This window comes from Hylaeus anthracinus, unplaced genomic scaffold (genome assembly GCF_026225885.1).
Source record: "Hylaeus anthracinus isolate JK02 unplaced genomic scaffold, UHH_iyHylAnth1.0_haploid 12002, whole genome shotgun sequence".
In the NCBI taxonomy this organism is placed as follows: Eukaryota; Metazoa; Arthropoda; class Insecta; order Hymenoptera; family Colletidae; genus Hylaeus; species Hylaeus anthracinus.
The window spans coordinates 8873841-8945518 of record NW_026534349.1 but is presented as its reverse complement, the minus strand read 5'-3'; the positions used below and the strand labels follow the sequence as shown (position 1 = coordinate 8945518).

The following is a 71678-nucleotide window of genomic DNA, read 5'->3' as shown; positions in this document are numbered from 1 at the left end:
AAGTAAACGAATTCTGCCCCGAAGGGCGGTCAAAGACCTTCCGCGTCCGCGAACGGCCACCATAAGACAAATTTAATTTGTCCGAGCACCGGAGGATCGGGAAGACAACGGATCGCCTCGAAACCCTTAGACGAAGCGTATTTCAAAAAGAAAAATCCAGGGACGCCTAGGTAAAGGAGAATCGAGAGACGGGAATTGTCTTTGCATTGAAAAGCAAATATTCGCGGAAATTCGACTTTGAATCAATCCTTTGGTTTCAGTCGAATGATATTTTATCCGAGGCGCGGTAAGAGTATTTCCCGAATAACTTTATTGAAAATCGTCTCGTAGCCGATGGACAAGTTTTACCTAAGTCTACACAGGGTGGATCGAGAGTGCCGAGAGTGGCCCCTCCGGTAAAAATGGAAATACATTAATAACTTTTAAATTAACGTCTCGAAAGTATAGCGTTAAAGATTCGAGATTTCAAGGAAGTTACCAAATATTGGATCAAACAATTTATTACTTTTTCCCTAGTTTTTTCGCTTGTAGGGAAAAAGAAAAACGAGGTTGAGTTTCTGGAGAAATTGAAAGGAAAACAGTGGCAAAGAAAGGGGAAAACGAAAGGCAAAGGCGAATCGTTTGTCGAGGCTGACGCGATTAGGTGAATTCGAAGACCAGAGGGAAATACATAGAGGATAGAGAATGCAACGCGGGAAGGGGATGGAGTGCGGTAAAGTGGTACTCTCGGCGTAGCCCGCACAAGAGGGTGCAGAGGGTTCGAAATCTTGGCTCCCGCTTCGAGTCGTTCGGATTTAACGGCGTGTTGGGAGCAGATTAAGTCGTAGCTCGGTTATTCGACCGATTTCTCCTGCGCTTACCACCCCTCTCTCAATCCATAATCGACGACTATCGAAATCCGAGTTCATTCGTGAATATTTCAAAATATTGCTCCATCATGTTCGCAAATATCAAGAAATTTCGTCTGCGCTTTGCTAATTAAACATGTTTGATTTATGAAAGAGCCTTTCACGGAACGCGATGGATTTTGGAAACCTAACTGCAAAGCGGGGAACGCGACACCGCGACGAGTAAACAAGTAAAAAGGAAATTCAGGGGGGGAGGAAGTTGGAACGCGAACGAGAGTGTCGCGAAGAGGGTGGAATAAATATTTTTCGCCTGGTACACCGTAATCTAGCAGCGTAACGGGACAGAGAGGCGGGCAGGCTCGTTCTAAAGTATCAAGAAAGAAAATAGGGGTGAGAAGTACAAACTTCGTTAGGGCGAAAGTTCGAGGGAGCGGAGCAAAGGTTTACGAGACAGTCATCGGGGTGGAAAAAATGCCGCGCGCTTTGTCACAACCCTAAAGCTCGTATTAGATGATCAAAGCATCCGTGGAGGACGCGACCAGGAACTTACTTTACTTTTTTTTTTTGTCATCCTCCCAGGGTCGCGTGCGCGCAAACTCGTCTACCGAGTTAACGAGAGGATCAAACGATATTCCGTTTGACGTACGACTTGGACGTGACTAGCTTCTCGAAGACGGAGATCATAGCCAAGACGTGGAATCATTTTTTTACTTCCTTCAGGAGGAAATGTTTCAGGGAACGTTGGTGTAGTTGCAGTTGCCATAGGGTGATAAAAAGGAAATAAAACCACAGTGGCAGCCATGGCTGCCACTTTTATCGGCGATGTATTAAACGTGGTATTGTTTCGACCGTTCATGACGAGACTGACCAAATACCTGGCAAGAGAAGGGGTCAAAACCTTTCTAAAATAATTTGTTCTTCTCTGACGTAAGTGTACTTCTTCGTGTCATTATGGTTATTCAAATTGAATCGTACAGAAATGAAGAGTTGACCAGCAGGTCTGACTAGTAACCGCATAATCTCCTAGATTATATTAAAGGATATAGAATTACACATTATGGAATCCCATAGTATATATATAATATAGAATTCAATAGTATAATCGTGGAGATTAACACGGGTTGGTGGCAGGAATTTTCATTAAGAAATTAAAAAGATTAATTACGTAGGTGATGCATAGTAAAAATAAATTTGGATAGAATTCGTGAATTTGGCGGGGTAAGAAATTCAATACTACAATAAATGATAAATTATCGAGTCTTCAATAGTCTCGACAGAAAATTTTAATTATGTTGAAATTTTCCGTCATTTTTATAACAATGAAAAAAATTAAAAATGACTTTCTAGTTTAATACTTATACAATGCAATGTACTTTAATGTAAATAAAATCTTGTTATCGCTTCAATAAAAATTCTTGAAAAATGAAAATACGGACGGAGAGAGTGGTGTAACCCCTTAATGATACAATCAAATAAATGTAATAGAGGTTCAAGGAAATCCGTAGGCGATTTTCCCCACTCCTTCGAACTGAAATTTACGGTAATTTACGATACGAAGTAGTGTTGCGAAGCGTGCAAACGAAAGCGAGCCACTCGGCGGGATTCGAGGCCGATGAGGGCAACCGGGGAAGGGCGGACGATAATAAGGAGTAATCGAAAACAGTAGGAAACTCTGATTGCGAGCGATTTGGCTGTCTACTCGAAAACACTTTCCGAGGAACGCCAGGCAGCTGGCGGAGGAACGCTCGGTTGAAAGTTCGCCGGTAAACTCGCCGGAGATTTGCCAGTGGCGGATAAACTTTTTAAGGAGATCGTTCGCATCTCCCTTAACTTTCCTCTTTCTCGCGCCCCCTGGTCCCGCAGTAAATATTTGCATATATCATAAGCGCCGGGGCAAGAAACAAACGTCGCTTGCTTGCAACTCGGTACGGAGCTGATCTTTCATCCTGGAATTTGGTTATAACTCGACCGATCAAGATTAAATTCGGAAATTTTAATTATCCGCAGAGTTCGGGAAAATAATCTGGTACAAATGTGCATACGTCTAGGAATGATAATTTCATTCGTTGCATGGCGTCGACGAGTGGAAGGGATGATCGCCGAGCAACAAGTTACGTTGGGGTAGCGAAGGTAGAGCTATTATTCTTCAAATTGGTTACTCTGATGGCTGCTGGTAATGTTTAAGCTTAATTTCTTAAAATCGTCGAGTTCTATAAAATTTCTGCTTCATTTTAGCGACTCTAACAAAAATTGATCGGTAAGTTTCCAACCAAAACTGAGTGGATATCCTCGAAAAGCAACTTCAAATAACGATACTTTGAATAATTTTGTCGCGTTATTTTATTCACGTGCTCGGGATAGTATAGCTTTCACGCCATGTTCCTTATTCTCATCAACGTATAGATTATGACCCCTGTTAATTTCATTTCCATTCGTTCCGTTGAAGTTCTCAAAATTCTAGTCTTTCTCCCGCAATAAGCTTAAAACTTTGAACGCCGCATCACGAATCTGTCGTGCTGGTTACTCCAGTCTTTGTATTCTATATTCGTCTCATCATCTTCCATCTGTTCCTCGGAAACTCCTCTTGTCCTGTCTCGCGTAATCTCCCTCTTCGATTATTGCGACATTGTATACGAGGTCCTTGTCTTTCCTCTCGACTCGCCTTCTGCGAACAACGTGTCCAAAATTCTTGTCTCCGGTTCGTACACAATGGTCTTAAATTTGATCGCATCTCTTCCCTCTTTGGAAAGTCAGGCTGACTCGGCACGAAGCAGAGACGGATCTTCCACCTTTTGCCGCCTCATCTACGAGACCCTTGACACCGTTCCTCCTTCTTAGTTATTCTTAGTCTCAAGTTTCGTCCTATTCACAGATATATATTTTTGTTACGTTTCGCCATAAGGCAAAACTTTCTGAGAGTATTTAAGAGGGAACAAGTTGTTAACTCCTTGACGTACAAATAAAACGGAACTTTTTAGTCGTCTCAACGTCAGCTCCAGTCAAACTCGTCAAAGTCTACATTGACACACGAAACGAATAGAAACTCGTTATTGTATGTCAAAGGGTTAAGCCGTTGTCGAGAATATTCCTTGAAAATTTAAATACATATTTTATTCTACAGTAACTCTACGGTATATCTAGCAAATGTGGACGTCTTCTAATAAAATAATTTGTGTCGTTTTAAAATTCGTATAGCAGCTGTTAAACACTTCGAAGTTGGCAACTATTGCTCTAGAGTAACGATACCCAGTTCACGCGTGGGGCTACTATAGCTGCGAATATGAAAAGGGGTCGAACGGCCATGTTTTAAGAAATTGAAACATACGCGATATAGTAAAAAGGGAGATAGCCCGGGTGTGTCATTCGCGAATCCGGGTCGGCGTCTTCTTCCTATCGACGCCGTCCTACTTCTCCGATCTGCCGTTTTGCTCTTTTTCGGCGCGCCTTGGCGCTGGGAATCCCCAGTTTTCGGTAACAAGCGGCAGGGTGGAAACGATTAAAGTTGCTTCCCAATGGGAAAGAGTCGTTTGTTGCCGTTTGTCGTCGGTCTTCGCGAAGAAGGATACGGGATTGAGGAAATTCGGAGTGGAAGGGGGTCGGTTACGGACCGAGAGAGATTCTAAGGGCGGGAACGAAAGAAGTCTCTTTGCTTTTACGGACGATCCCCTCCTAAGAATTTAACCGGAATTCGATTCGAAAGTTTCCGCGCGAACGCCAATTTCGTTTGTGCTCCGTTTCTCCTCGCCTCTCCGCGAGTCGTAGCGAGTCGTCGAGCGGAATGAATAACGCGTCGGGGCGTCGGAACTTTATCTAAAAAGCGACGTCGAGGAGATTCCACGGCGAAACAGGCAATATCGACGTCGATGGCTTCGTTAACGCGCTCGAAACGATTCCTATCGGTCCTCGATCGAGATTGAAAATCGCCCAGGAAGGAAACGACGAAGGAAACAAAACACGGGGGAAAAAACAGTATCTTTCGTGAGTAGATGAAAAAGGGATGAAACGAATGGGAACAGTAGCGAGACAGTGTTTGCGGTAGCGAAGGATCGCGATAAAATTGATTGAAATAATACCCGCGCACGGAATGAGCTACGTTGTAATTCAGACGAATTGAAAAACAGTTGAAATCCGTTCTAAACGGATGCCACGCGGAAATGGGATCCGGTGGACCAGTGGTTCTTAAGCTTTCCCACCCTTTAGAATCACCCTCTCTCAAATCAATGTTTTATCTGCGTAATGTAAAACAAACCTTCTCTGCAGTATAATGCTTAGAAAGATATAAGTTATTAACTAATATTGGATATTTTTAATTTCAACTCCACTTAGGTTAAGCGCTCCCTTATCACTCGTATATGGGTAATCGGGCCAAGGAACCTTGTAATCTCTTAGTACAAAACGAAATACTGATTTCAGTGCATTGAACTGAAAGTTTTATTATAGTCTAATCTTCGAAAAGCGTTTAAAGGTAAAATCAATAATCTTAGGTATGCAAGGAAGGTGAATACTTAAAGCCTCCTCGTGCAAGTTCAATAACCTCCAGGAATCTATCTACGAATTGATCTATCCGAGGTTAAGAACCACTGTGACGGGCGAATTTTGCCGCAGCAATCGCGAAATCGCCATCAACGATTCGAGTCGGGCCGACGTTAATATCGGGACAAAGAATAATCGATACGGGCCGTGATGCTTTTACACAGAGCGGCATTAATTTCGCGTAATGCCCACGTCGTCGGATCGGAAACGAGGAAATCGATGCCTCGCTGTCGATGTTTATCGCGCGGTCTCGATCGTTTTACGCCCGTCCTCGAATTATCGCCAGCACAATTAGAACCGGCGTTCGTAATTAGCCACCAAAACCGGCTCATGCTTTAATCTCCTATATCTCACCGGCCGAATCCCGAAAACGCGTTCTTTCGAACGGATTCGAGCAACGTTTTCATTCAAAGAATATTTCACAGAACATTAAATACATATATCCAATTGAATATCAGATTTAAAATTATAAATATGTAGAAACCTTTTCATAGCCTGCTTCTCTAAATCAAAACCTTTCGTAACTACATCTCGTGTTATGAACATGTACGTATCTCGCACTAATAATTTTGCAGTCTCCAAGAAGCTAAATTTATCAGAATTAAAACTATATGCAAATTTTATCAAATCCATTTCTACACGAACAAATTGAAATTGGAACATGTACGCATACTAGATAAGGCGCCAAGCCGAACCAGTCAGACCATCATTGAATATAAAATAAAGGCACGGGTGAGAGAAAAATAATTACCCGTGTCGAGTTTAACACCTGTCGCCGCCTCCCGCGTTGTTCGCGGTTTAAATAGCGGCGAAGCGTTTGAGCGAACCCCCTACAGTTTCACGCGGAGCTCTATCGAACGCGTTACGGTAATTTTCCAAGTGCGCGGCGCAAAATTTAGCGCGGATATACCGAATCGTATCGCGTTATCGAGGATGCTCAATTAAGCGAGCGTACGCCCCGGTTTCTATAAAGGGTGAATCCAGCAGGATCTAATGCTACCGTTTTCGAGGGTAATTTATGACCAGCTATTGTACTTTGAATGGGGCTTTCCCTTTATCATGGAGCGGGACTGAAACAAACGGCATAGACGGAAAGAGCAAGAGATAGTACCGCGGGACGCAACGACAGAGGGAGGGCCTCGACAGGGGTATGAGAGGGTGAAACGAGAGCGAAGCGGTGGAAACGAGACGGGTTGATAAACTGGAGAGTCCAAGAAAGAAAGAACACGTGCAAATGAGAAGAGAACCCGAAGGGAGAAGGAAGAGAAACAAACCTTCGCGAAGGCAAGGCCAGCAAGAGGAAGCGAAAGAACAATCCCAAATAGCCCCGGGGCGTAACAAAGGGGGTGGCTCTCGTAGCTGGCTGGTTTCGCCTGGCAAGTTGGTAGCGTCGCATATTGTTTCCTATTCAACTGTTTCACAGCCTCTGGCTTTTTCCAGTTCTCTCCTCCACCTTTCTCTTTCCGTGTTCTCCAGCACCGCGCGCAACCTGCAATCCGTTCTCCGTCCGAGATGGTCTTCCCTCGTTCGTCCGTTTCCTCGTTCATCTCTCTCCTTTCTTTTTTTTTTTTTCGTCGAAAGAAAAACAGCGTTCGAGTTGATGTTTGGAATTAATTTGAAGAGAAGCTAGTATACGGAGAGCCTTGTCTAAGTATCTTCTTCGCTTGCGGGGATACAAAATATACATTGTATGTATATTTACATTATACAGGTATCAGATAGCATATTTCGCCCTCGAAGATTGTGTTCTTCCTTACATAACAAAAAGGTCAAAACATCAATAAATAGAGTCTTGGAGTCGTCTAGATCTTAAAGCTGAAGCTTCAAATTCATGTGTGGCTCACCCATGCCGTCCAATTCCCGTTAAAATATCCAAGCACCTGTCCGACCTGTGTTCAGACGTTTCCCTCGCAGAATGCAAGACCTACCGGTAGCCATATATTACACGGATATTCCTAAAAGCATCGAGCATCCCCGCGTAACGCCCGAGAATCGTGATATTAAGATTGTGAGCAGCATTCGTACACGTTCCACGGGACACACAGTCAATGCACACGATATCCGTGCAGCGTGCATAATGTATCCAACCTCCTCTTTCCCTTGGCGCGGCTCTATCTACCAAGGCTAGGCACGGTTTCTCACGGTTCCGCTTCAGCCCGTTCTCTTCGATGAAACACATCACCGAGACGTACTCGCAACTACGTTTCGCGCATCATCCTTTTCCACCATTTTTAATATTACGTCCGTGAAAAGAAGTATATCCATATGTCTCCGTATTCTCCCTTTCTCTTCATTACCGCGCTCCCTCATAAAGGAAATTTTACAACGCCGTCCTTGCACTGTGTTTTCATCCTCATTCAAGTTCCAACACCTTTCCTCCATCACGGTCCTTTAAATCTCTATCGCGTTATTCACCCAATTGGGGTTCACAGATCCTGCGAGTGCTAGTTAAGAGCGGACGTATAAATATCGAAGAAATAATTTCTTTTTCGATGTGGTCCACTGTATTCCACTTCCTCGTTAAACTTTAGGCTAAACACAAAGTCAACATCTCGATTTCTTGCCACGAAACGCGATAACCATAAATATAGAAACGCTTAATAAAACTCGATTCGCTCTTTTCGTTCCTCGTTGCGATCAGCGAGAAACGCTTTCTCATAAGTGGCTCTTTCATTCGTTGGTCCGTAAACTCGCCGCGGCTCGAGGGGATTACGTTTCCACCAAGGCCCGAACGACTCGCGTTTCAGAACGGAAAACGCGTAAAATGTTAAGATTACCGACTGGTAGCTTTACGCGTCGATTTCGTCGAACCGGCCGAGGAATTATCGATTCGACGTAAAATTCGAAAATCCATCCGCGACTCGCCTCGGGCTCTTGGCGTATCGTTTGAAGTCATCTACATCAACGACGATGTGGAGTTTCCCTTTCGTCGTGATTCGATGTTGGGAAGTGAGTATCATGTTTCTCTATACCATGAAAATATTAGATCGTTGGAGAATAAAACGTTGGGAATCGTTACATAGGTAGCACAATACTTCAAATTTTCATCTTTGTATACGTTAATCTTCAGTGGTGTTTAAATTATTTCTAATTGTAGTCGATATCGATTCCTTCACCTCCCAGTATCGTGTACGCGAGGGTTGAATTTCGTTCGACCGTTCGCCACGATACTTACGCTTTTCATCCCCCCATTTTGCTTCAACTATCGACATCGCCGCTTTTCATAAATTCGCCCTTTGCACGCTGGTTTTAGAAACGCCGCGCGCACTTTCAGCCCCCGATGATCATAGGCTCGTATTTCAAGCATTTAGCTGGACTGATCACCGCCCTTCAAAGAGTTATAGCGTTAATCCTAGAGTAATATTTCACCGTGGAAATCTCGGTGATATTTTCCAGCGGCGGTAACGCGGAGGATGACGAATGGCGCTGACTGCCAGGCACGGTTAATTGTCGGCTTTGTAGTTGTAACCTGGTTATTACGGTACACGGTGGAGTTTCCACGACGGCGACACGTCGAGGACGTCGACGAGGACCGCGACAACAACGAGGGTTCTTCGTATTACTTTAGGACTCCGTTTCCACTGTCGCGCGCCGAGAGTCGAGATACGATGGTTAACAGGCACGGGCGAAATTTTCGTCGAATAATAAATAATCGCTAAAACTAACGATGATACGAATAATTTCAATATGTAAAGGTGGTGAGTGAGTGGAATCATGTAACAGATCATCCCTTAGACTTTATTTATCGAGGTTATTAACCCTTTGCGATGTTTTTTTTTTTTAAGAACTGTTCACAAAGTTAACATTAAGATATTTCTGTTTTCATTGATGATGTTTATATAAATGTGGGCACGGTATCATTTGTGATGGAACAGGTTAATAAAAATGGGTAACAGGACTTTTCATTAACCTCTTCGCGTCCTTGATCACATATGTGGACGTTTAGTTTTTTATAATTATGATTACTGTCAATAATAAAAAGAACAAAAACTTGATAATAGCAAAAAGAATCGACCTGAAGGGTTAAGGGATTAAAAGAATGAATCCCAGAGGTGAGGCGATAATGAAAATAAATCTGAATAGGATTAGTGAATTTAACGAGGTTAACGAATTAAATACTACCACGCATATTATATCACCTGATCTTCAATAGCCTCGAAACCAAATTTTAGCTTTGTAGAAATTTTCACGAGTTTTAGCTTGACAACTAACGTGTTAATAATGTAATGATAATAACGAATGAAAATTGAAGAATATCATCTTCGGACTACCAGACTAATGCAGAAGCCTCTGAAAGATAGAGGAGTCTCCCTCGATCTCTGAAATTAAGGATATATGACGCGCCTGGTCCGCGAACGTGCCATTTATCCTTGAGCCTGCCGCAAATAAATAAGCAAAACGCTGCGCGCGAGCCAGAGAGTAATTAAACAGAATGTCGGAGGAGAAACGTCCCCGAAATTCATAAAATCAGATAAACCCCGATCTGGACTAACACGAAGAGAATGTACCAGAATTCTTTATCCACCCGCGTGTCCACTGGCGAGCAGAGGTCGGGAAGAAAACAAAAAAAAAATGGTCCTCGAATATGAAGATCTCGGCGCGAAATTAGCGGTGGAGTTTCCCAAGGGGGGAAGGGGGGAATGAAAAAGGTAATCTGCTTTATCGCGATGCGAAAGCGCGAAAACTCTACCGCGTATTCGTGCTCGACGTCCTCCTTGAACGCTACCGGGTCTGAAGAGTAAATGGCAAAGGTTTACGGCCTGCCGTTTATTTTTCTGTGTTTTTTTTTTCTTTTCTAAAACATTCCAAGCTCCTCGAGCGTGACAGGACGTGGACGAAATACGAGCGAGCGAAATATGAAAATGCGCGAGACACGGCAACACGGGAGGGTGTTCGTTTCAAATTTAATAACGAGTGTTGTTCTTCTGGGGTCCGCTCAGACGGTCTACTACCGTCTCCCGAGCCTTTTCCGGGCGCAGTATCGATGAAATGCAGATCCTTATCGATGCAGCCTCTCCAGAGGGGTTCATTAATAATGAAAAGTTTGATCGCGTCGACGATCGCGATCGCTGTTTCGTTTTCATTTCGCTGGAAAATAAGGTTTTCCATTAACATGGTAAACACGGCAAGATTGCTGCCTCGTGCGCGTTATGGCGAATTCACGTACAACGCGTCGCGAACGTAGGCGTATATCCGGAATTCCATTTTAAATTCGGGAATATTTTGTATCGTGTCCTGATGGCTATATCTTTTCCTCAAACTTCGAAACGAATTACTAAACGAAGAAAAGTTAAATACGAACGCAAAAATTAACGAAAACAACTGCTAGCATCGAAACATGTACCCCCATGAAATCAAGTAAGATATATGAAAAATTCAAGTTAGATCTATCTACTGAAATACCTTTTTCTGTAAACGATATTCAGCATTTTTCATTAACTCTTATTTAAAGCTTTGTACTACGACAAACGACGTCGTACGAAGTTTTCTAAACGAATGCTATCTTATTATAAATAAAACTATCTAAGGTTCCATATGAACAAAATCAATTTGTTTTGTCTAAATCTCTCCCATGTGTCCCAAATACTAAAAGTCGTTTACAGAAGGAATTATTTTAGCAGATGGATCCAACTTGAGTACGTCGGGACTTCCGGGGTAATTGCGTTGTCCCGTTGAAGCGGAACTAAAGCGGGTGTCATGGCAGTTGGCACGTATCCCACGGAAGGAGGAAGAATCGCTGGATGGGGCTTTTTTGTTCGCGTTTTCGAATAGTCGAACATTTCGAAGGCGAAGAGCCACCGGCTCGCCGTTTAATTCGTGCCTTCATTTTCTCCGTTTTTTCATTTCTCATCCGCCCTCCTCTCGTTCACCTCGTCCACGCTTTTTTCTTTCGCCCGATACGTTCGTTCTTGATATATACTTCCTTGTCTATCCTCAGGCTGAATATTCCATCCTGGTTTCTAGTCCAAAATCAAGAGTCCGCGTTGTTCTCTCGTTCCTTGCAATTACTTCGCGTTCTTTCTTCGACTTGATTGTTCGCACAACCTCAAGCACGATGCCTCTTCGAAATGTAAAACGGAAACATCGAGTAAAATTTTGTTGAGTCCATTCTCTGCTAAAACAATCTTGAACGTGGATCTCTATGTGCTTCGTTAAGTCTTTATTTAATCTATTAACGAGTGATATCGCTATACTACAGTGAACACGGTTACGAGTAGTTCAATTACCTTAAAGAATAATTCTAAAAAAATACGAGTAACTGATATCGCAATAAAAATGCAAAGTATCTGCAACGTTTTACGTCAAAAACACAGATACAAAGTATTATAAATTGAATTCGTTCAGCATACGAGTATAGGGACAGTAAAAAGAAATTGATGAAAGTTAACATCGCCTCGCAACACCTATAATGTATTTTACGTTAACTTTCCCCGCGATAATAAATGAAATTTATCCGCTGGACTAATATAGTACTCGTGCTGCCACCTGTTGGCGACACGCGTAAACGACGCGTGTTTACAAGTTCCAGATCCAGAGCGACATGAAACACTGTTGCCAATTTGGGATTTTGCCCCTAGATTTTTTAGGGGATTAAATTTTTTGCAACACTGACATGAAATCACACAAGACTGAACAGACTTCGTTTAGACAATAGTGGACGAATTTTGAAAATAATTTTTTTATGATTTAAGTATAACTATATAAAAGAGGATGGCGTTTTATGATAACGAGCATTGGCTCCTATCGCACATTCGAGACAGTTTTTTACTGACTGACAACACAGGTACATTGTAAATTCTATTTAGGTTACCTAGTCGGGATTTTTAATGCACTCTTTATATTAACAAGTGAAGAAAGGTGATTAGTACTGTGCTTTTAAAGGTCAGTGTGAAGTAGTGATGGTCGGAGAAGATCTTCCTAAACAACTAAAAACAAATGGAGTGCTGCAATGTTATCCTGGCATGGAAGAAAGCGACGACGAAGACCTCGATGCTCTTGTAGAATCGTATGACATACAAATGGGTAACTTTACTTTGAAAAAATGCACGCATAAAATGATGAAACATGGTCCTAAATATTTTCAACGATGTATGACATCTTTATTGTAGATATGGAATATTCTCACAGAGAACGTTCTAACATTGCTAAAAGATTAGAGAAAATGGATCTCGAAAGAAAAAAAGCTGCCAAAGTGAATATAAAATGGAAAACTAATCCTGCCATATCCATTAGCCAACAGACAGAATTATTCCAAAGAAAAGACTTTCGTAAAAAGACTGGCCAACTTAAAAGACACTCCCTTTTATCTGATCAGCTTCAAAAATGTCCAAATATACCACAAAATCTATTCATAGAGTATGCTAAGTTTGATGGTAGCGTACGTATCAATAAGTTTCATAAACTTACCATGGAATTACCGACTCTGTTATCTATGTAAAATATATTGCAGGCTCAAGTAGATATTCCTATTAGAAAGTACAGAATTTTTATGTGTATGTTACCTAAAAATCAGAGAATGTATCCCCTTCAAGTAGTTGTAATCGCTACCGCAAAAGTGTTGGAATTTATCGGATTAATTTGCTATAAATATGCAACAGAACATCCGGATCATTCTTTAAAGTACAAACTTTTTATAAATTACGATTATCATTCGTAAAATTTATTGCTTCGAAACATGTCGGTACCCTAATGATTTTAGGGAAGATATTACGAGATACGGGCTGTACTTCACCGAAGATGACGGAGAAGTCGATTGGGATTTACCTTGTTTAGATCCCAGAGAAACAATTTCTAAATTTGAATTTACGACGCTAGGTCTAACGGAGATGAAACCAAGCGATAGAGCACGACACATTACGCTTATGCGTGTCGAAATAAAAGACGAAGAAGATTTCCTAAAAGGTCAAAATAAAGAACAAGAGGAAGTTGCAAAGGATTTGGCGAAAATGGAAGGACATACAACTGCCATGGAAGCACCATTATACCAATCCTACAGGTACTTTTTCGTTGTACTTATATCGTTGACTTTCGGCAATAATTCGTCGCCAATGCGAATGTAATTTTCACAGGGTATACATAATCAACAAAGTCAGAACAAAGACTGAAATTTACATAGGAATATCGGGTGAAAAAATCGAAATTAATCCGATAATAACTGGAAAAGGTGCTGGACGGTTTTGGAACAGGCAACGAGCCGTTAGTTATCAAATAGACAATATTGCCTGGTGCGAAGTAACGGAAACAAAGGGATCAAAGACGATTTTTACATTAGTTTATACTCCCTATTCTTCTTCTTCCGAAACTATTTTAGGTTTGTTTTGGTACATAATTTATATGGTAAATTGCAAACGAATTCCCTAACATTAAAAATACTGTCATTTTACAGGATCATCTGGGCAGTTTAAAACTCACGAATTCGAAGCTGATTCGATAACTGCTGAAGAGATTGTTAAAAAAATAAATCATATCCTTGAATTACATACCAGTACATCGAGAAGAGAATACTTGTCACAAAAGGAGAGGAAAGCCACAAGGCGTAAGAGCTTTCATTTGCACAGATGACAACTCTATTGGTTTCTATATTCTATCTTAAATTATTTAAAACATTAATTGTGTTGATGCAATCAGGATTAAAACAAATGTTTGTTTCTTAATAAGTCTTACAAATTTTTTTAACCAAAGGAGTATCCAATGTCTTTACTTTTTCCTATATAAAAACAAACATTTGTTCTTTTCGTTGTATGTAAATATATTTATTTTATTATATGTTACAATAAAAAATAGAAAATTTATATGCGAACTATTTAATTTTACCTTAACCTATTTTACCTATGCCATGATGTATGTTAATTTTATGATTCGGATGTTTCAATGATTTTGTCTGTAACTTTCCTTAGTCTTTTTTCCATTTGTAAAATAAATCTTTCATTTAATTCATATATCATCTGATTTAGCAGTGATATTTTTAAAGTTGTAACTGTTAATTTTTGATTATTTTTACAGATTAACATATAATTTGGACGAGCTGTAACGAAAGCTTTTTCAGAATCTGACAAAATACTTAGATCTAAAGGCTGTCCCCCTTCAGTATCTAAGTATAACTTTTGCTTTTTCAGTTTTCTTCGTTCAGCTTTTCTCTGTTTATATGTTTCTATCCACTCTTTCCTCTCCTCTCTGAGGCTCTTTATATATTCCTCCAAATTAAAAGCTTTCTCTTGTTGAATTTTGGACGGACACTCTGTTGTATCACCACTATCCACAGACTTTTCACCTTGTATGTGTTGTGCACCTTCAAAACGATGATTTAGAAATAATCGACGATAGGATAATCTTACAGTAATCCAAAATGTAACTGAATATATTCACACTCTCATTCACGACACAGATCTCACTACGCGACATACTTTTGGAAATAATTTGTCATTTATACAAGAGAAAGACCAAAATTAAAACATAAATAAAGAGTAAGTTGAAACTAACCTTCATACGCGTCAAATGTACTCATACGACTCTGGAACACCAACGATCGACGTTTGTAAACGGCTTTTTCCTCTTGTAATACTTTTTCCGAGTTTGATACATCCGACTGATTTAAATTATCCATTTTGTAGTTATCACATTCACTGCTACCGGCTTTCCAACGGCGTCATTAGCATCAATTAGCATAATGCTACAATTGGCTACAATCTTCAAATGCAGGGCACTGAAGTCTCGTACAATCCTTATCACTAGACTCAGTTAAATTTGAAATCAACCAATCAAAATTCACTGTTCTCTTAGTAACGGATAACCATAAATAGTTTAGCGTTTATAAAAGGGTAAGTGGCGCCATCCGTGGTGAAACGCCCAAGCTTATCAAAAAATAGTTCCAATCTTTTACCACTAGAAATATTCTACATATTTAAACTGTTTTATTACGTTTAATATCAAAATTACGGTAATATTTTAATGATTATGACATTAAAAACATGTTTGGAACTCTTATCTAGACCCTGATGTTCTGCTATTTGCAATATGTGTCAGTGAGAACTTTAATGTTTATTTTTTTGTTGACCAAATATAATTCAAATAAGGATGAAAATTGAAGTAGTTACTCGTCATGCTGGACATAACGTTAAATAAAGTGTTATATGCGATAAAGAAAGAAGTAAACTTTGCGGATAACTCTAATATCGATAAAAAACGACTCAATGGTGCCATCTAGCACCTAGAAAAAAGAACTATTTCTCGACAAACTTGAACATTTTCCCGATAGAGGGCGCTGAACAAAGGGCGGAATTTTAGTGCGGCCTTGGCCGCTAGATGGCTATAGTGTTTCCATGTCCATTAATCAGAGCTATCTATTTAAATTCAAATTAATTTGTCTTTCTAACAACCAAAACGTGATTAGATGGTATGAAAATGTGTTTTCTCGATGAATACTTGCTCACTTTTCTTTGGTAGGTCTCCAAGTAAATTTATTTAGTCTATTCCTTCTCTCATTATATTTTTTAATGTATTATTCTTTTAATATGTCTCAAAATGCTATGCAAGAACGCAGTGGTGGTTCGAAAAGGTATCTGTAAAACGTCGGATGATCGATGGTAAAGATATAATTTTGCAAATCCCCCGTGTGACACGAGTTGTCGCTTTTCCATACAGGCTCGAGTGGTTCCATTTATAAAGATATAACGGGGAGCACTTCGAGGCGGGAGAATCCGCTTACTTGGGGCGCAGATTCTGTTGCAACTTCGGTCGAAGCATCCTTAAGTGGTTATGGCGGTTAGGGCTTTGTATCTAGCGGCTTTCTGGCTTCCTTTCGTGTACCGAAGGTGAAGCTCTATCATCTTTCCATTTCAATCGAACAAAGAGCTTCTGATTGCTGTTTTCACTTTTTCTTTAATCGGTTCTAAATAATAGAATAGGTTCACAGAAGATAGGACACTCAGAAGAGACCCTGAGTCAGTGTTTCGGGGAAGAACGTGACGCCATTTTATAGATTTCAAGAGGAAGCCTCGAGAATTATGGTCGATAATATTTGTGTAATAATTAAACCAGGGGAACAGTGGCTTTTAAGATAAATGCTGTGAATAAATAAGGTAAAACTATTTTCATTGGTAACTGGTTTAAAAACAGAGGTAATTTTAAGGCACTCATTATTCAAATCTCCAGTAAAATAAAAAAAATATGACATTTTATTGTAGAAGGTGCTGGTGATTTTGAATCTACTCAAAACCAAATGGTAACAAACCACCTTCTGAATCAAAAAAGCTTTTTTTCTAATAGATATTCATTTATTTTTTTTAAAGGAAGGAAGAACCTAGACTGAACGATCCAATTGAGTGTGTACAATCATTAGCAAAAGGGGCTCCACTTGAACTTGGCCAGCTCGAATCATCTCTAGGGTCGATCCACTCAGGAACGACAAGGATATCGTATTCGTCTCCAACTGAATTTTGCGTCTACGAGGTGGTTAAGGGATGTGGTTGTGTTACCGTCTGTCTCGGCGTCTCTCACTCGCTCTTTCTACACCCCTTCTGCCACAATGGCATTAAAATTACCAAGGAAATTCAATTCCCAGTTGGAAATGTATCATGCACGTGTAGGTCATAGTCGTATGGATGGTTTTGGGGCTGACGGGGATGAAAGACAGGAACGGCGGATCTTCGGGCTCCTGTGAGCTCCTAGGTTCTTCTACAGGCACAAAACAAATTTTGACACGTACATCAACAACAGATTGAAAGGAGCTTGAAGAAGGAGCAACTTTTAAACACCCCAAGCTAGAGATGTACGACATTAGGAGATGCTCAGCACTTGTGTTATATTTTATGATGGAGACCCTTCTTTCGTTTTATTTGACCACACCTTGTCTGCTTGTAATGCAAAAGGTTAGTTCTACCACGATTGCTCGAAAAAACCGAACAAAGGCCTCTCATCGACCCATGGTTATTTATAGACTCCGAACAAGATTTTAATTTACATTTAGGCAAGCGATGACAAAATCCCCTATACACGAAGATTTGCGCCTTTAGAAGGAACTCGCGAGCGGCACGCGATCTCTCCAAGCGAAAAGGTTGGAGCCTTCCAAAGGCCGAAAGGTTGAAGACTCCACCTCTGTCAGATAACGATTCCAAACACCCCCGCAAAGAGTGGTCAACGCCAGTTTCAATCAATCCACTCCTCCACCGGGCACTCGAAGACACTTTCCTGGCAATCTTCGAGATTCGATCTGCAAAATATTCGAGCAAGATTGGAAGGGTGAACCAGCAACTAGACGTCCCTGGCACAGTAGAACGCGCGGGCGCACGGCTACGTACGGGAACCCATTGCGGATAGCTTAGGTTGGTTAGTTAGCGTGCAAGTACACGTATCAAAGGCACTCAGAATCCGAGCTTAACAAAGCCAGCTTTGGGTTTACCAACCGTGTCACGTAGTACGTGTATAGCTCACCTGCTCACGGTTCGCGAAACCTAAACCTCCTGTGGCCCGTCTAACTTTAGTCTTAATGCGTCAACGGGGGAAGGGATAAGTTTCGACGGGGGGCAATTAAAACTAATTATCCTTCGTCGGCGCGGTATCGGCTAACCTTGGGGACTCTCGCCGCGGGTCCCGATCGTTCGTAATTATATGCTCGGGAATAGAAACTTCGTTAGCCACGAATTCATACGCAAAACACTTGCCGGGGATAATTGATGCCGATTTAATTAGCGTCTCTGTGCTTGGGGGCCTCCCCCGGGAGAACCTACAGTCTCGTTGCTGGAGAACAAGTGCAGCTGACATCGTCCAGGCTCCATCGAACGGTGCAACTGCTGTTGCAATCGTTCTTTTCCACTATTCGAGCGAAAAAAGTAAAGTCCATGTTGCAAAACTCATTTTAGCATTTCAAGATTAATACGAAACGTTAATGAACGTGTTCTTTTTACTATAAATTGATTTACCAACTCGTGATCAATTTGTAAGAAAGAGTAAACGACGTTTGCTGTTACGGAAGGTAAAAGTTCACTGTACATACAGGCAGCCTCATAAATATTCGTACCCTCTCGAGGCTCTGCATCCTGTTACATAAAAATAAAGAAAAGCAGTAAATAAAACGAAAAAAGGACCTACTCCCAGAGGAAAAACAATAATCGTACAATTCGTTCGTAGGTAGCGGCAGCGGCAAGGATCCATCCCGAGGAACGTGTAACATAATAGTCGCCATAAGGCCGGCCGAATTTGAAGCAGATTACCGTGACCCGGCCAGGTAGTGAGCTTGTATCGCAGAGCGGAGATAGCATCGCGAATTCAGCTCGTGCGACGCGCGCGATAGGACTCTCTCTGGGACGAGGGGCTATCGAAAATTTCAAGCCAAATGCGCAACTAAGTAGCTACTTAGGTCCCATTTGTCGCAGGGGGTCGAGATCGCATTTGAATGGGAGATTTAGCTGCCGGATTTTCGTCTCGAATTGAGCCATTGTGCCATTTAAATCGGCCACCTGACGACTCTTGACACGCTACCGCTTGCCTTTCCGCATTTTAAATACGCTTCATCCCACGGCTAGGCCTCGATCACCGTGATTCCATGTTCTTCCGAGATCGTTCGAATCCACAGTGAAACAGAATTCCCCTAAGTCTGGCCAAAAGTGTGTTTTTTTTTTCAATTTCAAAATCTGATGTGGAAAATAGCGATACGTAGGTCATCGTATATGTTACGAAGGTATTATCAAATTTGCACTAGAAACTTTCGCATATGAATTTTCCTACGAATCTGTGAACTCTTTTAAATAACTGGAGATTCTGTCCCATAATGGAATCGCAGGACGAGTTCAGCAGCTGCTTTGGTTACTTTTTTTCCGAGCCACAGCGCCAATATGCCCTGGAGTACAGCACGACAATCCAATAGGTAGTTCCACGCCCAAAAAATTAGCCCAAATGAATAAATACGACCACGAACCGTTAAAGTATTGGCATCCCCAACCAAGAAAGAGTTTCCTCTAACGAGACAAATTGTAATGCCTTCCCTCGTTCGCAGTTGAAAGCCCAAGACGTAAACTGTGAAATTTCTTGAAGAATAACAAGAAATTTCTCGCTATACCGGCGTTTTCTTGACGAGCGAAACAACACGAAAGACTCGAGGTGACAATACTTCATCGAGAAACGGTGGATGTTTTGGCACCCCAACGCGCAGAAATAGTCACCCCTCTTGGAATACGCTGCACCCCATCTATCGAATTATTTTGATTCTACGATAATTCACCTCGCCTAATACGGCAATCCCCGCTTCTTTGAGTCTGAAATAGGGGTTGGAAGCGTCGTGCGGACGGGTGGGAAGGGGGAGGTCGATGGAACAGGCGATTCGACCATTTTGATGGAAATTCGAAAACATGATACGCGAAAGGGCTCTCAGAATTTGTGTGCAGGGATTAGCAGTGTTAACGACCGCTGCGAAAAAGTTACGTGGACGAACTGCTTAACACGTCATGCTGTTAAAACAAGGGGTGAAAGTCCAAGTGAAACAATGTAGAGTAATAATTGTACTGGAAAGAGAACGAATCTAGCAGGAATGTATTTGATGGTTTAAATGATGTATGAGATATCTAAGATTCGTGATATTTCTTAATTATTCTTTTCTTAATTATTCTGGTCCACTCGTATGGCTTACTGGACACTCACATTAATAAAGACGATTTCTGATTTTGTCATTTTGAATAAACAGAACAATGTATATAGTGGACTGTGCAATATTACTTGTAGTTTGTTTAATTTTGATTATTTTCATTAAAAGTAAATCATGTGTATTTCTAAAATACGAATAAATACCACAATACCCCATAAAAAAAATTCCTTATAGATTCCTTATGGAGGAAAAATAATTTTAAAATTACCTGAAATTTGATGCTTAAGACTAGACTACCCCTTGAAGGTCTAAACAGCTCGAGTTCGTCAGATTTAAAAAAAATCCAACACAGCACAGTGTGCCAATCGGCTTAACACGACGCCAACACGTGCGAGCTCCGAAACAACGTCATTAACGCGATCCCGGAGACTCGTCGAATCCTCGTAGCGTGTCGAATCGCGGCGCATTCGTGGAGCCGATTCCTATGTAATTTACGAAAAGCATACATACCCACGGAGACGATAATCCGCCGCGGTCGGTATTGTGAGCGCGAAATTGAATTTCGTCGATTAGATTTTCGGCATTTACGGTTGGTTAGGCCGTGTACCGTGCCGCACAATGGACACGTACGTTTTCAGCGGACAGCTGTGTCGAGTGTCCGCCTCGATACGTACTCTTTCGCCTCGAAGCCACCCTCGTGGCTGCGTACGGATCTCGCATTATTATAATGTGGCCTCGGGCTTAATTTTACCGGATCACCGAGGCCGAGACTAATTCATTGTCCGTCGTCTCGTCGGACGAGGCTGGTCACTCGATCCGACTAATTGCTGGAGAGCCCGCTCAAGCACGATTGATCGTCGATGGATAATCGAGTATAGCCGATTTTGGAACTCATCTGAAACGTAAAATGACCGTCGCAACATTGATACCAACCCTTTCTACCTCTGTGTATTTGTTCGAATGTTACAAAAGACAGACAATACCTTTTAAGTTCCATAAGATCTCCCGCTGCAAGAAGATGGCCTCTGGCGACACTCGGAAACGCGTCGCTCTCAAAATTGCGAACGCGAGGACCGTTTTACTCCATTAATCTTAAAGAGACTGTAGTCTGGAACTATATAATGGTATAAAATGGCCCTTCGGACCGCAATTTTGAGAGAGAGTGACGCGGTATATCGGACGTCGCCAGAGGCCACACCGAGCAATACGTTCCGCAGCACTTTCACGTTTCCCTTCGGTTCAAAAATTGATCACCTTTTTGCCAGCGTCTGTCTGGATCGTTAATCGTGTCTTTACCTGCTCTTATAGACTTGTATTAATATTTTTCCAGCAGCGGTAACTCAGTAACGGATTTCATACTTACATTCGTGACTCTTAGTCTTCTACGACTTACGTTCCTTCCGACTTCATATTGAAAAAAACTACCTTCTTTACGAATGTTTTCTGGCATTCAACGCTTTCCTTCCTCGCCTTATTCACCGTTACAGACGCAACCAATACCGATAGCCACATCGATGAGTTTCCAGGGAAAAGCAATCCCAGATTTTCCCACCGGCACGGCGAAGCGATTGAAATGCCTCGAAGATCTCCGCTCGAGCAGACTTCGGGATTTGAATATTCCATCGGGCTAATTCGCGCCTGACAAAAGATGTTATTCCTGAGCTCTCTTCGTCTCTCTTCAAGAGGGAGCGAACGCGCGGCGTTCCGGAGGTGGAGGAAAGTTTCAGCCCACGACGACGGGCGTCTTGGTTAATTACTACAATTGATATTCCGCTGATATCACCGCAACCGAGTAACGGAGCAACGCGGTAACGAAGTAACCCGATTAAAGGGAGCCTCTTATTGGTCCGCTCGCTCGTTCTCTTCAATCGAGTTATATGATTACCCACGGGAAGCGACGGATAGAAAGCGAGAAAGAGGGCACTTGCTTCGCGACGATCGTTCGGTGCCGGCGCAAACATCAAAGAAACCCACCGGGCAGGAGTTTATTGCTAGTAACTAGATCGAATTAAACGTATACTCGCGAAATACGAATCCACTCCCGTAGCCAGGTTCTGCAAAGAAGTGCTGCTGCTTTGTTTACTCTAGGTATGTACATACTTGATTCAAGTGAACACGCGACAACGAATTATGGATTTTTTATCATGTAAGATAGATCGAAGTTCTTGCAGGCAACGAATAGTCTTATCTAACAAGAATTCTGAAGAAAATCTAAAGAATGCTACCGATAGTCAACTTTCGCTTCGACTAGCAGAATTTCAGATTGAGCCCTGCAGAGAAAAGTTCCGTCTACGTTTATTCAAGGTATTCACCCCTATCGCGAGCCCCGTAGGAACCAAAAGATCGCTGCCATCGTGCTACTGTAAAGTCCAACCCAAACCAGACCCCTGCCAGTGTTTTCCAAGCAAAAGAAAATGGAAGAAAGCGCGAGTGACTGTCACGGCTGTGTCCGCGGCGGACTCGTGGCATAATATGTATAATATTCGCGACAGGAATTCGTTTAGTAGAAACACGTATTGGCGACTTCCGAGCAAGCAGAAGCCAACTGGACGGAGAAGGTTTGTCCGCGGACAGCTGCGTACACACCGGGAATCGTGGCAGCAAAATCTGGAAATCCGCATCACGCAACGGCGGTTACGGTGCCGGGCCGTTGATTTCCGACATTAATGACATATTTGCGACAATAATGTTCTGTGTAAACGAGAATATTATATAATGACGGAATAAGCGGTTGCGAGGGGAAAGGGAGAACGTCGAGAGCGAACTCTGGTCGACAATCCACGGCATTCCCCGGCTACGGTTGTGCATATGCACGGAATCGGAGGATACCTGTGCTTCCCCCGTGTGCGACTACCTGAGTGCCGCGTGCTCGCGCGCGCACACGACGCCGTTTTTTGCCGACGTATGCCTGGAAGATACTCACGGTCGCAGGAAACAGCACATCATCGTAATAACCGTTATCAAACGACGACCACTTAGAACCAGGCTAGGTTCCACGTGGAAAATTCGTTCTTTTACCACTGGCCGCGGAAAACTCAGCTTTTCCGACGCGACCTCTTACCTAGGGGCGTTCGGACATTTTTTATTTTTACCGCGCGTGTCTTCCGAATGATGCTCGCGATGGTAATGATTTCTCCATGTACGAAGAAAGCACGCTCCGACGACCGACGATTCGTAATTCTTCTTTCTTCTTCCGCTTAAATGAAATAATATGTTTCTTGTTGCTTAAAGTCGCGTGCGAAAGTAACGACAGATCTAAATTCACTCATGATATACGTTACCTCTACATGACAGGTTGCATGCTGCCGGTACACTGTGTACGAATTAATGCTGGTGTACTTAGTGATAATAGAAACGTGGGAGTTTTGTTCGGGATCGATTTCACGCATTGAACAAGAAATCGAGAAGTATTTTTTTGTAGTTTGGTGTGCATCATCTGGAGCAAGTTGAATTATAGTCCAGGTCGAGAATAGAACAAGGTGTAGCTGGGAAAATCACGTTTACAAATACACTATCTAACGTTCATTGGTAGCTGGACATTTAACGAGCTCAGGTAAATGGCGTTGCTACCATGTAAACATTTTTCAAATGAAAACGTCGTTTGGAAAGATCGTATAAAAATTAAGTTGCGTAATACAATAGAAGTCTTCCGATTACGTGATGCGAGTAATTAAATACTCTTCTCATCTATGGATACATATATCCTCCTCTCTAACAATGAGAGATAATTGCTTGCGTTAACCGTGGAAATCTAACAATAACAATTTTAATATCGCGTTTGAAATAATACTTGTTAAATCTAGATTTAACACAAAGAGAAAACCATCGTTCGTATATTCTACTAATTATTTATTATTACCTTAGGCACGAGATACCTTAGCCACGCGAGGTTAAAACCAGACCAAAACGACCGCGACGGGCACATTTTCGAAAACCTGGCAGATATAATTATTATTGACTCCGAGCCTTGGTATCTAAGGAAACCATTCACGTTTTAGTCAATCGGTTGATCGGTTTATCTTTATTCCAGACGTGCTTAGTCATTCACGGACGCAGGAAACAGCGTGTCGTTGTAACAACCGTCATCGAAACCGACCACTTAACGAGGAGACGGATTTGTCGTTGAAAAATCATACCGTGTTTACGTTATGAAATTCTACAAACCCTCGATCTTTCGAATAGACTATCCTTTCGAAATTAACAGTCTGTCGAAACTACTCGAAAATACGTCTACGTAATTTTCCGGAGCACCAGGAGTCGGAGATCGTGCGGCAGCTCGTAACGTTGCGAGTTCCGGAGCTATTTTCGATTACATTAAAGTATCGTCCGCTAACGAGTACCCGTGACGGCGACATGGTATTAAACTGTCCGCGATATCCGCCATTTCAAAACGGACCGCGTGGGAAATGGGCAACGAAAAAGGATGCGACAGAGAGAAGGAGAGTAGAAAACAGGTAGGAGGTGCGGATAGGAAGGCAGAATACAGAGAGAACAGGTAAAAGAGAGGGACGGAGCGAGATACGAATGGACAGACAGAGAATTATAGCCGCATGCTGCATTCAGGAAACGGCGCATTCTATTGTGCTTTTGTCATAGTTAAACTGTCAGGCCAATTTCGCGACGAGCCAATTTATACTCGCGCGTCCCGATGCGCGCTTACTTCGAAAAAAACTTATACTCGTACCGCGATGAATGCACCGGAGTCATCGCCAATCACTTCGCGCATCCAATCGGATTGTACCATAGCAGAGCTGGAGATAAAAGCGAAGCGGACTAATTCGGTGGACGCTCGATGATAAAATTATCAAGACCGATGCACTCTTTGAAAACGAAGTCCAACAAGTCCTAGCGCTGAACGAACGATCTCCTTTGGCTTTTTCAACCAAGCGATGTGTATAATGTTTGGGAGGTTGTGGAGTGGTCACGCAAGAAACAGGTGCCGGGAAGAACCTTAAAAACACTACAAGGTGACACGTAACGATTCTTGTTACTCCAACGAGACAAAGTCTCGGAAGCAATAATTCACGCCAGTGGTGCGCATTCTCCTTCGTTGTCAGCTTAAATGAAATAATATTTTCTAAGGGTGGTTTTATTTACATGGTATTACGTCAAAAAAGAGTACGTAAAGCACGTAAGATCCGAAATGGCTCCGAGCGCAAACGGTTAAAATAAGAGCGAGGATCTAAAATCAAATTAATTTTAAGAGATATCCAAAGGTCCGTTTAATCCTCTGTCGTTTACTTTCTCGAGGTCGAAGCATGAACCGAAACAGCCTCAATAATTATTACGATAATTTGCAGTTTGGCCACGACGAAATCAGCGTTTTCGTTCACGTACCGAAACCATGATCGTTAAGATTCTAAGAAGAGTTTACATCGAGTTTACTCTCGCCCGACACGAGGATCGCAAGGGGGATTGGCCTCGGCAGGCAATTAGCGTAATTAAATAATAATTGAAAGAAGAGAACGATTGGTCGAGGGAGCGGGTAACCGAACCACGCCCCGAAGATTCGTGATACGCCGACCAATCGGCCGGGACGATCGTTTCCTCCCGACTCGTCTTAATCACGCGACTCTATAACTATCCTTTAATCGAAAGGTCCGCCTCGCAAAGGTGCCCCGCGAACCACGCACGATCGCAGAAATACTGTTTCTGCCCGTCCAACGAACCGATCTACCTCTCCGCGTCGGCCAATCTGGCTCCTAGGCTCGTTAAGCGCGCCAGCGTCAATTTCTCCACTGGTTTTATCCGCCCTCCCTCGTCGCTCGCTGTACACGGTACTCTCCTCCAGGAATCCTAAAAGATGACCGAACACTATCCACGTGCGCGTGAAATTTAAAATCCGCATGCATTATGCATAGCGCGAAAGTGAAACAAACTACCAGCGAAAACGTGCTTCGAGGCTCTCGAAAAATCGATCGGACGGTAAGATTACACGGAAGTCGATACAAGAGCGATCGATGCGGAGGAACTTTAGTCTTGAATCGGAAGGTGTCGAATTTCGAGTATCACCTTGACCTGCTCGAGTGTTTCGGTTCCATCGAGAGGAAAACTGACGGCGAACGTTGAAATCGGAAAAAAGATAATCCTTCGGAACATTGATTTCGTTCCAAAGCGGAATATCTATCTTCTTTAAATTCCTACTGTCAACTATCGTCAAATTTTCGAACAGACGTGACTCGTGCCCACCAGGTGGGGGCACCAAAGTACTTCTACCTCAAGGTTTGAAGGCAAAGCGATTCGCGCGCTCAAACTCAACCGACTCGTGCCAAGCAACGCTTTCGATGTCCGTTGGGCATGAATAAAACATGATTCGGGTATGCGAAGGATGCACGAGCGGGCGCGCATACGCGAAAAAGAGCGTAATGGTCGAGAAATGGTAAGACGAGATGACGATTCCTGTGATATCCTAACCGAGACACGCTCGAGGAATCGCCGTCGCGTCGGGCTCGAGACGGAGGCGTCCGACGCCAATTATTCGGTAAATAAAACGAGTATGGTCGACGCCCTAAACTTAGAGGACTACTGAAAATTTTAAACGCGCGCCAAAACGAATTTTCGGAAGCCGTTACGGAGGGTGGTCCCGACACCTAGAGCCCCTGTTTCTGAATAATTGCGTTACTTTGGATTCCACTCGACAGCGTTGACGGGATCCGCTCGCGAAACATAACGCACAAGGACCGTGTTTGACAATTTATTTATAGGCTTTTTAATTTATCCAGCTAGAGGAAGCTATTATCGGTTTGTCTATTTACAATGCTCGATACGAGGAAACGGACAAGGCGTGTAATACACTTAAATTCATCATAGATTAACACGTTGATTGTCGCATGAATATTTGTAAACATTTCTACGAGAATCAAAGTTTTATTGGGGACAATTGAAATCCACATAATCTTACGTTTGTCGTAGTGTTTATTTTTATAACGTCATCGAGATTCAGGAATCCTAACCAGATTTATTGTCTCTAACGTCTTACAATAAGTCAATTCTCTAATGAAAAAAACCACCAGCTTTGAATATTTCAAATCAGCGTTGAATTATTGTAACGTCCACGTAACCTTCTACAAAAGCTAACTTTACGTTTATAGCGATTTGCACCACCATCTTCACAAGTTTATACTCATATAAAAAAATTACGTGGAATTCCAGGTATTCATAAAATTGTTGATAATAAGGTTCTAATGTTACAGTATATTTCTTCCTCTTTTATATGATTACAATCAATTGATGACAGAGTAGACTAAAATGGATATTATCGGGCCGGGTGATTGAAACACTGAAGAAACTACAATTCATATTCACCAACCTAATAGTAGTAACAACGTCACGGATTGCCTGAAGAAATTTGATAGAAAGCAAGGATATCCGTATTCAGCGATGACCTTTAAAATAAAGGAAGGCACCCATAAACTGGACTACCGTATCGCATATCGTGTTCGTCGCCGCGAACAGTTACTCGTGGCACGAGTTCCCATTCGAAGTTCAACGACCACGAAACACGAAGTGGCAGTCGCGAGCGTTCATGGGACACTTGAGAGCGGCACGACGGCAAGTGTCTTTGCGACCATTTTGGTGGCGTTACGTCGTCGGGAACGGGGCGGTTATAAAGTATATGCGCGGCTCTGATATCCCGATGACTGCCTGGAACGAGGAGGCGAACAGGAGTGGATGACTGCCGGGGCTCGAGCGTGTGCGAGCGTTAGCCGCTTGTGTCTTCGAGTGCCAGCACGATCTTCCAATGAAATTTCAGTGCATACGTACCGCCGGGTGGTACAAGCCGGGCGCAGACGCGCCACGAAAATAAGCAGGAGGGTGCGTATTTCCACCCTCGACTTGGGCTGGTAATGCCGCGGCCGGGGTGTGAAAATCAGGAACGAGCCACGTCGGAGGCGGAGGCGGTGGCAGAGGAGTCGGAAGGGTGACGATAGGAGGGAGAAAGAGGAAAAGGAGGTGGCGGAAGAGGAGGAGGACGAAGGGGAACGGTCGGATGAGAGCGAGATGCTGCAACACCCCTGGGTCCAGCGAGCTAGGGAGAATTAGAAGAGGCAGAGGGGAGAGAAATAGAGAGGGGCGGATGGTCGAATGAGAGGGAGAGATTGCCGCCATTTTACAGTGGCGCAGATCTGCATAACGATCAGAGACTGTCGTGTTTATCAAAGCTTTTCTCCGCCATCTGCATAATTTTCTGCCGCGGCAGGATAGAGAGGTCGTGGGAGGGTGAGAGTGGCCGGGGGTGTGAGTGGCGCGAACGGGTAGCAGGACACCCTTGGCTCTCCACTCTCGAGTGCATTTTATGTGCACGACTTATGAAACTTTAACGCCCTTACGAATAAATTACTCGAGTAAGCGCCGGCCGCTCCAGCCTTCCGGACGCGTGATTGGGCCATTTGCATTTCAAGCGAGGCGAATTAATAAAAAAATATTTGCCTAAGTTCTCAGGAACGAAACCGGTGTTACTGGTCGCTTCCGTCGCGTCTTTCCCTCTCGACATCGGGAACTGAGATGCTTCTACGCGAAAAAAAAGAAGGACGACGAGAATCGCGAAGAAAAAAGAGAGACATCGATTATCCGAGACGAGCGGCGAGGAGGACATTTTTCTCCGCGAAACCGGCACGGATGAAATTCACAGGAGATGGATCGATGTTTCCCCGAAATACGTTCCCCGTTCACGACATATGTATAAAACAGCGCCGCGGCCGAATTCCCAGAGCAATCGTTCAGGAAGAAAAATATTTAGTGACAGTCCCTAAGTATCGATGGGGTGGCACCCGTTATTAGGGCTCTTATTAACCCAGCATATGGACTAGAAGGGCGACTTCGGATAACGATCGCGGTTATGTCTCTCTCGGGCGACGGTGATCGCGCGCAAAGATACCGCAATTTGCAGTCAGGCACTATTTCAAGGGATCTCGGATAGCCCCACACTTTATCGTACAACCTCTGTGTTCCGATCTATCGGATGGAATGCAAATGCTCCTTCCTCTCTTACCACAGGAGGAGACATATGGGAAATGCTTTAAACTCTGGTCGCGAGTACTCGATATATTTCTAATCGGTGGGTGCATTATTGGAAATGGGGTACAATGAAAGAATAAAATACTAATTTTATTGATTTAGGGTTTCGATTCTATCTCTTAATGTCACGAGTAAGCTGTGGTCTTTTCTCTACGAGAAGCTGGTCTAACTGACAATCGTTATAAGTAAAAGGTCGAAAGAATTTCTAGCTGTACACACATCTGCATATTCTCAGTACATTTATTTTTGTAGTAAAATGAAAGACTGAATTATATTAAATATTCCAACATGCAGTGTTAATATGCAGTTAAACGTTGCTACACAAGGGAGCTTTCCAGTTTCCAACGGCTAACAACCCTTACAGTAAGTCACTCTTTATCCCCGAAGTTTAACGATATTTAGGACCGAGGAAAAAATGCATTGACTTGTCATAGTGAAATGCAAGAGCAGAACGGTTAGCGCGTTAGTTCACCTGATTTGGAGGCTTAATGAGCCCGTTGACACTTTGATGCAAGGTGTCCCGCGTGTCGCCGGGGAATTGCCAGTTCAATAATTCAGAGGCTGGCCGTAATGGAACTTGTCCGTGGGACTCGATCTATCATAGGAAATTGCACGGAGCCCTTTTACCGTCGCTCATAAGAAACATACATATTAGAAGAATAACATAGCGAACCCACTCGCTCGTAACCTCGTGTCAGTCGTTCCGTTCCGAGAATTGATTAAAGTCCGGAAATAAATCCTGCATGCGTGTGCGAGCGCATGCGTTCGCGTACGTGAGCGCTCGAAAAAGAATCGGCGACGTTCCTTGAACGACGTCTTGGCAAAAACCAAAAATATGGTCGGATTATGTAGAACGGTAGGAGGAATCGCGGGATGCCGAGAAAAACTTTCCACCACTCGCGAATTAGGAGAATTTTAAGTTAAATTATCACGTTCACGATCTGGCGTCTCGCGAACTTTTCGAGAAATGTTTCTTTTTTTTCTCGAAAGATTTCGTATTTTACATTCCACGCTGCCATTTTTGGTAACGTTACTCACTGGAGGGTTAATTAGAGGCCAGAGGGTCGTTTGATCTCACTATAGTCGCCCTAAGGTTAATGAGATGAAACTTCCCACAGGGACGCAATTAAGGGAGTATACGCGTTTGTCATAGAAAATAATTTCAAGAACTTTTATTCAGGTGTCAACTATATATTTAAATCCAAAACAGAGCGAAATTTTACAGTATAAGTATTACAAGTGCACCCTCTTAACATGTTTTTACTGAGAAATAAATTAATTAATTCTAAAAATGTGAAATACATCGCATCGTATGAAAGGACGCAAGGAATTTTATTCCTATGGCATTCACCATTCTACAGTAAATTGTACGTTAAAGGATTAAAAGTCTACGTGCGTCGCTAGTGCCATTTTTCCTGTGTGATCATCCTACCCTTAATGTTTAGATCCTTGATAAAATTTATTCAATCGTAAGGCATCGAGTGCAACGAAAGTCTGCCACAAGGAACGTTAATTATCGCGTCTATGTTCTTCGGGGACAGAGTTCGAAATAATCCTCCATTCCGTTTGGGCGAATTTTTCTGGCAGCTTCGAGAGATCATTCCGTCTGTCCAAAACTATAGTCGTCTCGTGGATCCGGCGACGAGCAAACGTTCTCCCTCCATCCGTCGACAGCGAGAAACGCCCGACGTCAAAAGCAAAGCTCAGAGGCAATCATGAGCTTTCGAATGCAAAACAGCAGCTTTCGCCTAGCAGCACTCGGCACTTTTACATTTAAATGTAAACTCGCTGAGTGCGCGCCGCAGAGCCGCCCTCGCCATATCCTCCCCCATCTGGCAACGGACCCCTTCTCAGCCCCCTTTGCGTCGCACCCCTATCTGCGTACCGTTTCCATCCGCCGCCTCCTCCTCTTTCGAGGACGTAGGCGATATGGCGGAGGCGCCTGAATTTAATATTTTACACCTCAAATGTTGCGCGCGTGTGTGTGTGTGTGTGTGTGTGTGCGAGCCAGATATGCAAAACAGCTCGTCGAGTAACCCTCAACCTCCCACACCTTCCTCATCCCGTCTCCCAACGACATCGTCTATAACGATTGCTCTCCCCCTTTCGACTCGGATTCGATTTAAAACACTCTAATTTGTCGAGCACGACGCGATACGCGACTTGTACACGGATTCCCCACTCACCATTCCTCCCTATCCGTGTCTTCAATTGTCCGTGTGACCATACTCCTTTCGAAGCTGCGAAGTAGCCCAAGCTCTCTACCGACGGGGGTTGCTCGTGTGGGCACGGTGGGCCACATCTAAATTTAAAATCTGCTTTGCATAATGCCCGACCTCGTTGGTACTCGTCGACCCCGAGACCGCCTAATTGCGCCCTCGTTCAAGCCCCGTTCCCCTTCGACACCTACGGCAGCCATTCTCGAAAAACCGGCTTCTTCCGCCCACCGCCTCTCGTCGCTCGCTTCCGCCACTTTGAATCGACCGATCAGGTATAACCAGACTCCCCTCGCTTGGACACCCCCTCCCCCCCCCCGCGACCCTTTGGTCTATCGAGAATCAATCTTTAACCCTTTGCACTCGAGGGGCGATTCGAAAGCGACAGTCTTTGTTTATTGATATACTTTGAAATAGTAGCAAGATACTTTATTTCTACGACTCTCCAATCATGGTACAAGAAGGGTTTAGTCGTTTAAATTGTTAGCTATCTGTAACGAAACTGTAGTCAAGTGCAAAGGGTTAATTACGACGCGGCGCCCTTATCTCGAGTCGTCGATGCTTCAGAGACTTTCTTGACTCAGAGTATCAGCTTTATCTTTTTCCTAAGCATGATTAGATTTCGTACCCCACCTAGCATGTACTACCTTGTCACCTAAAAACACATTTATCACGTACAAATCGGGGTATTACTCGCTAAAAAAAAAGCTTCTTTTTTCAAACCAAATTAATCTTTATTCACAACTTTTGGGTGATTTCAGTTTTCACAGTTGCAAAAATCTAACGATGGAACTAATATGTCGGTATCTGGTGACTCAACCGTATGAGGGGAGGGTTAATGGAGACACGTAAACATCAAAATATTTTCCAAGTACGGGTCACCGCGCGTCAACAAGCTATAAGTGTAGCGATTTCGTCGACAACGGAAGAGTTCAATGAAACGAAATTCAGGGAAATTGAAACGTATCGTGTAAGTGAGCGTGCGGTCGCGGGAAGGTCAACCCGAGCCGACGAGGCATTTCCACGCACGTGCGTGGAAATTTTCATCCCTCGGCACGTCTCCCGCATTGTCGAGGAAACTTTGTCACGGTGGTCGCAGGGTCAATCGCTCCGGATCGTGTTTAATGTAGTACGTATTAAACGCAGCTAATGTGTCACCGTCGACGGTCGCGTTCACAAATTTACTTCCTCGGTTCCCGCTGTCCATCCGTCTCTCCTTAGAAAGAAGGGGATAAAGCACGAACACGTGCCACTCCCCGTTCCGACGGAGAAATTCGAAAGTAATGCGATTCCTCCCGCTTGTATCCGTCTCTGGACGAGGAACGGTCATCGGTCAGCTCTTATTCACGAGGGGAGGGCGAAAAAATATCCTGTGTACGATGGACGACCAAGGATAGGTATCCCCGCATTCATATGCTAAGACGATTGATCCGCCAACGAGTCTTGGCAAACGAACTTCGCGATCAAAATAAACACGGGACTTCCTACCCTATCACCCTTTTCACCATTCGCAAATTTCGTCGCCGTCTCGTCCGTGCAATTGAATGTTCGCGAGAAGCCACGGTAATCAGCCGAGACTCGGCGATCCAGACACTTGCCTCCGTTTTGCTGGACAACAACGAACCATTGAACGCCAACACTCGCAATGGATCAGAGGGGGGACAAACGAATCGAGCGTGTTTGGAAGAGTACGTGCCTCTTACGGTCGTTACTGGCAGTTTCCTGCGATAACCCCAGCATTATTCTCGTGGACCCCGGAATAACGGGGGAAGAGAATTCACAATGGGCCACAATGACGGAGCCAACGTTACGAATTAGCCTCGGTTACGCGTTTATTGCCGATTCCGGTCCAGGACAGCGGCGTCGCGACGGATTTTTCCGCCGACCCCGGCGCACCGGCGAACAGGAGGGTACACGCTTCCGCGAGGACGCCACTGCGGAGATGCGAAGTATTAGCATTGGTTAGCTTTATGGAGCGTTCAGTTCCGCCGGGAAGAGAGAGCGAACGAGGCAGATCAATAAAATCTGTCTGTCTGGAAAAGTAATGCCAAATCGACTGGCCATTTTCAGCGGCGAGCAAATAAATGTCACAAAAGGAGTGCGCGCCCCCGACTTGCCCGCCGAGCCAGGCTTTTTAAGCTTCGACGTTCCACTCGTTCGAAAGCGTCGAAACTATTGGAAATCCTGGAATCATTGGCAATAATGAATTACTACGGTGGAAAACACAGCTCACTGAATCACGACCACCTCAGAGGATTAAATGCGAGATAAGAATGCGATTACTTTGAATCCCAGCATCCCGGCTTTTATGTAATAATAACACTAGAGTTTACTCTGCAAAATGTTCGATCGTGGTTCGACGAGACCAATTTTTAGAGGAATCTCGGGTTTAATAGTCACCAGAGGACGCGCTGAAATTATTTCGCTAGATTCTACGGGACATCAAGTATCGATCGCGACGAAACTTTCCGTGGGTGATCCGAGAATCTGACGTCGTCGTCGGTGAGAAAATTCCTTTTTTCACGGTTACGTGACTAGCGAGACCGTGCGACAAAGGGAGCGAAATTGGAACGCAATAATTATTAATCAATTTCGTATTAATTGTTTTCTGGGCGTCAGGGCTTAAGTGGGATGTTGTGTACTGGCTCCTGGCAAGCTCTGCCCTGTAACCAGCCAAAGTGTCATACAAGAAGATTAATTACGTCGCGCCACCTTTTATGTGCCCCATGCGTGCGACTACCCTTCTCCGGTAACCGCTGGATACACGTAAAAGTGTTCCAAACTCGCCAAGTTATCGGGAGAGAAGTAACAAAGGGAAGTTGTATTTTATAAATAATAATAAAAATCGTAATAACACCCGATAGTTTCTTCACGAGTTTCCGTTTATTCGAAGACACGAGGTTTCTTAAAAGTTACGCGATAGAGGTACTCGATCGAGAGAAGTAACAAAAGCACCAGCGAGTATAATTTTTGGCAAGTTTAGATAGAAGACGAGAACTTCCTCGTTTCGCCAAACGAAGATGACTCTCTCCCACTTCTGCGTCTATCTTTCGCGGAGCTTTTTTTCGTAATTACAACCCTGGCGGATGGTTCAGGAGAAAAAAAAAGGGGTACGCGAAAATAAAAGATACCCGAGGGAATAAGATTTCGTCGGTACTCCGTTCCCGAGACACGAAAGCCAAGTTAGTTTTATTTTACAATCCATCGGCTTCCACGACACGGAGGGGTGAGTTTCGTCGTCGTCGCAGACTGGTGCTCCAGTCGCAGGAAAAGAGAGACGTTCGATGGCGGTTGGAGTCCTTCAAGATGGTTGAGTGAACGTCGGGCGGGTGCACGAGTTGCGACAGGGGCGGGGGACGGCTGTCAACTAGTGTTTTAAAAGTTTGCGACAGCCTACAAATTGGCTCGCTCAGTTCTTTTTAAAAGCACCTCCAACCAACCACGTCGCGTACCTCTCCCTATCTCCGTCCTTCGTGCTCGGAGCCGTATCGTTGAACGGGAAGCTTACAAAAGTTTTCGCGAGTGGTAACATCTATGTTAAAAGCAAAATCTAGTTGTAAACAATCGACGATGTATCAAATCCGAAGACCCGCGTCAGCGTTACCCTAGGAAAGTCAGACGTGTGTAACTGTTCGGATACGTGGACAATCGATCGAGGATATCTCGTTTCTTTGTACACGTTTAACAAAATATAAAACATGCAATTCGGCATTTGGCGAGTACCGTGCGACGGACGCACTTTGAACGCGTTATTTGGCAAATGTACGCTCCTCTCTAAAAGCTTCGTCTCTCATCGTATTGTAAAACAAGATTGCACGTCGCTCGACGTCGCCGATCGCCGAATGTCTGGCCGCGGCGTAAGATACATCATTTCGAAAGCGGTGCGACGCTTCGTGAAGTTGGTCTCGGTTGCGGCATTTCCCTCGAACGCAAATGATCGCGGAGCAACGCGGTGAAACGCCCCAAATAAATTGCTACGAGTGGTTTTTTCTATCGACTATTGTGCGCCCGATCGTTATTCTCCGAAGTTTCGCGAAAAGTTCCGGCCATTTTCGGACAAATCGACCTCCATCCGCGGCCATTCCCCGCGTAGGAAATATGCTTGCGCCGCGATTCAAATTCCGAAAGTTTCAAAGTATTTCGACGTTGAAACGGAGCCATTTCTCATATTTTCTATGCAGCCACGCTTCCCCGTGGACGCATTTGATACACTCTATTAGTCGCACTCCCCCCTCCTGGCTGATTTATCGAGTTGCCCGCGTTATTATATGTACATTCTCCCCGTTACGAAACCGAGATTCATGGCGTTCTGGTAGTTCGCCGGCGCTCCGCGCACGTTCCGTTCCCCGGGAGTGATCAACGGTTATTACGCGATTTTAAGATCCGTATCCATTCCAGAAACGAACAAAGTTCCTCGAAGGAAACCGTTGGAGGATAGTAGAACGTCTACGCGAGTCACGCGTTATCGTGAATCGGTGTTGTTCGCTTGGTCGATATTTATTAACGCTTATAAAAGGAGGGAGCAGTCGAAACTATAAATAAATACGCTAACATTAAAGGTAGCTAAATGACGCTTTCGAAGTTTATCCAGATGATTAGTTGCGCTGTTGGCCTTCTTCTCGCCGAGCGATGACAGGTAGGTACCGATACGAAGTACAATCGAGTCCACGAGTTTATCTTCGAATATGTGCGAGCATTCGCTTGGCTACTTGGGCAGAATCGTGGGCGATCTCGGCGAGTCGAACATCGAAAAGTTCTGCGAGAGATAAGACGGCGTTTTTGGTCCATTTTCGTTCGATTGCGTCGCGGATGCAGCTTCCCTCAAGTCGCGATTGTGGCAATTCTGTTCCACGTCGGCCCATTCCTTGCGCGCGGCTTGCACCACCATCCAAGTGTACGTGCACAACACTAAACCAACAGAAATGCGTAAAACGATGCTCGTTACTTCGCTTCACGTGTACTACAAAGTAGCTACGCATTGAGAAATCTCGATCGGCGTCCGCAGTCCGATCGCGTAGCAAACCGAGACGCGTAGACTGATGGGTAATTCCAATGTACTTACATAGATAGATGCTGGACACTGGAATGTACCATATTGAATTATCGTAAACATCGTATTGCGGCCCGTGCGTCAGATGAATAGACAGCGCCACAGACTGATCTATTATGCTAATCATTTGCAAATACATCCAAGGCACGGCACACTTGGACCTTCTCTGTGAACGTACGCGGAAGTTAGCGAGATCGTTAGCGTGTTTCAGCGAGGCTGCTACGTGCCGAAAATACGTTTTTCGAATAAAGAAATACTTCGATCGATTCATTTTCGAGACACAGCCACATTAAGCAGCGAATGCTTCTTAGTTCGCCTTCTATGCGTGTAGTTGAGCGAGTTTTTTCTGGTCTAGAACATCTAAATCCAGCCGCTTGTTTCGTGAATTTTTTTCTCAAATACCCGTTGATCGCACCTTCCTCAAACTTTGCACATTTACGTATGCATATGTTTAAATAAAGACATGTTAACATGCCGGAGAGCATCGAGGAAAACAAAAATAGCGTTTCTGACGTCCGGAACTTTTTACGTTGCACACATTGACTCGAAACAAAAGGATTGTATAGAATACGTTCGGTATGAATATAGTTATATGCATGACTACAAAGATTTGAACAAAAGTTGCGATGATGTATAGAAAAATGTGAAGCATGTTTTAAAGAAATTAAACTTGAAGAACACGTATTATAAAGTTCTAGATCAGAAGAGCCCCTTGGTTGGATAATCTTGATATACTCACGGAAATTGATCCCAGGGCGAGGTACGCGCTGGCCAATAAGAACGAAATTGCGTACAACAGGAGAAACACCATCCCCGTTTCCGCTAAGAATTTCATTTTTGTTTTCATTAGTACCGTAACATTGAGAGAAATGATTATACAGAGAGTCGCAACATGCGTGGTACGAACTTAATCGAGAAAATCATATTGAATCTGATTTAATCGATTGTACGATCGTATCGATTACATGATTGTCCGAGTCTTGAAAGAAGTAGAAATTCAAACCACACGAATGTATCCGATGTCATCCGACACCGTGTTAATATTCCAACACCGAGTAGTCGACGAATCAATATTGATCATAACAAATGCAAATAAACAATCGTGGATTACGCGCGATGCGGTAACAAGAAACAGACGGCTGTCTGTGTGACGTGTGCCACGTAAATAATTATATTTACAAATCGAAACCAAAAGAACTAATGAGACAGAATCGATGACTGATACATAATAAAAAATCAATGAAAAAGATAAAATCTTTACAGAAACAAAGTACCTACGAGTGACTCTAATCGCATTGTTATTTTTCATTGATTCTAAAAATGATTCTAGGGGTGAAAACACCTTTCTGATAAGTTTAATTTGTTAATCGAATACACATTTTCATTATCATCTCTTGTCAGGTTGTATATACCACGTATTTTGGGACAATCTGTACGCACACGCTCAATCGAAAACCCACCTTTCCTTTCTATCTGCGAGGTTCTTAAGACCTGCATCCAGTTCAAACCGATCAATGCCCAATTTTCAATAGAATCGAAGAATTTGTCGTCCGTTTCTCTTGAGAAATAGTTGCTCATTAGCACGTTTATCATGAGTATCGAGAGCGACTAGAAGAATACGAATGGAATACATAGGACATGAAATTACATTAACGTTGATCGCCGACGAGAACGAATGCGAATTATCAGCGAAAATCTCATGATATTACGCGCAACCCTACCACGTGCAAGAAACCGGTTTAATGTTGCAATTACGCGTTTGGTTCGTCACTCACCATGGTGTATGTGCCGATGATCCTCGCGGCTAATGACAATCCGATACAGCATAACTTGTACATGGCGAATTGCGAGCGTCTCGATACGATGAATCACAAATACTAAATGCCAGAACGTTCTCCGGTGATCACGATTTTCGTTACTGTGACGCCAGCAGCTCGACCGACGTTTTATAAAAAATGTAAACACAAATGTTTGCCAGTAAACGCACGCTTAAATACTCGACCGTCGATATTGCGAGCCCGCGCCGGATTGTCGACGAGCTTCGATTATCGAATACCGCGATAAATCTTCGCTTGAGTAGTCGCTCGATGCGGTGTACGGATGACTGCGTTGATCGATCGTAATCGAATTCGCAGTAAGAACGCGCTAGTTAATTGTATTTTTTAGAACTATCCGTACGTGACATCGTGACAACCTTTAGCCAGAGTTTTATTAAAGCAAGAAACGCAATTTTTCTCGGTTGGAATGATCGTACACATTCTTAAATTAACATTTTTTTTCAATGTAGTTGTAATCGTTTATTATGTAGCATGTTAAAGAAGCCTCGGAACCAGTCGCGCGCGATTACCCCCGCATGCGCAGTACGTTTGAAATCTTGGAGAAGCAAGTGCGCGCTTGACATGTGCTTTTAGGTTAAGTGTCGTGTTTCTTGGTAACTTGCGTATGTTTCTTACGTATGAAAATTGGAGAAACAACGTTCAACGATGACTGTGCAGGATACGGACATTTCCTTGAATATATCTTCGGAGCCTGCTTCTAAGAAGGTAAGTGAGAAGTTAAGAATGTTTCTAAGCAGTTGCTTAAACGAAGTCAATCTTCTTTATACAGAAAGCTGGAAACCAAGATGACTCTATACTTAGTTTAATGAAAGAGCAGAAAAATAAGACCGATAAAAGTACAGTTAAAAGTAGCAATAAATCAACACATGATCTAGTTCGCGTAACTACCAGCCCAAAAGCAAAGAGAGTTAAACAGAAATTATTATCTTCAATTGTTGCACGAAAGTTGAAAGAAGCTAATTCATCTAGTCAACCTACCCTTGCAACAAAGAAAGTAAAATTTAAAACACAACTCATAGATACAGAACGTAAAACGTTTAAACAACAATTAGAGAAGGTACCCGTAAAGATAAATGAGAAAGCTATCGGAGCAGATAGGTCATTACCAGCCACAGGTATCGAAGCTTCTAGTGCTCCTGTTGTGTCATTTACTAAGGTTACCCGAGAAAACTTTGGCAAAACATTATTAGCAAAGAAAAGAAATGTCAAGGATGCAGACTCCAAAAAAACACTTTCAAATATATTTTCTAAACAAACAAAATCTGAAGATACTAAAATTAATACATTAAAGTCAGCTGAAGAAGCAGATGTAGATGAAGATGTTATGCCAATGATAAAATCTAAATTTAAGAAATCAAAGAAACTGTCATCTATATCAAATACAGATGTTAGCGGTAAAACAAATAAGAATTATGAAGACAAATCAACAAGTCAAAGTCATACGAATGTACAGAATGATAAAAGTACTCGTGCTCCCCTTAGGCCTGGCACAATGATATCTTCATTGTTTAGTCATAATCCTGAAATACCAAATATTGGTCAAAGATTTGTAAAACCGATAAGCGAACCAGTTTTTACAGGAACAACTTTTGTCGATCTTAATGTACATCCTTTCACTGTGAGTATTACTATCCTAATGACATCTTTGAACCGATAATGAAGTTGCTACAATTTCAAAAATTTTTACCAGATATCTAACTTGGAGCAGAACATGCAAATCACTAAAATGACAATAGTTCAGCAGAAAGCAATTCCTTGGATACTTTCAGGCAAAGATATTTTAATTAGGTCTCAAACTGGTTCCGGCAAGACACTAGCATATGCTTTACCAATCATTGAGTTTTTACACAAAATCAGACCAAAACTGAATAGAAATAGCGGATTGAAAGCTCTTGTAGTTGTACCAACTAGAGAACTAGCTCTACAAACCTACGAGTGTTTCTTAAAATTAATCAAAGTGAGCACTTTATAAGTAATACATGTTAGTAGATATTATCTAATTTAGTATATTATACACAAATTACTTTTTACACAATTTTAGCCATACACATGGATTGTGCCAGGGTATTTAGCAGGGGGTGAAAAGAGGAAAGCAGAGAAAGCTAGATTAAGAAAAGGTTGCAATATATTAGTTTGTACACCTGGTAGATTGTTGGATCACATACAACGAACGGAAGCTTTAAAACTTAATCACGTTAAATACTTTGTTTTGGATGAGGCTGATAGGATGCTTGAGATGGGATATGAAAAAGATATATCAAGGTACGTTTGATTAGAAAATTGGAAAATCACAAGTGCATCGCTCGTTTGATTAAGTTTTTTTTCTAAAACGCAATTTCAGTATAGTGAGTGCTTTAAAGGTGTCGACACCAAGCGAAAATTCAGGTTACGATGCGATGAAAATTCTTCGACAAAACGTGAAAAAAGTATTCACCGACGAGGATGTCGAGAATATAGAAGAAACTACTGGTTCAAAAAATGAGACAACGAAGGATGATCTGACGAATTTAAAACCCGAAGACGATACGAAAAAAGATGTCGTTAAACAAAGGCAAGCATACCACTCTAGTAGCGACGATGATTCGGAGGAAGACGAACCTTTCGTCAAATCGAAACAATTGAACAAACGGAAGGATGTCGCCAAGTCCACCGAAAAAAAAGTATCCGGTTCGCTAGAAAATGATGCGCGAAAAGATAAAAATAGCAATGAAAATGAATCCAGAAGACAAACGATCTTACTTTCCGCGACTTTGACGCAAGCCGTGGAAAAATTAGCGGGTCTCGCGATGGAGCATCCTATATTTCTGGACGCCGCGAAAGAAAATTTAGAAACAATTGGCGATAGTACGAGCGACGTAAACGAAGATTTAATAGTCCCCCAAAGTGTGATCCAGACCTACATCGTTACGCCGCCGAAATTGAGGATGGTGACCTTGAGTGCTTACATCGCGGGAAAGTGTCAGGTAGATTGATCGTTTCAAATATATTATTTATTATTATCTTTTGTTCGAAGCTTCGTAAATGTCATTTGTAATGCCAACAGAGCCATGGACAGAGCAAACTTTTAATATTCATGGCCACCCAGGACATGGTTGATTACCACACGGAAATACTGTCTACTGTGCTCACCAAACCGGTTGACGAAGACGACGAGGACTCCGATCCTCTGGTCGATATAGAGTTTTTCAAATTGCACGGGAACATGACTCAAAAGGAGCGAACGGAGGTTTTCAAAACGTTCAGGCTGGCGAAAACCGGGGTTCTACTCTGCACGGTAAGTTTTTACCTGCGAACACTTAAACCTGGGGGCTTCTCATTCGATACGGCGAAACAAAATTGCATAACATGGCACGTGAGCGATGACATTGCTCTATGAGAGCAAGAATTAGTATGAAGCGACGATAAAGGGAAGGGCGGTGAAATAGAAGGATAAGACAGAAGAAAAGCCGGGGATAGCCGACGGGCACTCCCTGAGCAGTAAATTACCCCGTGGCTTATTCTTTCAGGGCGGAATTTAATATCTCTGGACCCACGCTGTGTCCGGAGGTTAAAAATTATGTGCACACATGAGGCCTTCGTAACGAGTATAATTATGATTGTTTGTCCGTTATTCGCCGGTCCTTTCTTTAATTGCTTTATACTTTTGAAATTGCGATTGCTTAACAGTAATGATACCTCGCGTAACAGAGATTTCGTTGGAAAAAAATGCGTTGGTCCTGCAGCAACGTTCATGATAATTTTTAAATTTTGTGCGCAATACTATCGAAAGACAACTTCCTGCACGATGGTTCGCCGAAGAACGGCGCAGCGCCGCTTTCCGATCGATAGAACCACTTTCTTTCGTTTACTAATTACGTTCAAATTAATAGAACGGTAGATCAACTTTCAGATCTATCGTGACTTCGTAATAACTGCTTAACCATCGTAATTACCGGTGAAAGTAACCGTTCCCATTGCCAGATAAAAATCGACAAAGATTCAATAATAATAATTAAACTCGCACTTGTTAACTTTGTTTCTTGTCTTCCTCGTTAGTTAACGGGAGCTTACCACGCTATTTTCACGGGGCAGACAACAAAAAACTCGGTGTCCAAGTTAAATGCACGGATTCGAAAATTCATAATCCGCGGCACGCAACGAATGACAGCTCGCCCGCTGCAAGGATTAATTCGTTCTAATCAGGCGATTGCATCGTTGATTCGACATGTGTTTCACGGTGATTCGCCTCGTGTTCTGATTATTCATTGCTCGAATCCTGTGCAGACCGATTAATTGCAATCAGCTCCCTGAATGGATGGTTTGCGGACTGTGTACATAAATACTTTAAAGTCTAATCGTTCGTAGGGACCTGCATAGATCACCCGCGTTGTTGAACGTTAGGACTTTATAGTTCTTCGTCTTATAGTATCTCCATCATCTAGTCTCGATTGTAGGATTCGATGGTAGCTTCGAAGGGTATTCGTCGTTTCCGTTGTAATTTTTAACCGTTGATCCCAGAACGGTATCCCCTGCATGGGAATTATATGGCAGCGTTATTAATTTCCACGTTGAAAACTCTTGAGAGCCCCCGCGGACGGAATGTTACGCGGCCCTCTGCGGTGGTGAATCTGGATCCAAGGGGTGATCTACGGCTCGAGTGAGATGTTTTGAACGGACGATCCGTTCTCGATCCTCCAAGCCACGATAGCCGTCTCTCTTTCCTAAACGATCGTCTGTCTTAATCGCTGCCATCGATCGCTCCTCGTGCCCGTTTTTCGTTATACTATATCGTACTGGTGGCAACCGCGATGCTTGTTTCGTCCGAAGACACGTAGGCGTCCCGACTGGTTTCGCTTTATCGGAACATCTTTCGGTAAATCCTAATTTCCGCCAATCGATCACCAGGATTGTAACAATTTCTTCATGCAACAAACATCGGGCTATGTAATTATATCCATTTACAATGCATATCGCGTATTTACAGATGAGAATTCAAGGCACTAAAGTAATTAGAAGTCGTATGAGGGCCCAGAAACGTTGCTACCGAGTTGCATGCGCGTTTGCGTTGCATTCTCGCTTGCAAACAAGTTTAGGTAGTGTTCGGATCGCGGGATAGAAATTTATACATTGCTATTTCTAATATACACAGCCAGTCCCATAAGTATTCGTACCCTCTGTACTTATCGAAGAAATTTGTACATAAATAAACTTCCAACTTGTATATATTTACAATTACAAATTTATTTGGAAACATATAGCGTTCATTTAAATGAGACAAATTTCTTCAATAACTATAGAGGGTATGAATAACAGTGATTTCTAGGGAATCATAAATCGTCGTGCCCCATTTTTACGGGAACACCTTGTGTATTCCTGTAACGTTATCCGACAACAAGCATTAGAATAAAACTAAATCGCGACAACGAAACAACGTGATATTCGTCGATATTTATTTCGCTATGGTATCTATCTTGTATTTCCTCGCCCCGGTGCCTAGTCTGCCGGCGTCGATAGGCCGGCGTTGAATTAATTCGATAAAAGAACGTGAAAAAAAAAAGAAGGTGGACAGACGCATCCATATCGTGCCGCGAAAGAATTTTCGGGACCACGACGCCGCCCCCCTACTGGTGGTCCGGGATTAGTCCCAGGGCCGTCAAGCAGGGCCTCGACGCGCTCCGTTCGGTAAATCATTGGTTAACCGAACGCAAGGAAATCAGGGCCGTGCTCAAACGTTCGCCGTTGGGGTCCCACAGCGGGCGCTCGGTGCCAGCCGCGCGCATTCACCCTTCTACAAAACGAGAAATCGACGCGGTTTGTAAGACATTTGTACCAGCAGATCGCGCGGTGTAATGTGGCCTGCCGCTTTTCTAGCGGGGAATGAGTTGTTGGGCAATCGTGAACTAACGTTTCGACTTTGTTGGGTATTTCATATTGGAAACACTGAATAACTGGACAAGGAACAGTATCTGTTAATAATAGATAACAAAGCATTAGTTGCCCTAGTAAGAAGCCTATTGATAGGCTACCAGTTGGTACTTAGAAGCTTTTTAACTCCACCGTCTACATCTGGTAATCTCTTAATCATGTTGTCGGTTATCTACTTATACTGCTCAATATCTAGAAACACATGAAGCACTTGATATACCCAGTGACAGTATTCAGAAGCTAATGTCAGCCTAGATTAATATATTTTAACATAGTGTTGAGCTTTAAGTTTTTGGCCCTTTTAATTTCTACATCCAACGACGTTCGTCATCTTTGTGTCGCCAGGATGTCGCGGCTCGTGGATTGGACATGCCAAAGGTGGACTGCGTGGTTCAATACACCGGGCCGATCTCAGCCAGGGATTACGTGCATCGAATCGGCAGAACGGCGCGTGCAGGATCCTCTGGAACGGCGACCATCTTTCTGACGCCGCCTGAAGTCGAGTTTGTCCGAATGCTCGAGTCCAGGCGCATCAGGATCAAGCAGGAAAGTATGGAAGACGTTTTGGATAAATTGCTGACCCCTCTGTGCAAGCACTCTTCCGCTCATAACGCCGCGATCGCGCTGCAAAACGAGTTCGAGAATTTGGTGCTCGAGGATCCGAAGCTTCGGGCGATGGCGTGCAGAGGTGAGTCGAATTTCTAAACGAATTGGTATTGTGCTGTGGTTGCGCATACCCAAACTTGCAAACGAGTACCTTTGGACGCGCGGGACCGAGGCACTTTAAACAGAACGTTGAATCGATTTTACGGTTTCTCGCTTAACGCGTTTCCGTCCTCTACCACTCGGTGAAACACAAAGTACTCGTGATGAGGGAGCACCCATTTCGATTCAGTTGGATCGGAACGCAAGCGAGCTGACTTCAGGGTAGACTAAGCCAATTCCGACGGGCACCCTACTCGCATATAAAGTAACCCCATACGGTCGTGTTAGAGAGCCTTCACTCTGTCTCGGTTTTCGTTCGCCACTCGGCTATTTACATACTCTCTGGACGAGGAGGATGATCTTGTTTGCCATGCCACGGTCGCTCTATTACGGCTGTTAGGGCGGGGAATTTATTTGCTGCAATAATAAATCCATTAGGATGCGATGATTCGAGTTTCGTTCGAGGGGAGTGTAATATTCACCCTTACGCTCGCGGATCGTAGTGCGTCTCCTCTCCCGCGTGCTATGTATTTTTCAAAGCGTTTCGAAGCAGAGAAAGAAACGGGAACGACGGACACCCACGGTCCGACGGCGTTCGATGGTCGCGGGTGATCGATTTTCAAAACGTAAAATAAAGACCATAAATCTCTCTAAGAGGTTTTTGAGTTTCGCAGTTGTCTCGCGTCAAGCGTGGCTTTACGCGAAGGTTAGCTACGGTTTTTGAGCGCTTAGCCGCTTCAGATTTGAGTGACGGTACACAGTTAACCACTTGACCGTTCCTCTACGTGCTCCGAGTGATTGATAGATTAATTGTCGTCGACGATTCGACGCTACACTTTCCAACGGGGAGAGGGTGGGATAGAAAGGCGGAGTAATATTATAGGCGAGTGGGAGAAGCCCCTGGGAGAGACAAAATGATCGGAACTGTTAGGCTAGATTTGTTTGCCAAACAAGGTAAAAGTAGGCGAAAAAGCAAAGTCGGGACATTGAAGTCATACGATCGAAAGAATAAGATATACTGTTGAGCATCACGTGACCACATCCTGCGTCTTTCACTGCCACCGACGATATATTTCATTCCCGACCGATCTAAGTGCTGGGCAGTGTGCGTAGAAGTGGAAATCTCGCTAATTCGTAACATTATCACCCCAATAGAGCCGAACAGCCCTCAATAGCGAATACAACTCTATGGAATAACCCCCTAGTCTCCGACCCCTACCCTTAACCTACCTATCTACTGTGCTCCATACACACATATATACATAGTCCTTTATTCCAGCCCTTAGCTACACCCTTTTCGGCGTAACTTCTTGTCGTCGTTAACAAGTAACATAAATATTTACAATCGTATTCAAATGCTTATATTTTTGTACGTTTACGTATATGAACGTTAAATCGGTTCCAATGCATCTCGAGCGTAAACGATAATCGAGCAGAGTGGGTTTTTGGTTTTCAAAAACGAATTGTAAAATTCACTTTTTGGTTGGTTTTTCTTTCTTTTCTTTCTTTCTTTTTTTTTTTTTATTTACTTTTCGTGGCGAAAACGAGCGGTTGAAACGCATGCAGCAAGTTAGATCGAATCTAGTATATACAGGCTCGTACGCCTTTCGCAGGGGGTGGCCGACACAATCCAACCACTGAATGTGGCTTCCGCCAAAACCACTTACGCTTTGTGGCGAGAGACTCTTAACAATGCGATACAGGATACAAATACAATAAGACGCAGTTACATCACTTAGGAACAATGCCGCCCCCCACGCGGCCCACTCTCTTCAATCCCCTACCATCGTTCGTTTCTCTGCCTTCTCAGCTAGATAGCAACCCCGCGGGTGATTTATGTGCTAAATGGAGAAAAACATTTTTCTCCCTTTTCAACGCGCCGACACCGGTCCACGGCAGAAAGATCTTCTCAAGTTTCTTATGTGCGGAAGAGACGGATCTTGCTATAGAAGGCAGACGGAAATCAAGCCGGAAAATATCGGAGCATAAGGTCCGCCACGTGAATGATCAAAATTGAGGACATTTAGTTTTCCCAGCGGGAAAGTCCCGTTACAATATACCTCCATTTTCGTTTCGTAACGGTCAGATTTTCTTCGATCGAACGAAATTTCAAAACAAACATTTATCACGTTACTTTATCGATAATCAGTTATTTCCAGTTGAATACGTATAATTCGTGTATCGTGTATTTTATTTAAGTGACAAACTATTTTGGCGTAGTTATTGCGCCGAAAAATACTTCTTACGGTATTTCACGAGTTCCTCGATTCTATTCTTCTTATCTAAATACAGAAATACTAAAATCCAACATATAATTCGGACGAATCGATACATTCGAGTATCTCAGGAGATGCACTTCGCTGTAATTTTTCGCACGGAGCGACAATAGTACGCGGGCATATGTCAATTTCTCCCAGGATCGGTGAACCCCGAGTTTCTCAGCAGCACGCGGAAGCTAGAGAAGTTAAGAGGGGATAACGGGTCGACTATTAGCCACAGCACTTGACTCGGCCCCCGTTAATGCCTCTTAATAGCTCACAGCGGGGCACACACCCCATAGAATCGCGGTACGCGAACCCCCGTAGAACTTAATGGAACCTCGATTAATAAGGGCGCGCTAGACACGCAACCAATAATCACATCCGAGTTACGATGCACGTGGCCTCGTTTACACGTGGGCGGGACGCATGTATTTTCCTAACGTACGATCGTCCTTATGATTCGATTCGTGTCGTTCGTTGAATTTATGGATTTTCAAATAACTCGCGTCTTTTATATAAATCGAAGCGAAGAAAAAGTTTAACGTTCAAAAATTAAGTGGATGTGATTTCAATAATTGTAGAGTGTAAGTATAATATTGCGGATGAAGACTTTGAGCGATTTTACATAATACAATGCCATGAATATCGGGTTATCTCGAACGGCGAAACAATGTGAATCGGTTAGGTGGTGACCTTAAATAATCCGAATGGTTTTCAGCGTATACTTCTTGGGTACGTTCCTACGCCCGCTATCCGCGCGACATGCGTGAGATTTTCAACCGGAGGAACCTTCACCTAGGCCACTTCGCCAAGAGTTTCGCGTTGAGAGAAACTCCGAAACGAATCGGTGGAATAGGGAAAAAAATACACGAGAAGGATACCACGAAGCAACAGCACAACAATAGGCTTACGAATGAACGGTAAGCATACAACGCTTCGCGTTAAGGTATCGAATGGCGAATGAATGGTTGGTTGAATCACGCGATCTTATCGAGGAGTATGTGAGAAAGTGGTACGATAGCTCGACTACGGAGCGAAGGAACGAGACCTCGACGAAAATTGTCGATCAGACCGTCGCCGGACCACTTGGTTGACTCGGTCAAGGTAGATAATCGCGAAGACGAGCGAACTCGCAGTATTAATGACGGATTCACGCGTGGCTTAGCTTGTTAACCGCGATGCTCTCCGTAATTTCTCCCTCTCCGTGTCTCTCTGTGCACGGTTCGTAACAAACGCAACCACGTGTATTAACAGATAGTACGCGCACACGTAACGAGAGGACAGCTCGTGGCTCCTAGAGAGGTTAGATACGTCAAAACTGTCGCTTTGTGTCATTCGTCATGTACGACGAACGAGCGGACGTGGTGTACGGTGGCTGGCAGCCATAAGCCATAAGCCATACGGCTCTCGTCGTGCTCATCCTCGTTTATTTCCCGTCTCCCTCGGTTTCCCTTCGTATCTCCGTCTATCTGACGTCAACGGTCTCGTTCTCTCCTAACGCGTCTCCGTCCATCTCGTCGGGTATGCATTTCACATAGCATTCGGCTGGCTTCTACCCTTCTCCAAGCTCCAAGCTTTCACCGTTCTCTCTCCGACACTCGGTTCTCCGTCTCTCGTCCTATCTCTCCATTGTTCATAATTATACAATACGGCTATTAAACAGACTGATGCGACCGCTACTTCCGGCCGTGGCTGCGCCATTTACGGAAACCACAGGACGAGCACGAGCCTCCCTTCGCTCTCTACCTGTCTCTTATCCTCTTCCTCTTTGTAGAAATCTCTCTCGTACCGCTGCTCTGATTTTCTGTCCATCGCTCGCTATCGTTCGGTGGTTGCGTATTCACATGTTCCCCTTCCGTCAGATCTTAATTCTTTTCGTCATGCAACGCGTTCGCTCGATCGCTTGTAAATGCGCTACTCTGTTTCGTACGGACCAAATACGCATCCTTTTACCTCGAAAAAATTCCACGCTACTCCAGCACGCGTAAAAACGGATCAGCGCATCGTCGCGGTCGTCTTTCGAAACTTACTATCGCGAGAAACCATTTCCCTCCATTTCTGTGCCGCTCCTCGATCGGCGTCGCCATTTCGGTCACGCATTCGACACGCATCGATCGCTTTTCCTCGAGGCAGTAATTAAACATTAACTTGTTCGATGCGATTCGAATGGGCGTGCTTTCGATACACGGAACGGGTAACCGACGGGTTTACCCTCCATCCGGAGAGAGAGAACAAGTTCGTTTTAATGGGTGAAAGGCGGGCACCGCGCTGACGATCCAATGGATCGAGAGACCCACAGTTTACGCCTTTGTGGGTCCGATTACGCCTGCACTGTGCGGGAACGCGTACGATCTCGTGTGGGTGTATGTGTACGTGTGCGTGTCATCGTTGCCGCCCTTGAACACGTTCAAGCACCAACTTTCCCGCGAAGGACGCAAGGTACGGAGGGTTCGTTGCTGCGTGCGAGATCTTTCACGATCTATCGATATATACATCGTGTTTCGCGAAAGCTGTCGACTCAAATCTTTCCTTTGGAGAACATTAACCCTCGGAAGAATTTGGACGCCATAGCTCGTGTTAGGCAAGTTTCAAGAAGAGATTGTACGTGAACGCGAATTTTAAACCGATAACGAGCGCCTTTCGAATGCTGCTACCTCCATACCTGCCAGGTACGACGTGAAAACTACCCTGGATTCGAGGACTGAGCGCGCGATAAATATAGTTTAGGAAATACGATGTAAAGACGAAATTCGCCACGGCGACGCAACGGTTGTCCGAATTCTCCACAGCGCGACCAACCGAGTCCGGGAGGGTGTGTCGCTGGTTTCCGAAGCGAGACTACTTTTTTGTCGATTTTCGATTACCGCGCTCTGTCCTCGCCACATGTCGTTTACGTCGAATTACCGAAAATTGCGGGTTAGCCCTAATGCGACGATTAAGGCCCGGTCTCGGGTTTTCAGACCCGACGGGGTGCCGGCAAAGAAACGGAAGCATCCGGATGACAAGCCGAGGACGGGGTTACTGAAGAAAGTCAGGATGCTCAACACCTCCGAGTACGACAGCGGCCTCGAGCCACCGAGGAAGCCAAAGAAATCCTGAGCGTCGCATTAACACCTCGACTACCTAGTAAACAGAATGCGATTTCGTTACCGTGATTCCCACCTCTCGTGTAAATACACACACCCTCCTTTTAACCGTACGGTTAACCGGAGAATCAGGTTAGCCGTTCCTCCCATGGATTCAATACCGCTTGTCGCGTTCTCGAGCACGCGGTGTATCACCCCACAGGTGAGAATGTTCTGTACATAATTTCGCAAGATGGTCGCACGATCCAACGAGCTAATTCCTTGGATGTTCGTCGAGAAATAAATTTGTAACGTAAGGTGTCGTTACTTCGATCGAAATAACTGCTATCGAATTAAAGTTATTGCAACGTGTCACCTTTGATACTTCCAGCAAGTATAGTGTCACGGAACAACGCCACAGCGAATCGTGTTACACCGACCACGCCTGTACTTTTTTGATCGTAAATAGCGAGGACGAAGTGTAAGTATTCATGTCGGTGCGCGGACGAGCACTGACGGATGAAGTGGGTGGGGGGCAAAGGAGAAGGAGGCAGAGGAATAAGGGCGGAAGGATATGATTAATACGGCAGCATTATTTTCAGATTTTTTGCACCACGATCCGCGAGCGCAAATTGCTTGCAAATAAAGGCGGCGTCGACTGCTGTCGCCGCTGGTACGACAGCAAAGGAACGGGGCGAGGAGGTGAATAAGGGAAGGAGGGAAGAGTGGAGGCCAAGAGCTCAGCCGGGCTTAATTTAATTTAATTATGCCTTCTTTCTTCGCTACCAACGCGCGCGAAGATAGATGGCGAGCTCGGAATCGCCTGAATCGCTTCTCTCGCCGCCATCAGCCGGTGTTACGGATTTGCGTGATAGATTTCGAATTTCCATTAATCGGTCAACGTACTCGATCGATCGTTTAACGGTGACGACCTCGGGTTTTTCACACGCCACGTAACGTTCCGGATTTCTATCTAACAATCGATTTACATTTCACTTAACCTCGACATATCAACTATTTGAATTCTATCGCTATCGGTTGCTAATTTAGCTGGCTATTACTTGCTGACTTTGAATCGGAATTCATCAAAATCTGTTTTTTATTTTTTTAGGTATTGTATAATATCCTAATTTATTTCAGTGATTTGATAACGACCCCTCCCCCCAAATGAAGGGTTGTTACGCTCATAGTTCGTTTTAGAATTGAGTCGTTCAGTGGCGATCAACGATGAGGGCAACTTGATTCAACTATCAATTGGTTACCCTTATTTTAAATTCGAGGCTTCTTTCGTGCCAACCAAAAGTATTCGACTCCTACGGTAATCAACAAGCATCGCGAAACGTATTTGTTTAAACGCGATATCACTCCGTTTATGACCGATGCATTTTCGATTCTCCATCTCGACGGCAATCTGCGAGAGGGCACATTAGACGGAACGGAGCAAAGAGTGCGATATTTAGTCGTAATGTGCATCGCGATTCGTCGTGGTTTAGCATCAGTCATAGTCATCGCGAGCGTGCGCATACTCATAATGAACTGAACGATTAGGGTATATCCCGTTCGTTTGTTCGATCGTTCGTGGAGCGGGCTCCGCGCACGAAGAAATAATCATAGATTGCTTCGAACGAATCGAAATGAAAATGGAAGCCGAAGAAAGGGCGCGATTCACGGTACCGGGGGATATGCGCAGCTTGAGTCCGATTAACGCGACAGAAACGGACGAGAAAAGAAGCGCGGGAACAGAAAAAGTTCCGACTGCGCGAGGATTGACCGTGCATCCTCCGTGGTGTTTCGCTTTTACGTAGAAAAATGCGAATCCGAGACTAACGCGTCGAAAAGAACGTAAGCAGATATAAAAGGAACTGATTATTCCGGCCGATTACCGATTTCCGGTCGGTTAACGATCTTTTCGAACCGATTACACCGCGACTCTCGTTCCAGCGACGTATTACCGATCTTCGTTGAATATATCGACGCTAGTTACCTCGGAATCGAACCGCCATTGATCGAAAATCAAAGTCGAAACGTGCCGCGGTGCTCGACAAATTGCCTTTCACGAGATAAAGTTTATTTCGAAACATCGTTCGACTTTTACTCCGCCGATTGCAATTTCACTCGGTAGTTGGAGGATTATCCGACACGCGTGACACAATTGCCACTCGATTTATGCTACTTTTGAAATGTTGCAGGTGTTTCACCACAGGTAAACCATATGTCTCGTCCCGAGCGTATCGAACACACTCAAAAGCTCGAGTATATTTCCCGATGAATCGTCCGTCTCGCGATTTCTCGCTCGGAATCAAGGATAAATTATCACGGAAATTATCGTCGATATTCGATTACCGCGTACCACTTCTCCGAGCAATAAGTACTTATTTTCTTATCGAAATGATCAAGAAGTACCATAACTCTCGATCGACCTAGCAAAAATGGCTGCCTCCACCGACTTGAACTGGGCGAATTTTATTCGAAATTAACCGACAATGAAATTCCGATTCTTTATTTAACGCAACGTTATCTAAGAGTAGCATCGCTCTGCAATTATAGATTATTTCATTGCTTATCGCAAGCCCACGATAATTATTTTGAAAATTATTCCTCGGTAACGATTGCGCATCAAAACCAAAATAACTGAAACAAAGTAAAACTCAATTATTACTCTAATTACACCGATAACGGTGTAATTAATTCCTCTCTCGTCTGCTCGTTGCGATTTATGCCAACGATAATTCTGCGTTCCCTCTCTTCGTCGTCACGACGTGAATCCTTTCGTCGCAGAAGTGACCCTGTTTTTCCCCATTTTCTGTTCATCACTAGTTTAAACGCTAGTTTAAACAAATCAAAAATACACATGAGTGCTTTCATCGTCAGAGAGCATTGCTATTATCCTCTTTATACATTGGACGTGCATTTTATATTAGGACAACCGACGTTATCTTTTAATGGCATCTGTACAAATCGGAAATCCGTTCGAAAATGCGTGAGAATCGAGGCGATTAGCATTTTAGTGTTCACGTATCCCACGGAAATGTTTGATTAGACTGTCGTGGAGCGGAGCCATTGCCTCGATGAGAGGCGATGGTTGCGCGCTTGGAATGCAATCGCCACTCTTCGCTCATTATTTTCTCATCTATAGGATATGGATATTGCACCGTGTTCTCGAATTCCCCGTGTTTAACCGATCCACGTTACCCAATCGCTTCTACGTGCTCTCCGTCTCTCCGTATTCGGTAATTTAAACTGCGTAAACGGCAACTGTTAGTCGAACAAATTCTTCAATTCAAATTAGTCGAATCGCAGTTTCGTGTTCCGCGACGGGAACTCGTAGAAACTGGTCCGTTGTTCGCGAATAGCTGGCTAATAAAAAGGAAAAGGGGCGCGTAAAAGCGGAAAAAATCGTGTAAGCGAAAAATTGCGAAAAATGCATCAAGACGCGGCGGTTGTACCGTTTCGAACATCGTTATGTTCAATTCATGGTAGATTTGCCGGTCGATAGGATTTCTCGTGCATTACCGCATTAGTGCGTTCCATCGCGATAAGTAACAAGCTGTAAACTGCTTTCCCTGATGCGATGCGGGACTGGGCGATTTTGTTGCTCGGTACAAACGATAATAGCGGCCGTATAGCGGCAGTTACTTAACGTTCATTATAATTAACACGCTCGATGCCTTAACTTTCCCAGGAGGAAAGCGAGAATAATGTGCGTTTGTAATCGCCAACGCGTACGCGTTTAATTTTATCATTTCCTCGAGCCGCTAATGACGAAGGAATTCATAAAACATAGCGTTCCTTTCCGAGCAATTTTGATCGATCCATACGCCTTTAACCCCCTGTCACGAATCAGCGCGGATTCCGTTAGCTTTTAATTAAGATGATTACACGCAGGGCCGACCCTAGGCATTCTTGACGCTCCCGGGAACAATAGAGTACAACACACGTCGCCCACTCACTTTACGCTAGAAACATGTATTTATTATTTTACGTGCAACAAAATTTCATTGTAGACGTGTACTATTAAAATATTCCATTGCAATTTAGTCTGGAGCGGCCGTATTGTATATAATTTGACTTATATGGGAATTGAATAGTTCTTGCAACTTTACATATTAAAGTAGAACTTTATTTATTCTGCAGATATGCATATTTATATGTATACAACTAGCTGCACCCTGCGGTTTCATCCATGTGGACCATACTATTTATTTTAAAACGTTCGCGTTCAAATGACTGTCTTTTCTTTTTACGTAACTCGGATGTTTCGATTGATATTTCTGATTGTGTGACTAGGAGCCCGTGTAATTTTCAGATCACACGCTAATGTGTCGATATTTCGTCAAATAATTTTAATGTTTTCATAAGATGACATATACATACGTCTTAATTATATAACGTGTCCGATAACTGATAACAATATTGATGGCTATTGGCATCAATCTTCAAATGATATGCCTTGCAAATTGTCTACAGAAACAATAATTCGGCCCATAGAGGGTTAACTAAACCCACTTGCTTATCTTCCTGCTCCTAAGGGCGCCCGGGCGCGCATTAATCACGGTCGGTAGGAACGAATTGTAAAGTTAAGAGGAACATCGATGCGCTCGAGAAAAAGAAAAATTACGCGCTGGCTTGATAAACCCAGCGGTAAGCCAATTAAGTCCCAGGAGTGTCGTTAAACTACTACTCGTTAGCGCTAAAATGTCGCTCCGGCGAATAGGTAGGACGGTTCAAAACGAGGAAACGGACGTGAAAAACGACAATTAGTGGGCGTTGCGGCTTTATCGCAGCCGTCAGGAAACTACCACGCGAGTTGCGCACCGACGAAATTGTTACATAAAATTTCGCAAAGCGTATGCTTGCAACACCGAGTTTCTAGCCGCGAAATCCGTTGATGCGAGAGCGAGGTAAACGGTCTAAATAAAAAAAAAAAAATAAGTACTTTAAACAACATTGTCGTTGACGAAACACAACGAGCGCGCTAGACTTTGTTACGAAGCGTATCATAGCACCCTGGCTCCCGTAACTAGAGAATAATTTAAAACGAGGAATCGAACCGTGGAAAACGATAGTTTTAGTCGTAAAGTAAATTATTGAAATAATTGAATGGTTACATAAAATCCCTGAAACTCCCAAGCGATTTCTTCCCCGTAGTTCATCCCTGGTTGTTATCTTGATCATCCAACGTTTGTGCTCGCTTCGCAAATGGTTGATTTTCTTCTTCTTAATTGACCCGTATAATTACCGATTACTATCTTCTATAAAGGGATTCGGAAGAGAAAATCGAGCGAGATGAATAAATATGATCGCAGCGCGCACCTAAAGGTGAATAATGCGCGCACGCACACGGCCGAATTGGAAATGCAATTCGGTGTATTACAACGGCAACGGGAAGCTGTTCCAGGAAACGGTAACTTATAATTTTCTCAGATCTTGATCGTACAAATTAAGGCCATCGTTACGTGCGTCGAGCCTATCCGTGGGCAGGCATAAACACCGAACGATCGCGTCTAATCAGCGCATTGTTCCGCGAGCAGATAAATGCGCATAAGGCGCGTTTAATTCACGCCTGAACAGTCGGCCATCGCTGCGCAACAGCGTGAAAAGAAAGTCGTCTTCGCGGCGGGTTTCTTCGGCAAAATGCGGATACTTAGAATGCGAGGAAATGAAACGGTTGGCTTCTCGAGCTCGTTTGAGAACCGGGAAGATGGTAAAATAAAGTAATTGTTGCTATTATAGAGCGACGGGCGAGTCGGTGTCGGTACGTCGCGGGTGTACGTGTAGAAAACGTGGTTGTATAAGGCGCGGGGACGGGGGTGAAGGTGCGCGTACCGAGGTATTCTCTCCTTTCTGAAGCTTGTGAGAATCCGGGCAATTACGTGGCCTCCGCTCGCTACGGGATATCTGGCTTGTTTATAACGAATTAATTTAGACGTCTTAATTGCCATCGGTTAATTGTCGCGGAACGCGGAGCGTCAACGACGGATCCTCCGCTCAAAGACAACCGAAATTCGGGAAATGGAATTGCGTTGCTTTCACCGTGTCCGGGCTTCCGCATCGGACGATTGTTCATTAAACTACGCGCGTGTGAGTGGGAATCGCGGACCAAAATCTGTGGATTAAATATTTCTATAACTGGACAACGATATTTAGTCGGTAGTGTGGCAATTAAACGGTCCACTCGAGGGATCGAGTGAACAAAAAAAATGGCGACGATCGACGGAAGAGATTATTGCATTTAAAGGCTCTCGAAGGAGCGACGGTCGCCGTGTCGTTTATCGAATCGATTGCGTTGCTCGTCAACGCCTCTCAGTAAAAATGACGGTTTACAAAAAGAACGAAAAAAGAGGCGGGGGCGTAGGGGGGGGGAGGTGGAGGGATGAGAAGGATGCTCGAAAATTATTCCGATATGAAACTCATCGCGCGGCGTATCGCGTCAAAGAAGCCAATTTAAAACAGCCCTTTCCAAGATTATCAGCGCGTCGTTGCGGTGGGATTAATATATAAAAAAGATGAGTACGGCGAATGAGGGGAGGGGTGGGGGGAGGGTGAGAGACGAGAGGGCAAAGGAAGGTGGTGGGGAGGCAGTAGTCCGCGGGATTGGTAAACTTCTCGGTAATTTGTTCGTCAGCCGCTTTGAACCTCTTTTAAGCAACCACTGTTCCCCTCTACATTTTTTCGCTTTTTGTCATCTACCCCTCTGCTGCTCGCACGAAAAAGGAAATTATTGCAAACTCCGTGGTATAAGGGAGCGTGCAGAGCGAAGGAGGCAAACGCTGGGAAGACAAACTTTGTGATTATAGGTGTTACGGCTTGCTAAATTATTCCGTGTCCGTTAATAAGAGAGAGTTCCGGTTTCCTTGGCGTTCATCGATCAGACTAATCAATTTGCCCTACTACCCTCCACCCGACTTCGTGTAATTTTTTCGTAATTTTCAATCGCGTTAAATATTCGAGACGAACACCGAACGAACATCGGCGCGCCTCGAATAATTATACGCAACTAGTGTGCTCCAAGTATGAGAAAATCATAATGACCGATTGTTGCCTCGAATCCTTAATTGTTCTACTTCTATACATCCTGGACCCCGGTATTAACAGCACGCGAGGTTACTGGAAGCAACGAACATCCTCGACATACTGCCAATAAAACGTTAATTCGATGCATCGACGTTGTGAAAGCAACTGGACACGCACGATAAACAGATTAGATGATACTCGTCGACTGTGGAACACGTTCTGGTACTTTTGGGGCGGGTTTCGGGTTTCCGTGCTTGCGCCGCATTTAAATGCAAGCTGCAACCCGTTTCAGGGATCTTTCAACTTTCATTTTTCTCGATAGGTGAAACAAAAGGAGCACATCTGTCTTAAATCAGTTCGGACGTACGCTTCTCATGTTGAATCGAAGTCAAATTGAAACTATGTGGAATGAAATGAGCCATTCAGTGCACAAATCGATTAACTCCACCTTTTTCAAAAATCTTAACTTTAAGTGTCAAAGCACTTGGTTTAGTCATAACTTTCCGTGTAGTTTCCGTATAGATGTAACCAAAAAGCAGTAAAAACTCGAAGAAACTTTGCGACACTCTGTAAACGATACGCAAACTCTGTTGACAATCGAACAGCTTTGTTTCGCTTCGAAATCGATTCGTGTAACATCCCCGCCATAACTTCGGCCTGGTGAAAATAAAAAGCGAACCGATCGGAATCGGATGCACCTGTAACTGCACGGCCATTATGCGATGCAGTCGTGTCGGTTTCGAAATTCGATCGCCTCGCATCACCTAAGGTTTCTCGACCGTTACTCGTTGTCACCGGCACTGCCAGATTGCATTTGGGTTTGCACACGATCGACGGGAATCACGAGACCACCGCGTTTCGATCCCCGCTAACACGCGTTCCCGTTTCCGTGGCACCGCCATAACGAACAATCCGACACGTTAATTACGGAGCCACAAACGAGATGCACGAGAATCTCGGGTAGAAACGTGTCACGCCGTGCGAAAGCGGTTGATTAATTAATCGAGCGCTATATGCGAGCGTTGTGCGGCAAATTGAACTTTGACAAACGAAAAAGACGAGGGCGCGGTGGTCTATTCGGTGAATCGAAACACTCGCTACCGGTCACGGGGTACCGTTGATATTTATCATAATTGAACGTCGTAAATCATTCTAATTAAAAAAAAAAAAAAAAAAAAAACAATCATCTTGACGATAAGTCTATGTAGATACGCCGTCCATACACCGAGTTCCAACGAATCCTACGTGGAATTGTTCCTACGCACGTTATACTGATTAGGCTTTCTTTTACACGCTACTTCCGCTTTCACTGCGCCGGAAGTGTTTTCATAATTAATTTGTAGGAAAGATACGTATCTGGCTTAAACGAGCGGTAAACCCGAGGAAGTTTCTTTCTTGGTTTCAACGTTCGCATCATTTCACCGTTATTTTCTACGCAAAGGAGAAACGACTTGTGGACGCACACACGACGCGGTGATAGGACGCGTCGATGCGTCCAACGATTCAATTAACCACTGCAATGGTCGCTATGGTACTGTAAAGGTGTTCCATAGTTATCTTCATCGCTTCCTGAAACTGTTCGCGCCGTGGCAATCGTATTTGGTTGTATTTGTTGAATTAGAATCTTAATTATAGAATCAAGTATTTCAAAAGCAAATGAAACTTGTAATATTCACGTAACATATAGTGACTTTTGTCAACGTACGAGGGATAGTAGGCTTCATGCTGATTATCGAATAACAATTAGGATTCTGATCATACAAGAAAGATCTCAAGAGCAAATGAAATTCATAATATTCGCATAACATTGGCTGACTTTTGTCAACGTGCAAGAGGTAGTAATATTCCCAACAAAATTAACTGCCTTTGGTTAACGTTGGAGTACGCTTCGTGCTAGCTCGATGAATTTTATGGGAATTGAATATTATCATAAAGTTACATTAACATTACGCGAGGGTTAAGAGTTTCGACGTGTTAGCGAAGTTATTTATTTTCCATTCGTGCAATGTTTCCCCTACGGGAGGAAGAACTGTTCGCGTATTACACGATAGGGTGTGTGAGCGGCACACATAGAACGACGTTAGACGGTTTGATTAATAGCGTCAGCGATCATTGGTCACGCTACTAATAAAGGAGCGTTCACACATACTAAAAGTTCGCGCCTCCGCGTCCTGGCCGGTGCACTCGGCGTCTTCGGTCGCTGTAATTCGAGAATAGCGCGATATAACGAGGGAATGGCGTGCCTTGCTCATAATTGAAGCGAGCACCTACAATCCAATCGTTCTTAATCATTCGTATTCATCTCTCCTGCGAGTTCCGTTCGCCATTAGTGCCCGTTCCCTTGCACACGCCGCAAAACTTACCCGAATCTCTTCGCTCCCTTGCTGTCAATAACAGGTGCACGTTGCAATGTTTATCGATCATTAATCGAAGTTCCCGTGTAGTTTTTCCTTCTTTTCTTCTCTACAACTATTCTATAACTCCTTAGATAGAAAAACAAAGTGGAACTACCTTCATCTTTCTTCGTTTCAGAAGATCTAACCCTTTCTCTTCTTTGTCCTTGTCTTGTTTCTTTCGTCTTTGTTGGTATTATTAGACTTGGTTATAAATTCTTATAGCTTTCTTTAAGCGTTCACACTACTGCAAACATAAAGGATTTGTTGCGTTGTTGTTGACACGTTTTGTCACTAAATTCGTTGGACTTACGATATCCCTTCATAGCGAACATCCGAGCGCAAAGGATTAAATCTTCTGTTATTCTTAAATCCATCCTTCACGACCTCGAACTGGTAAGCTTAATTAAGGGTAGCTATCGTTGGTAACCACGTCAAAGATCGCCAGGAGTTAGGGGTGTAACAGCGATGGTTGGTGACATAATCTGTAACGCCCCGTTCTTCGCGAACGTTTTGGGAAAACTGACTGGGCTCGTAAATTAACGTAGCCGTCTCCTTCTGCGGTAGAAGGGCAAGGAGATTCGCGAAGAGCGAAAATGGCGGAGATTACGCGAAATTATGCAAATTCACGGCATTGTAAAGTGGAGCTCTGTTTTTCGTTTTATTGGGCCGGGGCTTTGCGGTATCCTCGGTCGTATAACCGAAACAAAAGCTTACCTAACGCAGAAACAAAGGGTGTAGGGGCGAGTAGAAATCTCTTGAGGGCACACATGCAACGAATTTAACTGCTTCCCCAGGCATTACTCTTGCCGGGTTTCTTTTATTCTCGCGTATTCTCAAACCACACCCCACCACGCTCTTCATACCATCCCTTTCCTCCCTATCGGTCTTCGTGTCCTTTCCGCTTGCTTTTCTGTACGCGCGGACAAAATTCAGCGATTATATTTTATTTAATTGCCTCCTAAGAGCGTCGCTTCTCAGATATATTTCTGAGCAGTTCAGAAAATATTTTCACGGTGTTCGTTCGCGAGCGTGAAAAATATCACAATGCTTGTCGTCGGTGGACTTTACCCTGATAGCTTATAAATTGATAGCCGGGTTGAAAGACGGTTTCCCGGAGGGGGATCGATATTCATTATTTCCTCCAAAGTCCAGAGTCTCCGTAACAGCTTTTAAAAGGTGACAAAATCCCTTTAGAGCGCCGCTTCGCGAGGGCGGACTAAGTTACAATTAATTAATTGACTTCGAGCCCCTGTAATTCATGCGGTAAGTCAAACTTAATTAATTACCCTTCCGGGTCAGAGAGGACTTGCCACCTTCCGATTCGAAGGGTTATCTCGTTGTGGTTTCGCTTATGAACCGTTCGTCTGACGAAAATACGTGGCGGTATATTACGCTTTCGTTGTTGAGTGACTGGAAAATCGATGAAAGTTGCTTTCAGGTGAATCATGGATTTCGAAAAAATCGATCTGGCCACTTGGAGACTTCGATAAGGGGTTTATGATAACAGCGTGCATTACAATTAAAGAATATATTGCGAGTAAACTCTCGAATGACATAGCATATCTGGTGGGTAATAAGTCACACTAAGTCATTATCGGTGTTTTTCTACGTGCCTTTTACATGCGTTCGAGAAGAATGACTTTCACTCTTCACAAAAATGCTTGTATTCTTATTTCTTACGAATTTTATTCAAATTAAAACTTCCACCTTCGAGAGCCTTTTTTTATCCGTTCCTGATGATCTCGAAGGATCGTCCTGGTGGCTTGGGACGTGCCAGGATCATCGTCCGTTCCACTAGGTTCATTACGGTGTTCTAGTGGAGAATTAGGCGCTGGTCGAGGCGAAATGGGGTAGAAAACCAAAAAAGAAGAACGAAAAATGGTGAAAGAAAAATAAGAAAAGTATCGAGGTCAGAGGAGACCGAACGGCTACCGTGAATGGTGTACTGGCTGACCCAAGGGCTGCCGGGCATCAAAGGGCCTCAAAAGAACCGCTTCGAACCTCGGCTGTCCAGAGCTCATTTGTTTTCACCGCCGCATGGAAAGATCGATCGACCGATGTCTTAACCCCGGACTCTCATAGAATCGTCTGCTTTCGATAAGAAAACTTTCGAGGCATTAATTAGATCGGACGCTAATGAAGCCGTGATCGAGAACTGATGCGCCGAGGAAAACCGCGGTAAACCTGCAATAAATACGGAGCATCTTAAAAACATTCGATAGTTTCGTGTTTCCTGTAATCGAATCCAACGTTGTCTAAAACTGGAATTTATCAAATATTTTCTTTATAATAACCCTTCACAGTCAACATGGAGTCTTTGGTGTCTTGTGACGTTTTCGGTTATTTCAACTATAGCAAAAATTTTGAAAAAATTCATGGCACTAGTTTTAGGTGTCTGTTAAATGATTCAGAAAGTTTTTTGAAAAAAAAATTTGTTCTCAATTATTTACCATAGATTCGTAGTAAGGTTGTTAAAAGATCAATTTTTCTTCAAAAATTCATAACTTGTGATAGAAAAGAGTTATTGAAAAAAATCTGACGGCAAAATAAAGCTGAAGTTTTTAAGGAAAATTAATATGCTTAGAAATCTCGACAGATTCAGAGATATATACAGAGAAAATTTTGGAAAAGCACGAAATACGCCATGTTCACTGTTAAGTTTATCGTATTGCAAACATTGATACCTGTGCTCGATGATTGGTTAACTTTGAAATGCGAAGACGTACATACTTTCTACGAACGTATGAAATCATTGTATCGACGTTCTCACGGCAAAAACGCGGTGCATTATCTTAGATGATTGGAACGAATGAAAGTTCCACGAAGCGAGGCTGCAGAACGGTGTTTGTGACTTTCGAAAAATCGGATGAGGAAGAGGTTAGATGCATCCCGGGATTGCATTTACAAGGGGGGTCGGTACGGTAGTCGAGAAACGAAGTGAAATTATCGATGCGATTGCCACTGAAGCATCGCTCGACGAAGGGCCACCGACAAAGGGTCGATCAGCGATTCTCTCCATCTCGCTTCGTCCCGTTTCTTTTTCGAAAGATAACCCCACCGGTGGCCACCTTTTTGTTTGCACAGCAAGATTGCCTGCCTCTTGCTCGGAAATTGACCGAAGATTGCGGCCGACCGACGTTTGCTCTGCGGCCACGGTCTTAACTTTGCGCTACCACAAAAATATCATTGGTTTCCTCCTTGTTCGTTTCATCGTCCAACACCTTGTCTCGCTCCGATACTTTCTCATCTCTTCTTATTCTAGGTATCCTACAGCGGTTTGTCCCTCGCGTTTTATGCATCTCGTGAAAAACCAATAGCTCTTTTAGATTTTTACCCTTCGAAGGACGTCCTCGGTGAAAAAATCGGTCGCTTTCGCGGTAATCAACGACGGACTCCGCGGAATTATCTTCCCAATTCTTCTACGTTCCGTCGCGTTGGAATTCGCAAACGAATAGAAAAGCCATTGTCTGTCGGAATGATACCGTAAACATTATAATGCGAGCCAACCGCAAACGTTCTCTCTCAGTCTTCGGACTTTTCTCCTCTCCTCGTTCGAGGAGATGATGTCTAAGCTTATTATCGAGTCCCCCGAGACTTCTCTTTCTCTCCGTCTCGCCCGTACGATTTGATCGAAGTTGATGGAGCGAGCACGGAGCTAACCGCCCAGAGTATTATGTGTCGAAAAATATTCAAGAAAACCTCTTCGGCCAGTCCCTCGAGGAGCAATGACTTTTGTCCGCCGCGATACTGTCAGAAGTGATTATTCGTAATGGATCCTGCTCGTAATGCTTCTCGTGCGACAGAGAGTTACAGGGCGCAGCTTCGATATCTGCGGGTTCGGGAACACCGTTTGCCGTTTACTTGACCGAGTAACGAGATATGCGACGGTACAATTGAAATTAACGCTGCGCCAGCGTTGAAAAGTTGTCGATTCTACGCGTGGCCACGAGCGAAAGGCAAGATTTATGGCGGTGGTAATCGCGCCGTAAATCAATGGTATCGTAAACAGGCTATACGTCGAGATCGAAGAGACAGTAAACACGAGGAGGAAGGACGAGACGAAGGAATCGGTTAATCGTTCGAGGTGCGCGAATACTAACAAAAAGAGGAACGAACGGATTACCTTCGCCTAGAGAGGCTAATTACGAGAGGCATTAATTAAGCAGTTAACGACGACGGATTATTAACGAACAAATCGGCTCTCCTTAGAAGGGGACACGACTTGATCGACGAGCCGTGAATTGACCGGGGGCAACTACGACAACCGATCGATCCGTCTATCGATCGATCGACCGATCGATAGATCGATCGGATTACCAACCGGCGTGCACGATCCGACGACGCAGGATCGATTGCAGAACGAAACACTGTGAAGTAATCCAGGAGACAGCGGGGAGGCCAAGTGGGAGATACAGACTCACGGGAAAGACGCTATTGAATTACCATAAAACGCCATGATTAACGTAAAGTAAACGAATATAAGGCCGCAGAGACCGCAACCTGTTCTGTAGCAGTTAAAGTGTTTCCCGGCATGGTCTCCTGCATCTCTGTGTCGTACTGTCTCTTTAATGCCCACTCGGTTCAGCGTGAAAGTGGAATTTTATATAATACGAGCATAGTGCTTTTCGCATAAATTCCTTTTTAAGGGTACAATTTGCTATACGACACCCTACGAGTGTCCATTATAATCGCAGAGCGCACAGGGTTCAGCTTTTCCCGCGTCAAGCCTGACCGTGATTGCCAACCTATCATTCGTTTTATTCGACGCGCGAACCTAATCGCCCCTCAGAAATTCCTACATGTATTTTTTTGCACGCGAAAGGACTTAAGTGGGCGATGTGCGTGCAGGAGTGCGTGAGAATTGACACGCGTGCGTGCGTGTGCGTGCGCGTGACGGTGTACGGTAGGACAGAACATATGATACATATGGGAACGTTAGGCTCTGTGGTTTGAAGCCCGTAACGTGTGGCCAGGGCCGTACGAGGTGCACGGCGCCCGAAGGAGTGAAGGGAGGCTCGCGATCGGCAACGGGGAACGAGGAAAAGGGAGAATACTCGGAACTGTAGTCACGCTCGTGCGTCTTGCCACACATCACGCGTGAATTTAGCCTTCGGGAATTGCGCAAACGGCGTGGAAGTCTCGATTCCCGGCTGAACGCAGTGTCCTCGATGACGAGAACCGAAGACATCGTCAACCAAGGGTCTGCATCCCTAAACTCCGCAAAAATTTCAAAATACGAATGTCATATCGAATCTGTACCAACCGAGAACGTCAAGTTTAGGGAGAATTTTAATATTTTAGCGAACAATTTGCGACTTCAATTGTAACTGCCAGTTCGTTTACATCGCGGCCAACGCTATTTAAAAGGCAGGCTGTTTAAAGAGAGCAAAGGGTAGCTGGTCGATGTATGTATCGCGTCCCATTCTTCGGTGCATTGCACAAACTTGTGAGAGTGCCGATTGGCTGATCGGTTACAAAGTCCCTCTTGCGGCAAGACCACATTCCGTCTTTAACCGGTCCCTTCATCGACTCGTCGGCTCGATCTCATCGATGAATTCGTCGATCCGGCAATGCCCACGATTTTTACGATCCCTCGACCGGGATCGGGCTTCATCGCTTCCTCTGCACGGAAAGGCTACGATGGCTGGCGACATCGTATAAAATATGTACTCGTCCGTAAAGCGCGCGTACAAGCCTGCGATGGAAATTGATTCCCCGACGTTGGTCTTTCAACCTAATCTCGCGTCTATCGCGTAAATTGTTTTCAACACGACAGCGCTGGTGCAGGGAAAATTAGGACACCGTGGATAACGGGATGAGGTAATACGAACAACGGAAAAGGCGAGGAAACGTAAATTAATAAAATGCTATTCGTATAAGCGTCTTCCCTTACCGTCTAAATCGTCTCTCTTCGAACGCCGTCGTTCCAACCCTTACAACTTTCACGGTACGTACGATTGTAAACCGTAACCCCGCTATTTTGATGAACATTTTCCTATGTTCTGAAACCTGCCTTTGCAACTAGCCTGCCGATTCCCGTCTGATTGATAAAATACCAGCGATCCGCGTGCCGACACGGATCTGCGCTAACACACGAGCATTACGCGTTCCCTTGCTCCGCGGACCAATGAAATAAACGCAAAATGTACGCGCGTACATATGTACGTACACACGAGGGGCGAATGTGGCCGCGCGCGGGTATTCTTTTTTCTCTTGATACCCGGTGGTTGTTGCTAATGACGTAATCGACTAACAAGAATTCCCAGCTACCTACCTACTTCATGCCCGATCGTTTCCTATCCCCGTTAGCGTACGCTCGGGTCCATCTCGTTCCTCAATCTCGGTAATCGTTTTAATCTTTCGACGGACGGTTACACTCCGGCTAAATTGAGATTTCGCAGCGGCGAGCCTTCGTCCGCGGGCAAAGCGAGTTCCATCGATTCCACCCTTTCTTTTTCCCCGTGCAGATCCCGCGCGCGCGTGTAATCAGCGACGAATTTCTTATTTCGCGCGGTTTTCGAACTATCCGCGGTTCACGCGCGAAACGGTTTTCAGCTGGACGTGTTGCGGGGAAACGTATCCGTCATAATTCCTGGTCGCACGAAATTGGCGTCGCGCGGCGTTTAAATCGGCAGGCTGGACGTAACGCGTAATTTATCGGATTAGAGCGGGCGCGTTTCGTTGCAGGGAGTAACGAGTGCATCGACGCGGGATACACCTTAGGCGGGAATAAAATCGCCACGAGTGACGAAGGGTCGCCGCAAAAACGCGCTCCCGAACAGCTAATTTTTCATTCGTCTGCTCGGTCTATCTGGCCCCTCCACACCCTTGCATGCTACCACTTACGTGTAGATCGGCCGAAGCATCCATCAACCGCGCGGCGGTGGTGACTTCGAGATGCAGAAAAACTTAATTACCTTCATTAAGCGAGGCTGCCTGCGTGATCGTGGCTGATCAGACCCCCTCCCCCCCTTCCCCCATCCGCGTCCCTCCCCGCCCCCGATTTCGTTTGCGTTACATTCCTGGATCATTTCCGAGCGATTCGTCTTGGATCGCCCGTCAAATCAACATTCCGGCCACGATTGGAAAATTAATATCGGCGAGGTGCGCTCCAACGTTCGCGCAAATGTTAACCCTTTAAACGACTAAATACTGAAATTGCATACAACCGAAACTTTAATTTATCCGAGTTTGATGTCGCCAAGCTTTATCACTCCTCGTGAGAAGTACCTCGAGTGGCAAGGGTTGGCAAGTTGGTAACCACGAGTGTCACAATCAGCGATGGTCGTTTGAGAGATAAAATCGGTATGCATTAGAGAACCCTAGAAAAATGCTAGCTGCCGCGTTTCCATCGATTAAAAAGAAATACGCCACCGCGGGCTAGTAGAAACATTGTTGCTCGGCTCGTGCCGTTTGCAACTGCACCAAAAAACAAACAATGACAGGGCGAGAGAGGAAAGCAATGGCACAGCGCGTGTGCGCGTGCTCATGCACCGTTTTGGTCTCGCGGTAACGCACGAGATATTATACAATGCCTTCCCCTTCTTTTCTCCCCTCCCCCGACCGCTTAATGACTCGCCGCCGTAGTGCCGCCAAAGGGGCGAGCTTCGTGCCGTTTTATTTTTACTTCCGCAGGCACCCTATAGGCACCCGCTATTAATTGCCGTCGTTCCGCACCGACTTTGCCGCGAATCCATCTACAACCACCATCACGGCAAATCCTTCTGCGTGCCCGCGGGGTTTCCGCGCTCAGACTCGTGACCAAAGACCGTGCTAATTTCTCGCTCATACTTCGTGGCCAGAAAATTCAATCTGAAACGTATCTTTTAGTGCCCAGAAGTTTTGGTCCTCGGGAGAGGTATACAGGGTGTCTTCGAGTAGGGACCATCAAGACGCTAACGATTTCACGACTCTGGGAGATCGATTAACCCTTATTGTTACGCTAGCTTTACGTATATACAGTGGGCCCTCGACTTTCGCACACAATTCGTTCCCGAAAGTGTGTGCGAATGTCGGGTGTTCGAAAGTAGAGGGATGTAAAAAACTATCCACCAAAAACTGTGTTTCCAAGTATTTATTAGGGGTTAAAATACTCTATTTGCCACGCACGTAACATATCCGTTCATTTGCTTTTCGAATCGCAGCTTCGATAGAACGCAAGTTGACCAATTGATATAAAATTTGGAGGACGTTATGAAAAGCGTGGGTAAAGGGAGCTGCTCATTCATTGTGATCGTTTGCTTCGGACATGACATCATATTGTTTTACAAATTTATGGTCAGTCGTATTACTCATAACACACACACACACACACATACATGTCTCACAGGCATTCTTATATTGTTGCTAAATATAGCATCCAAAGTATCGAAAAACTATTATGACGGATTTATAATTGAGAACCTGTATCTTTTAAACGCATAAATTGCCGAAGTTAAACTTTTATATCCGAGATCCTCTCGCATTCCTTATAGTACCCAACAAGTTCCATCTCGATCGGCCACCGGTGCCTTTCGGAAGTACGGCCAACTAAGATTGTAGGATACCGCGCGCCTCTTCACGGCAAACTAGCGCGGATCGATCGAAATCTGCCGTAACTCGCGACACACGCGCTCGCTCGCGGGCAATTAAGAGGAGATAACTGTATCGGTTACTGTATCATGAATTAGCCGTATTGTCAGCAACGTCTTCAAGGCACCTTGAGCGCGCACGTACAACCAAGCCCGACGGGAATGCGTTCCCTCGAAGGGGGGCAAACGCGGAGAGGAACACGCCGATTAAGGAGGTGTCTATGGGAATTTATGCTCGCGTTAATTCACGGCAGCGAGTACAGCGGCTACGTTCGCGGCCGCCGCCGCTTCGTTATAGTCCTTTGGTCTCGTTTAACGGCTGGCAATAACGCGCCGTCTACCCAGAGACGCGATAATAAAGCAGCAACGATAATGACAGCAAGAAGGGAACCACGTCGCGCCATTACTCTTATCGTCATCTTCGAACGCGCATTCCCATTGTCATGTACTGGAAAATTGCCTCCGGTGAAACGTCGGTGAAACACGAAGAGGGGGGAAAACGCTATGGTACATATTCCTTCGACGACCGTGCGCCGCTGTTATGTCCGCTGTCTCGTTTTCTAATTCAGTTACGCGATCGATACCGTGCGAATGTTTTTCCCGAGGCGTTTTAACGGAACGCGATCAGTATCGTTGCTCATCATTGGAATCGAAAGTACGAAATTTGTTTCGGGATCCCGAAGAACACCGACCGCGGTGCTTTATTTGAATATATCCGCGCTCGAGGGAGCTGTGCAAACAGAAACTTCCCCGAGACTCCTTCCCGAAGGAGCGCCGCGAAGCGTTCAGACGTTTCGACCTTTGTCGGCGGGAATATTTCAGTAGCAATCATATCGGTAATTCGCCGGCTGATTGTCCCTGACCGCAGCTCGATCCACGAATGGGCATCGTTCCTTATTTTATTCCGTCCTTATTTGGTCAAATGTAAACTCTAACGGACCCACGGGTTGGCCGCATCGCGCTTGGGTATCTCCTAGCGGCGGGCGAGGGGGAAGAAGGATGAGATCAAAGGATCAGCATAAACGATCCAATCAGTCGAGTAATTCGCCGTGATTGCGTGGTATTCGTGCTGACGGATCGTTCTGCTACCGTGCTGAAATATCGCGTTGCCATATTAGAAAACAATCGTCGAATTCTTCGGTCCATGACCAAATTGACCGCTGGCGTGCCTCGCGTCTGTTCCCACGTGAAATAATAAGTCGCCGCTGGACGCGATCGACTTCGTGTCCCTTCCGTTTCGTTTTGCGCCTATGCGCCGGTAATTAAATACTTCCGATGCTAATTCACCCGATCCGCGTACATGCCTCTCGGTATCGTTTCGAACATTTTTTGAGGCTAAAGGTTACACCTCCTGTCCCGCGTGGCTTATCGAATTAAGAAGATACGTTGTCCCACGTCTCGAACAATTACGATCCGGCGGGTGTTTTTAAAGATCATCGCCGAGACCGACACGGTCAATTAGCGATCGGGATCGTCACCCGGGACCCACGTATCGTATTCCCAACGTGGGAGGTCCACGGCATCTCTTCCGAAAGGATGAACTTGTGGAACTCCGTAAGAGGCTTCCATGGTATGCCCTCTGCCGTGTTCCGAAATCCTTGGCTTACGTGGAATCTCGGGTGAAAATTTAGCGCTGGAAAGCACGAGCCTCGTCGTACGTTCAGCCACGAACGTGGAAAATAATCCTCGACTCGCTAGCTTTCAAGTAAATCGTCGGAATGTACTTACGCGAGGATGATTCCTTCTATGCCGAGGGAAGATTGATGCGCTGGGAATGTCTCTCCCGACACGGCGTCGATTACCTGTCGATGTGCGCACAGTTAACGAGAGTCATTAATATACATGTACACCGTGGCCGAGCGTCAATGAAGAGGGAGGTGTCCGCATGCCCGCGACGCACGAATTCGGGTGCGATCATGCAAGAAATCTGGCCGAACGAACTGGAAGGGACGGGGATCCCGTAACACGATCGGGCCAGGACGATCACTGCGGCCGATCCCTGACGAGGCGCACGTATGTAAAACGTGAAATCGTGATACGAGATCGTCGCCAGATCGGAGAAACCGGCACACTCGTTCCTGCTCCTCCTTTGCGAGAACCGAGATAAGTGTCGAGCTGTCTCGAGCGATTATCACGTTGCCATAATACGGGACAACGGAGATCGGTATTCTACGAAGATTAAACCTTTGGGTCCGCAGGATCGAGAAAAACCACCACGTTTTCAAGGTGTCGTGTATTTGGTGAAAATAGGAAAGAAGAGGCATGGAATGAAAACTATCACAATGAAACATTAATACTATTTAACCCTTTCAGACCTGAATTATTTTTTGTTCTCGTACCAACGTAATTTAATTTTGTACGGTTAATTCGTCAACTACGCGTTTTACATACGGTTGCATACCGCGAAAGAGCGTTCGACATAAAGGCAGTCTTGCATTCACTAGGCACGTCTCTAGCCCTGGCATCTGCAATTTTGCGCTAATCTCGCTCGCCGCGAGGAGAAAATGTTATTCCCCTTTGCCAATCGCGAACGTAATCTTTCTATCTATTACAGACGACCCGGCTCGACGTGTTCGTATCTTCGTCGACGCGAACTTTTGATCTTACCATCGCTACATAGGTACACATGTTGCATCACTCGCGAAGACGAAAGAAGGTGTTCCTATCGGTGAAATCACCGCGACTTTACAATGCTGTTACGCTCGATTAGCGATACGCGCGAGACCAAACGAGACGAGATTTCTACGATCTCGATCTTGATCTCGAAAAATCTTGAAACATCCATATCGATCTCGAATTTTCGACAATTTCGAATATATGATCTTGATCTCGACGAGATCTTGACGAGATTTTGACGAGATTTGGCAATATAGTTCAAAATATGCCAATAGGATTATTTTATGTAACGCAAGAAAACAAAATTTTAGAAAATACGTATTTCGTAATTTGATCTATAGTTTAAATACACAAATTGTCGTGAAAATTAACTAACATTTTGCAATACAAATAAATTTTTCTGCAAACTAATTATATTCCTGCTAATCTAAATCTAATCTCACTTTACACTTTACACTGTTGCACTTTGCACTTTGCACTTTTTATATCTAGAGATCTTATTCCGAGATAATTGAACGTAGGTACGATTCGTTTGTCGCCCTCAGGAGCTGTAGCGGTGTTTGTAGCTACATTACCGGCTTAGCAACCCCGAGGTACCCGAGCTAGAAGAGGGCCAGCGGGCCCCAATAGATGAGAAGTGAGAGATACTGCAAACAGTATTAAAACAATGCAGGAATCAGGTAAGAAGATGATAAGAAGAATGGGAATAAGCTAGTAATAAGTAAGCAGTAACTTTGTATAATAAGTTACGCACTTTAAATAAATGAATGAATGAAATTCGTCAGTCCGCTCCAAAAGCTTAAAGCGTTGGACTCTTAATTTATGGAAATTGAAAGGAAAGAGTAACTGAAATCACAAAGGAAGAAACAGCTGAATCGCCCCGCACGTTGCCGTGCCTGCGGAGATGAAGCTTTGATCTTATCAGGGATACGTTTATGCGTGGATCTGCGCAGGTGTTCGTCTCCCTCGAGCAGCAATTTCCAGGCGCGTAACACTCTTTAAACAAGTACGCACGAGGTGTTTAGATCGCTTGAAATCTATTTCTCTATTTCAATCCATTATAGGCGAC

At 44.2% G+C, this 71678-nt stretch overlaps 4 protein-coding genes across 5 annotated transcripts; 2 read left to right on the top strand and 2 right to left on the bottom strand.

The window, feature by feature from the left end:
• Positions 1-11980: 11980 nt before the first annotated feature.
• Positions 11981-14173, top strand: LOC128892108 (target of rapamycin complex 2 subunit MAPKAP1). Of its 2 annotated transcripts, none has more exons than XM_054152229.1 (7): positions 11981-12165; positions 12264-12404; positions 12491-12759; positions 12832-13001; positions 13081-13377; positions 13451-13692; positions 13768-14173. In XM_054152229.1, the coding sequence occupies exons 1-7, from the start codon at positions 12093-12095 to the stop codon at positions 13941-13943; spliced, it is 1368 nt and encodes a 455-aa protein (XP_054008204.1). In that variant the 5' UTR covers positions 11981-12092; the 3' UTR covers positions 13944-14173. The 2 variants fall into 2 exon arrangements, with proteins under 2 accessions (XP_054008204.1, XP_054008205.1); XM_054152230.1 differs by having other exon boundaries at positions 12036-12165; positions 12248-12404.
• On the bottom strand, positions 14126-15113 carry LOC128892132 (uncharacterized). Its single transcript, XM_054152277.1, has 2 exons — positions 14862-15113; positions 14126-14670 (listed from the first exon to the last, which is right to left on the bottom strand). Exons 1-2 carry the CDS (start codon positions 14983-14985, stop codon positions 14234-14236), a joined length of 561 nt encoding a protein of 186 aa, XP_054008252.1. The 5' UTR covers positions 14986-15113; the 3' UTR covers positions 14126-14233.
• An 18938-nt stretch (positions 15114-34051) lies between these two features.
• On the bottom strand, positions 34052-38239 carry LOC128892129 (uncharacterized). The gene is made up of 5 exons (XM_054152270.1): positions 38016-38239; positions 37701-37848; positions 36980-37062; positions 36253-36406; positions 34052-36098 (listed from the first exon to the last, which is right to left on the bottom strand). Exons 1-5 carry the CDS (start codon positions 38076-38078, stop codon positions 35896-35898), a joined length of 651 nt encoding a protein of 216 aa, XP_054008245.1. The 5' UTR covers positions 38079-38239; the 3' UTR covers positions 34052-35895.
• Positions 38240-38586: 347 nt separating this feature from the next.
• LOC128892095 (probable ATP-dependent RNA helicase CG8611) lies at positions 38587-50355 on the top strand. Its single transcript, XM_054152201.1, has 9 exons — positions 38587-38783; positions 38848-39696; positions 39769-40035; positions 40120-40340; positions 40420-41041; positions 41122-41352; positions 44328-44670; positions 47667-47868; positions 49909-50355. The coding sequence occupies exons 1-9, from the start codon at positions 38724-38726 to the stop codon at positions 50045-50047; spliced, it is 2934 nt and encodes a 977-aa protein (XP_054008176.1). The 5' UTR covers positions 38587-38723; the 3' UTR covers positions 50048-50355.
• Positions 50356-71678: the final 21323 nt, after the last annotated feature.

Bases quoted from the DNA above. Each gene is read 5' to 3' on its own strand.
- LOC128892095 (XM_054152201.1), top strand. From the start codon at position 38,724: ATGACTGTGCAGGATACGGACATTTCCTTGAATATATCTTCGGAGCCT. The intron at 39,697-39,768 runs GTGAGTATTACT...AATTTTTACCAG, and splicing joins TTAATGTACATCCTTTCACT to ATATCTAACTTGGAGCAGAA. The intron at 41,042-41,121 runs GTAGATTGATCG...TAATGCCAACAG, and splicing joins ACATCGCGGGAAAGTGTCAG to AGCCATGGACAGAGCAAACT.
- LOC128892132 (XM_054152277.1), bottom strand. From the start codon at position 14,985: ATGGATAATTTAAATCAGTCGGATGTATCAAACTCGGAAAAAGTATTA. The intron at 14,671-14,861 runs GTTAGTTTCAAC...ATCGTTTTGAAG, and splicing joins TACATTTGACGCGTATGAAG to GTGCACAACACATACAAGGT.
- LOC128892108 (XM_054152229.1), top strand. From the start codon at position 12,093: ATGGCGTTTTATGATAACGAGCATTGGCTCCTATCGCACATTCGAGAC. The intron at 12,166-12,263 runs GTACATTGTAAA...GTGCTTTTAAAG, and splicing joins TTTACTGACTGACAACACAG to GTCAGTGTGAAGTAGTGATG. The intron at 13,002-13,080 runs GTACAAACTTTT...TAATGATTTTAG, and splicing joins CATCCGGATCATTCTTTAAA to GGAAGATATTACGAGATACG.
- LOC128892129 (XM_054152270.1), bottom strand. From the start codon at position 38,078: ATGTACAAGTTATGCTGTATCGGATTGTCATTAGCCGCGAGGATCATC. The intron at 37,063-37,700 runs GTGGGTTTTCGA...TGAAATTCTTAG, and splicing joins CTCGCAGATAGAAAGGAAAG to CGGAAACGGGGATGGTGTTT. The intron at 36,099-36,252 runs GTAAGTACATTG...CTGTTGGTTTAG, and splicing joins AGTGTCCAGCATCTATCTAT to TGTTGTGCACGTACACTTGG.